Raw genomic sequence first — 72,089 nt, 5'->3', positions numbered from 1 at the left:
ATGTTTAGTCGAGATACTTATAATTGTAACATCAGGCCTTTCGTTTATAATAAATAAATGTTATTTTTAAAATAACCCTGTTATTATTTTTTTTCAAAAAAATTAATCTTTTAAACTTTTGATCGTCGTTTATTGTTATTAAATTACCCAACATTATTAATAAAGTTTGTAGGAGATATATGAATTTATCTTAATTATATTATAAACGTAACGTGTGCATTAACTTACTTTACATATTTTCTATTATCTTCATCTTTCTTGTAAATTTACCGATAAACATAACATAACATACATCAAACTCGATAACTTAAGACATATCAACTTCTTGTTTTATGTGTGTATTTTTGTTAAGAAAGGTAATAACAAGAAGAGTAAGCTAAGCTAAGCTAAGCTAAAAGTGACAAAACATCCAATATTTTCTATTGTTTGTTTCAATCAATCACGATTTTTTTTCTAAATATATATTGACATTATTTGTGATACAACTTATGTTGAAATTAACCTTTTAAAAATGTTTTATGAAGAGCTTATTAGACATATTAATAATGACTCCACTTTGCCATCTATTGATGTTAATGAATTATAGACGCTTCTTGTATAATAATTATCGAAATTCTCCTTCATATGGCAATAATAAAATGTCACATTATAGCGTAACAATATGGACCTTTGCGTGACGACAATATTGTGATTAAGAAATATTATTATTATTATTATTATTATTATAGCCTTTGGGGTGGTGGTCCAAAGGTTTGTGGAGGTTGTGGGTCCAAGTCCCACTTCCAACAAGAGATTAAAAAATTTGTCTTTAAAAAAAATATTATTATTATTATTATTATTATTATTATAAATGCAAGTTGTTAAGAGGATATACAAGATTCTCAAATGTGAAATATGCACAATTATCCGGTAAGCCTAGTTTGTTATATTTCCTTTTTTTTCTTTTTAATTTCAAGCTATTTATCTATAATATATATAAACGAAGACATAAAAATCCTATGTGTCGCGATGTGGTCGCTCCCCCTTTTTTTGGAGTCACCAGATTTGCTTGATTTTTAAATGGAGACTTCTCATGCATTTGACCCGAATTCATGGATATGGATATGATCAAATCCATATATTTCTTAAACGAGTTATAACATCTAAATTAAAAACTAATTTCACCAAATATTTGATATAAAAATTCTATAAAGTAGGGATATACTAAAATTTAATATATGATTTATTTAAAAAAAAGATATATATTATTTATAATTAAAAAACCAATTTTATAGTAAAAAAAATAAACGGGTATCGAGTCTCATCAAACCATATAGCTTTTAAACCGGTTTATAAAATCTCATTTATTTGTGAAACAATTTATCATCAAACCATAAGTATATTATTAACTTTCATACAACAAAAAAAAATAAAAATTCAAAACATAAATAAATACTAGAAACAAATAATATAAAGCACCCCCGTAAATAAACGAAACATTTAAAAGTTTTATGATTGTTTCTTACATTTACTCAAGCCATCATTTTGTTTTATTTGTAAATGAAGATTTCAAGTGCATTTGGCCCGAATTCACGGTATGAGTCTCACCGTACCTAGATAACCTTAAACGAGTTATAACATCTCACTCTTTTAAAAATAATCTCACCTAATATTTGATATGCAAATATTATAAAGTAGGGATATACTAAATATTAATATCCATTTTTTAAGAAAAATATATTATTTATAATAAGAAACAGTTTTACAATAAAAAAAATAAGCGGGTCATGGGTCTCGCCAAACTCATAGCTTTTAAACGGGTTATAACATGTCATTTATTTGTGAAATTATTTCATCATCAAACCCTAAGTATATTATTAACTTTTTTATAATACATAAATTAAAATGCAAAAAAATTATGAATATCAGACACGAAAAAGAAACACAACCCCCGTAATACGGGGGATAAAAGCTAGTTTAACTATATAATAAGTTTACACGTAAAAAAAGTTTAGAAAATTGTGGAACTTATCTATATATCTATATACTATATATAATATGATGTGCAAATTAAGACGCTCTTTTTAAGTAAATTACAACCCTTAATGCATAAGGTACCACATCAACTAGGGGCAAAAATGACATTAAATCTCATGTTTCATCAATATAATTACAAGTTTAATCCCTATAAATTACAACATTGGTCCTTAGTCTTTTACTTATATATTATTTTATTTTCACTTTTAACCCAACTACTCCCACGATTTTTAAACAATCATAACTTTTTCGTACGTTAATATTTTTTTAAATAAATGGCATCATAAAAACGAGAATTTTGTTATCTTTAATTTGAGTATCATATTGCTATAGTTTTCGAAGTAAAAAAGTTTATGCAAAAGTGTGTGCGGTTTGCTTAGAATGGTTTTAAATTAAACCATGAGCCAACCTTACACGTTTTTTTGTCGTCGAACCGAAACTAAACTGTTTCTAATTAAAACCAAACTAAACCGAACCATTACCAACGATTAGGTTCCGATATAGTTGTACTTCGATAAAAAAAAATTCAGTTTAAAATTTAAAATAAGAATTGTTAATCTGCATATACTTTCACTTCAAACTAAGCATCAATTAACACGTCATTAAGAGAATCATACTATATACAAAGATAACTTTGGTCACATAAATAATAAACCTTATTAGAATAAATAGAAGGCGAAATCATAAGAAAAACAAAGATTAAAAAAAAACCACTGTAAATTTTGCTAAATTAAAGTTGTAATAGACGAGTTTGCTCGTATTAAATAAAACTTTGGCTAACTATTTATTAACTATGTCTAATATATATTATATCTAATAATAAATAAGTAAATAATTAATATTTCAGTATGTACGGCCAGCTCCGGTTTCAACCGTGAAACCAAACTGGTGAACAGTCTCGCAGTTTCAAACGAAATAATAAACACCTAAAAATTTATTACATGATTATCAAATTACGTGTTTCCAGTTTCCCGTTATATCGCGCGGGCACTCTTTTAGTTAGTAATAAACATGTGACTCATAAGTAAGAATCCTTAAGCTTATAATAATAATAATAATAATAAAGCGTAAGCTACTTAGTGTTACTTGTATTTACATTCTAATCTTAATGGATGTTAGTAATACCGCTAGTAAAGATTTTTAATATACCGTTGAAAAATTAAAGCCTAACCAAAGCATTACGATGAATTCTTAGAAGGTTTTAACTTCTTTAACTTTTAAAATATATAATTTTTACCACAAGTTGGGTTCGTCCTAAATATTTAGATGAGGATTAACAACGTAACATTTTAATTATATATGCTAATTTTAGAAAAGCATAACTTATCTAAAATGACTTAAGAGATATTACTCAAATTTACATGTAAACTCGAATCCGACACAATTAAATTTGATAATTGATATGACACGCATAAACCACAAGTAGACAAAAGGAATATTTTCCCTCAATCAAATAGTTGTTCACTAGGTGAGGATCAAGGACGTGAACACTGACATCAACCCTAATATCTTAAACTCACATGATAGTTATTAACAATTGCTAGAAGATTCATTAAAGAGGGTCTCGTTGTTGAAGGGTTTCAAGAACTGGATAGTCTATATTTGCAATTCCTTCTTCAGTTACAAATTTTATCATATGAGTAAAGAGAAACGACCTAGGATTATAAATTAGTGATAACATATTATCTATCATGTACAATTTAATACCAACATATTTTTTAACGAGTTTAAAACCACATAATTAGGGGATGTTTTGGATTCCTTATTATATATCCTTATAACTAATTTAAGTCATAAGTTATAAATTATGAAGTTATAACTTATGACTTATACATTCACAAAATATAACTTTTTCAAACATCTTACTTATCCGTTCAAAAGGACCCCGAACATTCGTAGATAGTGTGACACACATAATGATTCATTAATAATTGCTTCTAAATACGAAATGAATGACATCTGCCAATCATATCTAATTTCATTAGTTTATTGTAAACGTTGTATTAAAATATAATAACGTGGTACTTTTGATTATTTTCAGCCCCACAACCAAACGTCACACCTGACGACCTTTTTGTTTTTGTGTTAAATTATTTTAATTAATTAAAAATTATGTGTGTCCATTCTTTCGTTCTTATGGTTCATTTTATTATTATTTTCTCAAAATATCATTAGCTATTAAATAATTAGGAAATGCAGGATTATGGCGAAAATCTGACTATATTTAATATTATACAAATTAATCTAAGAAAAATTGTTTTTTTACTTTATATTATTATATTTGGGATAACATGTAATTTCCAGAACTATCGTGTTTTAATAACCCATACGTTTAGCCATTCACATTTTAATTGGTGGTAAAGTGTATAATTGAAGGTTAAGCGTTCAATCCCGATACATTGTAATATTTAGCTTAAAAAATAACCACCTTATTAAGTAGAATGTTTTAGCAATTCACTTATTGTATACTCTTTTAAAAAAATGAATCACCTTCCCTCGCCCGTCTCCAAGTTTACAGACACAAACTCCCCCCCCCCCCCCACCCCAACGTTACCTCATTCGTTTTGCTTGCCACCTAGATCCAGACCTCGATTCTTACATCACATTATAAATGCAATAACACTATATGTCACGTCACCATTTGTGACTCTCTCTCTCTCATCTCACTTCATCTCCATCATAACCGTGCACTTTAAATAGAAACCCGACATCATCAAAACTATGGCGAGTTTCGTAACTGCATACTCCGAATTGACAGGTAGACGGTAATATAATTATGTATTCTTCATCTTTATATTACAGAATTGTTCAACAAAAGTAATATACCAAATGAGTCTGGTGTCCTATCTGGATCTTGTCCTAGGCATTTGGAATATACCTATTAAAGCCCTAGAGAATATGAAACCATTTGACTGTTTAATCTGGATTTGATATAAAAGAATATAGAAAATTAAAGTTAATAAAGGATAACTTTATGTGTGTGTGTGTGTTTTTAAAATAATGAAAAATGCTAAAGAATTTTTATCACTTTCGAGACACAAATCTTTATTTTAAGATTTAAGCCATTCCATCTTCTAGAAGAGTTCAAGGTCGATTAAGTAACGAAGTAGATATACTTTTATGTATTAATACTTTTTGCGTATAATTATTTACTTTTGAAATAAATACCAAATAAATTTTGTGATACTCGATAGTCACCTTCAATATGACAACCAGCGATGCTAACTTTCACTTTTGTTGTTAAAAACAATTTCAATAATACGCAGGGAATAGTTATGTTTATCGTTGTAATAAGGCAATAAGCATATACACATTTGCATTATAAACACTTAAATTTGATTTTTATAATGTGGCTAAATTAGTGGACTTAATACTTAACAAATAACAATAACAATATGATATGCTGATCTAAAAGTAATTCAATAGTTTATGTCAATTATCACAGTTTGTACTTGTAGAACAAGTTTCTTCCGTACTTATTATTAAAAATAATTTCTCTTATTTAATTTAGCAATTTTTTTAACAAATACTTTTCATTGTATCTTTTTACTATATTAATCGAAGGCCTCTTCCCAAAATCTTTCAACTAGTTAATCATTCAACATCTTTGTCTCCTAAATTTTGAGGCTACTAATACTAGAATACCACTAGCACCTTTTACAAATGCCGATGACGATTAATACGTGTTGTACCGAGTCATATTGCTTGTATAGGCAGACATTGGTATATTTCACTGTCGGTGACAAGACTAAGAGAATTTAAAGGAGTGATGTATATTCGAATGTTTGACTGAAAATTTTTATGTGCATAATTTGTCTAGCGTAGCTCTTCTAAAAGTTTGTCTAACGTAGCTCTTTTAAAAGTTTATTTCCAATAGACGGTATGATAATACGAGTCACATGACTGGTCTGGTAATACAGTTCATATGACAGTATTACAGGCTAGACGACATTACCAATGTGACACGAGTAACAGCGATGATCAGTCAGCTTTGTCTTGTAATATGTGTAGTGCCCTAGTGTCTACTTTTGATATTAGTGTTCTGATAATATCAACCATTAAAAATTAAATGTATGTTTGTAAAAAAAAATACTAATTTTATCGGAATTTAACCCCACTTGTTCTTGTATTATTTAATACAACTAATCTAATTGTATCACCCCTAATCAAGTCACCTTAAGTAGGGTGTTTAAAACCGAATATTTGATGTTTCGCCCACGATTCCCCATATAGTAACTCACTATTTTATTTTCACCCACGCAAGACACATCTTGGTAGAGAAGGTTTCACCTGTCTGCCTATCTCTCTCTCTCAACTGATGTGGGACTTACATCAAGACACGTATTTCCTATGCAAACAATTTGTCGGATGAAAACAAAAAACGTTAGTTTCTGAATGAGCAATCGACTTGGTCAAAGGAGAACTTACGTAAACATATAAACATATACAAAAATTGATTATTAACGTAGAGAAAGGGAATAACTTGGACTGCAATCGAAGCAATCAAACAAACCGTGGGTAACAAGCTGTTTCATTAGGTTGACTAGCTATTTCTTGTTGACTTCATGCCAATTGGAAAGAGGTTTCTAGATGAGTAGATTCCAGTCAACCTACGGATTCACACTTGGCCGTAAGGATTGATTCCACTATGTATAATTGTATAATGTACATTTGTACATATGGCAAGATTTAAGATTGGGCCCTATTTCTTGGGCCAAGCCCAACATAAGTTCCATGCTCTATTTTCAAGGAGGAATATGAATAAAGGTGGGCAAAATAACCGGGTCCAGAACCCCCCCCCCCCCCCTAGGCGGTTCATACCTGGAACCGGACTCTACCCTACTAGATTCGCGGGTATAAATAGGTTTCAGTTTCTCAGAAAAGTCGTACTTGGAATGGGACACGTCTGAAACAGTTCCACCAATACCCGGATATGAACCAGTTGAAACCCGACAAAAACCCAACACATCCGGTAAAATGCATGACCATACCCGGAATCAGTTCTTACCTGACCTGATTGTTGAATTTTGTTAATCATACCCATAATCAATTCCTAGCAATTCCTGTTATTGAATATATGGTTTGTGCATCAATTTATCACTACGTATGAAGATGGAAATTTAGGTAACCTCCAACAACTTTGTAGCAATAAACATTTTAATAAGTATGTTATATGTATTTTTTTGAAATATTATTGCAGGAATACACTCAAATTATTTCTTAAGTTAAAATGTCTTGATCAAACTTGACTATTATAATCTGACTATATTAGTTGGTTAATAATAATAATAATAATACGATATGTTGATATGAAAATAATTCGAACGTAACAATATGATATGCTATGAGCAACAACTAAGTGGACATCCGTAATAACATGAGATCAACAACTTCTGGGTACTAGTGACTACTTAGTACTGATAGACCAATTATCAATAGTAACTAAGTTACTGCTTAAATAATAAATATTGATTGTAATCAGATAATTGTCAAAAGCCTTAACCGTCAACTGAGAAAAGTATATCCGGACTATTCCAAAGCACAAAACTTATATAAACAAATAGTTTAATATATTTTGTAACTTAGAACTTATCTCATATAAAAGTTAAGTCTTAACAAACCGTGAGTCACAAGCTGTTTCATTATGTTGACTGTGACTATTTGTTGTTGACTTGAGTCACGATAATTGAAAGTGAAATTTGTAGACCAGAAGATTCCAGTCAACCTACGGCTTCACACCTGGGGATTCATTCGACTATGTCAACTGTACATACGTACTTGAACAGACACGTTTAAGATTGGGCCATGTTTCTGGGCCAGACCCAGTGATGGATTCAGAAAATTTTATCAGTAAGTGCAAAAAACGGTCAACACAGAACGGGTCAAATCAACCTAAAACGGTTCAAACTAAAACGGGTCAGATCAATGGAAATTACATTAAATAAACCACGTATAAAAATGTAAGCAATAAATTTCCCCAAAACATAATAACAAAATACATATTATAGTTGATAAACCTTTACATAATTGTTACGACACAAAGCGCTCTTATGTACAAATAAATAAAATTAAAGTTAAATAGCGTAGAATTATAAAAAAGAAATGATACTCTGAATACTATCATATTTTGGTCAAAATTTTAAATTGGTCCAACTAAACAAACAAAATATGTCACTATATTAATAACTAACTGATGAAGTGGTTAGACAATTAAACAATCTAAGCTTAATTGTTATTTTGTGAAAGAAAAACTATACTTGCGTTTGAAAAGTTAGCTCGGAATGTTGAGTTTGGGGCACTAAAAAAACACGAATGGGGCACTTGGGGTCTTTGAACCTAATATAGTAGAAGTTTATAAAAAAAATACGAATTTGAAGGGGTGCATACGCTCCCTTTGCCTTAATACTGAATCCGTCTCTGGCCAGCCCAACATGTTCCATCAAGTCGACCTCTTCAAACTTCAAGGCGTGTCAATGTGGAAGTTTACATAACCTCCAGTAATTTTGGAAAATAAATATATTATATATACTATTAAAATGAATGATGTAATTGTTTATGATAAAATAAATAAATAAATAATAAGTATATTAAAGTTATACGTCTTTTTGACTCATTTAATTTCATTCAGCAACTTTTTTGAAAAAAAATTGAGTACATGTGTTATAAATTATTATTTTTCCTATCAATATTTTGGTATAAATTTTATTTAAAATAGACTAGCGAAGTTGTATTAAAAATAAAATAATATTGTGATATCGTAAGATATACAAGTGTTGGGACCGTGACGAACCGAGCAACTTCTGATCGAACAACAATGGTACCAGAATTGGTATTGTTGGAATCAAAACATGTATTCGTTAGTGTTGGTACCCTACAAGTATCGTGACGAACCGAATGAATTCAGACCACATATCAGTACGAGCATTGGTATTATTGGAACCGGTACTAGTATTTGTTTCAATGGTTTTTGATATATATAAAACAAATGTGAATATGCTTTTGGTCATATCACGACTTTATTTTTTTTTCTCTTTTTGTTGCGTTAGTGAGTGCCGGTACTATAACAAATCAAACTGATACCGACATATTCCGCCGCACTGCTTGAGGAATCAACAATTTTATAAAACATTAATTTGGTACAAAAAATAATCTTTTCAAAGAAGGTTGTTTAAACACGTATGTGTTTCCTAAAATAATTAAGTAATGAAAATTAAGTAGAAATGAGGTCATGAACATAACTTAAAAAAGTTTACACAATCCTTAATTAGTTTGAAAATTTGAATTTTAATAATCTAAACTTTACTTTTTGGCCAATAATAATCCATATTGTTAATGTGTCGAGAATCAATACGTATTCATTCATTTTGCTTTTGATACATTTGGGTCCCTTGTCCCCGAAGCTATTACGTTTCTTAAAAGAATTCAACGGGTTGTGCACGATAACTTATCGACGCCAAAGAACTATAATTTTGTTTTCAGTAGGATCAGATTTGCCATTCAAAAGGGGGTGGCGGCGTAGCTTGTTGTCCGCTTACTCACCTCTTTATTGTGGATCCATATAATTAAATTCATGATGCAAAAAAAAAATATGACTAATGACAATTCTAACTTTCACATCTTTTGCAAGACAATCTTGATAGCATAATTATCATAAATTTATGCTCAATTTACATTTGTTTTATACTCAATTTTGCTTGAATGTTGAGGACACATGAAAATAAGCAAAGCCACTACTCACCTTACCCTATAGTGATCTTTAGAACTCTTTATTCCTTGTGTAAGCTTTCTACACAACCTCATATGACCATTGAATCCAACTTTTACCACACCAAGATTGAAGCACTAGGATTTAAATTCCCAACTTATTCTACCTGGCAAATTTACCTCAAATCCCCATATGAACAGTATAGCAATCTAAATATTAGCCATATCATGTTTTTTTATTGAATATTAATAACTCATAAACATCCACCCACATATTTAGAATTTTCATCCAATATATATTGACCACTTGTGGGTTATTTCATTCAAATATTATCACTTGATATTTTCATTACATATTAACCACTTGTGTGTTTTCATTCAAAAACTACCACAAAACTCTATTAATTTTCTCATTGACATATTTGTCTAATTGTCTCATTTACAAATATCTACTTCTAGCAAGAATAACATATAGAAGAAGATTACCATTATAGTTTGCTTACTTTTAATCAAGTTTGGCCACTTAACACACTTTCAACTTTTACATAAATTCCAAATATCCTTTATTTAGTCCATGTTTGACATTTCATTTACTTGACATATGTTTTATAAAATCACCTCCACAATGCCATAATACCAAAATAGTGTTCCTTTGGATCAACAGTAATTTACCTTTTGTATTGATTTATTTTATAATATAATATTGCAATTTGAAGGTATATCTTTAAAGAAACTGAGTATTAAAAATTTTTATAGGATGGTTAAATGAAAATGCAACTCACCAAAAGTATACAAATTTATTTTGAGGAATAGAATGGAGAGTACGGGGTATCGGTACAGGTACGGGTACCGAAACAGGTATTTTTGGTATCCACCTTTTGATGTTTCGAGATCGATACTGATATTTTACCGTATTTTTGTTTTCGGTATTGGTATTGATACTGAGCTCATTCCTAATTTAGAAGTTATGAGCATTGGTCAATTACTCAATTTGACACAATTTCAGGCCCAACACACATTCACATTGTTGGATATTTTTTGTTATAGTATTGGGTCGCTAAATAGTTTGGGCCTTTATGAGCCCATTATTATTATCATCCATTTTACATATTGTAGTGATTATGTAATGTAATTTCATAAATTTACTGAATTATTAAATATACTTTCCGGTTAACAATTTATATTACTTTACTCTTTTTATCACCAAACTAAGCATGTGGACCCTACTCACACATGCGCACACATGGAGTGATCAACATGTGGCAGTAGTAACGCTTTGATGACACACTTTGCACTAGTTCAGGTAAGAGGTGACCGGAGTCCACTAAGCTGGTTCGTTTAAAGTCTTCTGGATTAAGGTCCAAGTCTAGAGATGGATCAGATTTCAGAACCCACTCTCATGTTTAGAGGTTGGAATAGAATTCACTCGTAGGTCTCTGAATAGCTGTTTAAAGACACAACCGCACGTCATTATGATGACAATTTTTTATCAACCTACAAATGTGTTATTAATTATGTTAATGGCTGCTACTAAGGACACTTAATACAATGTATTTTTCCCTTTAATTAGGTTAAATAACTTTTCACATCAATCTTGTAACATACTTTTGCCAGGTACATTTTCATTTTCATTTTCAGTCTTTTTGAAAACGAGAAATCTGTGTTTAAATTAACTGTGATGCCTCATCGAAAACCATTTCTCAGTGTTCTTTTTTTGGGTTTATTTCGAATTCTAACAACATAACACTACTTCCTTGTCACATTTATAATTTCCTTTCCGTATTCGTAATCGAAATAAAGTTTTTTCATATATATTATTAAGTTTCACATCATCATCATCTCATCATCATTCAAACTTCTTATCTAAGACACACCATGCCTTCAAAGTCATCTTTTGTTCTTTTATATTTCAACTTTCATTATTCCCATCTCTCTTTTAGCCAAGGTTGTAGCTTATTAGTTGTTACAACAATTATATATGTAAAAAGTTGTACTCAACATTATAACTCAACATCAATTGACTTTTTGTAATGTCACACTATGACATTAACATTAACATGATAACATCCTTAATAATAATATATGACCTATCATAACTTAAATCCTAGATAATGAAACATGACCTATGATGACATGAAATATGTTTAACTACCAAAATTGTGTTTCAAGTTAAAACCAACCAAAAAAGATGTACCACCACCCACATGAAGGTCATGTAACACCAACCCTCTTATTTTCAGCAGATTTAACATGCTACATTGTCTTGTATATATTGTTATATACTTATATACACGTTATACTTGCATCAAACACACAACCCATCAACCAAATATGTTGTGGTTTACTTGTTTTTGCCTTATGGTAGCCGTTTCTAACGGTCAATCCCCCGCGTCTTCACCGACAACCACCCCTGTCGTGGTCCCACCGCCTTCCACCACCCCGGTCCCACCAACCCAACCACCTCAAATTCCACCACCCGTGGTGACCCCGCCCGTCTCCGCCCCGTCCGCCCCTACACCACCATTGCCCGCCCCGACACCGCCACCGGTTGCTTCACCACCCACGCTACCCGCCTTCCGTGCCTCCACCGACGGTCTCCCCAGCGCTGGCTCCCGTAACTCCACCGCCAGCACCAGCAACCGTGCCAATCATTCCACCGCCGACGCCCGCACCGGCCCCACCACCGGTTACCTTGTCACCAGCCCCGACACCCGACACGATCACTTCCCCCGCACCGGCTCCAGCACACCACAAACGAAGAAAACATAAGCACAAGCATCATCATGCGCCCGCACCAGCACCGGTGGTGGCTAAGAGCCAGCCAGCACCGCCAACGGCTACTAGTTCTGATGATGATAGTGCACCAGCACCATCACCAACACTTAATCTGGTTAGTTTATTTAAAGTTTATATATGAAACATGTCACTTTATTACATATTAACATAATATAAGTTTCATGCAAGTATGCAACTACTAACTTTTTGTTATGTTTTGTTTTGATCATAGAGTAATGGAAGAACACTGTTTCTAAAAGGAGAAAGATTTGGATTTGTGATTGCTGGTCTAATGATTTTCATGATTTAATGCAGCCTTGAGAAGATAATAATATAATATCATTTTCCACTTGTAATATCACTCTTAATTCTTTTTAAATGTATGAATAAAGTTGAAATATCAGTTATTAAAATTTTCTAAAATTTATAGATAGAATATTGTCACCAAGTTATTAAAATTTTCTAAAATTTGAAAATAACTTTAAAATTTTCTGATTTTTGTCTTAAAACTAATTATCAACTTTAGCAACATTCTTGAATATCAGTCTTTCACAATAACTAAATATTATCAGTTATTGTCATATTATCATATATATTGTCTGATTGTCATTACTTATTATTTAAGATTTTAAAACTTTGAATTACTAAGATCATGATATTCAAAAAGGACTACCAATAAAAAAACACACACTTCTGCACATCTTTATATCCATTAAAATGTAAAAATCTGTTAATACTAAGCAAGTGTTTTTCATTTGTAAGGATATATGAAACATAAAAGTCGCTTGCCTTTACACGTGTTATTCCTTGTAAAATCAAAGACCGATCTTGAGACCCTGCAGTTAAAAACCAAATTTTATAAGAAGATATCTAAATAATAATGAAATCAATATTCTTTCATCATTATATAATGTGTCTTGCTTCTACAGATAGCTTTACTTATTTGTCAAAACGGGTCGGGCCAGATTAGGTATCAGCTTAAAACAGATCAGGTCAGATCATGTAACGGGCCTGGTCAAGCTGGTCAAAACGAGTCACGAGAGACTGGGCCCGCATCACCAGACCTGCTCTTTCCAATGGCTTTGTTACATTTGGTAGTTTCAAGTTTCAACAACTTAACAGAAGTATGGAATAAGGGCATTTTTGTAATTTACTATTTTTTACGAACTTTTCTTCGCTTTCGAAAATATTTACTTCGTATGATTGTATCAGATAACACAAAAAATGCTTCAAGTATGGATTAAAATATTATGAAGAGTAACCCTTTCTGCTGTGATAATGTAAGACAGAAATTTATATCAACAATGAAACTGCGTCGTTTGACGGTATAAACGAGTTGGGTCAGATTGGATCACGGGTTGCGTCTAATTGTTTAACAAATATTGAGTTTTACTACATACCGTATCAATCGTCCACTTCAGCTTTGATTTCTTTCAACAACTCCTCTTTGTAATCACCGAACGTACCATCAAACTCTTCGACAACTCCATTGTCCACAATCCAAATTTGACTCTTTTCATCATCATCACAAACACGCGATATCAGTCTCGAATCATGACTAACAAGAACCACACCACCGGTGAACTCATCAAGCGCATCAGCAAGCGCGTCAATGCTCTGCATATCCAAATGATTCGTGGGCTCATCGAGTAGCAGAATATGCGGTTTCGACATGGAAATCGAAGTGAAAACAACACGGGCTTTTTGTCCACCGGATAATTTAGAAATCGGGGTTAGATGATTATTGCTTGGGAGCCCGAATTTAGCAAGTTTGGCCCGAACCGTTTCTTGTTTACTTATACCCTCTTGATCAGGATGTAAACGAAGTAAATAATGAACCGGTGTTTCATCCATGGTCAACAGGTCAACAAAATGCTGCGAATATCTCCCGATCCTTAACTTTTGGCTGCGTCTTACTTCGTCCTCGGTCGGGTTTAAGTCACCAGCAAGAAGGTTTAACAAAGTTGACTTTCCCGCTCCGTTGGGTCCCACAATGGCGACACGTGTACCCATATCGATCCCGACATCAACATCAGATAGCCTGAAATCTTCTCTTCCTGGATAACTAAAACTCGCTTCAATAAGTTGTAACAATGGTGGTGTTAGTTCAGTAGACTCCGGGAAATGAAATTCGACGGTGTAATCTCTCCATTTTCGTGCAGCCTTAATTTTTTCTAACTTCCTGATCGTTTCTTGACGACGTTGCTCGTATCCCCTTTCAAAGTCATCGAAACTTCCACTATACATATCAAATTTTAATTCGTGAAGATGAATTATTTCGTTGCAGACCGTGTTTAAAATATCCCGGTCATGGGAAACGACCACAAGCGTTTTCTTCCATCTGCATAAGTATGCTTCTAACCAAAGAACCGCTCGAAGATCAAGATGATTCGTGGGCTCGTCTAATAATAATAATGTAGGCTGAACAAAAAGAGCCCGAGCCAACGATATTCTCATCCTCCACCCGCCACTAAACGATCGGGTCGCACGCGTCTGCATGTCCTTCGTAAATCCCAAACCAGCAAGAATCTTTGAGGCTTGGGCCTCTGCTGCATCAGAGCCCATTATCTGCAACTTTTCATATAACTCAGCAAGTTTTTCTCCCGTATCATCGTCATCAGTGTCGTTTCCATTTTTGCCCTCGGGTAATTCTAGCAATGTTGCAACCTCTTGTCTTAGTTTAACTAGCTCTTCGTTTGCTGAAACCACAGCTTCAAGCGCGGTTCGGTCATCTCCTACTAATTCTTGTTCAACTAACAAAACGTCTATGTTTTTCGGGACGGGAATCTTTCTCCAAGCAAGAAGCTTTAACAATGTCGACTTTCCCTTCCCGTTGGGCCCCACCAACCCGTACCTCTTCCCATGAGAGATCTTAATAGTTGCATTCTTTAACAGCTCTTTACCTTCTACCGAAACACCGAAATTTTCCACTACTATATCTCTAACGTTCGCATACGCATCATCTTGTCCGTCAAGAACCGCAGCCCGAGTACCAATCACAACATTAAACACATTACGATCGTCTTTCAACGCCTCTTGTCGGGCCCGCTCCACAGCAAGAGCAATTTCCATCTCTTTCTTTTCTCGTTTCTTTAACTCCTTGACGGTTACAGATATTTCAAGATTTTTATCACGGGCCCGTTCTTTTCTACTGTCCTTTTTGATTCCTCCTTTTTGATTCTCGTCTCCTGAAAGAGATTCCACGTCATCGTCTTCTTCATCATCTGATGGAGGAAGATCAATGTCTGCATAAGGCTGCAAGTTTGGAGGTGGTTTGGATTTTGGTTTACGGGCTGCAGAGGTTGAGGAGGCCGGTTTCTTTGCCTTATCGGGCTTTTCGTCCATGCTGTCAATCACTTGTGACACTGATGGCTTTTCTTTCTTTCCTTCTTTATTGTTTTGTTTACCCTTTTCTCCGCATTCGTCTGTTTTCTTCTTCCCCATCGGATTAATCAAATGTCAAAAACCTACAAAACAAAAAATGTAATAATGTCAACTACATAAGAATACTCACAGTCATATATTCATGACAGAAAGCATAAGCACTGGTTAAATATATCCATAAAGTTTTCGCCTTTTAGGTGTATGACGAATAAGTATTTTTTTCATAACGCCAACTTACCTAAATTAAAATACAAAGACGCCTATTGGTACCGACACAGTTCAAACAAACCAAAGAATGTATCATATTTAACATGAGATTCACACAAGCTATTAGTCACCGGTATCTAAAATTTTATAGGACCGTATGTGCACCAAGTCTGCAGAGCAATAAGTTCAAAAGAACCACAATCCGAATACAAATTCGATAACTCAATCATTTAAGCAAGTTTTACTTGTCATTTGTTTCATATAACTAAATAACCGGTTGTTTTAGTAAACTTAGAATCATCTCTCATTTGATTCCAACTCCATGAGTTATATAAATGATTTGACAATAGTAATACCTTTATAAAGTTTCAAAGCCAAATATTACTCGAGTAATTTTCGAAACGCCAATTTACCGACCCATTACTGACGTTCGCCAACCCACGAGCACGACCCGTTAATGACATTATCTTGATCAACATTAGACATTAATCAGAGTTAAAAAACTTTAATCGAAACATCATAAGTTAGAAACCCTAGGTTGAAAAACAATATAAAAACACACAATATCACATATACCTGTATAAGGTATTAAGCTCCTTGATTCCTTCAGTTGCAGGTTCGTGAGCTTTACAGTATTACTAGTCAGGTGCCCGCGTGATGCAGCGGGATACACACGAACATTATCAATGTCAGTACGTTCCTCGCAACAGTACGTGCATATCCCGATGATGGTATGTGCATAACGTGACATCAGACATGTAACCGGTGTCGGTAATCGCGTCACACAACGCCTGCACGCAAGTAATTTGGTATGCATAAACAAGGTCATCCACGTAACTAATGCCTGAACGCGTGTAACCGGTGACGAAAATCAAGAAGCAAAGATGAAATGTACAGTAATTTCAAGTAGACAATTTTTTAACCCAACCCGCTTTGACGCGAAACTTATTCCAACCCAACATCCTTTTAACCCAAAGCTTGTTTTGATCTGCCCTCTTTTGACCTGAACCCATCGAGAACCGAACCAAATTAACCTTTTTTTTGTATCGACATATTCTGACCATAATTTGTTATGACCCATGAGCCGAACATGTCCGACATTTTGCCAGTACTAATTGATAATCACGTAACACGTTAATTTTTTTAAAATTAATAAACTATAACAATATGATACTCAAATTAAAGATAATAAAATGCTCGTTTTTATAGTGTAATTATTTTTAAAAAATATTAACGTGTGAAAAAGTTAAGGCCGTTTAAAAGTCGTGGGGGTAGTTTGTTTAGGATAAGGGGTAAAAGTGTAAGTATTATAAAAATTAACAAAAACTAATTGAAGTTGAAGGACTAAAGTTGTAATTTATTTTTGACAAAGTTGAACTTAAACGTTTATTATATGGTTAAAGACAAAATCGCCCTTAAAATCTTATAATTTGATGCATTACAAGTTACATTATTAATTGGACCTCTTAAAATCCTTCACTCACTCTTTATATACAGTAAAGATAGAAATTATTATTATTGTTATTATTATTATAGGGTGTTGTGATTTAAAGGGTCCGGATTGGGTTTGATTTTATCCTTGCGGCGTATCATTATTATATTATTTATATTTATATGTTGTTTATTTTATATAATAGAATATGGTTTTCTGATCAGAATTAAATAAACTCGTATTAAATCACTAAGTTATGGTGAGGATGTAAAACCGTTATAAAAGCCTAATCCTCTCTATAACTAGACGTGGAGGAGGTTGAGACAAACGAAAAATAGACGTAGAAAACGTTGAAGCAAGAATGTTCGTTTCTAGATAGTAATTGCAACAAAGTATATAAAAAAACTAGAAGTTGAAGGTCTAAATAATAATTATTGTAGAGTCAAGGTAAATAATGAAAATTAAAAGTAAGAAAAGCTATTAACGTTAAGGGGCCAAAGATAGGTGATGTTGATAGAAAAAAAAACATCAGCATCGACTCCACCATCGATTACCATTTAACCAACCATGACTCCACACACCAGACATTAGCTACCCCCCCCCTCCCCGCACCTCCAACACGACACAAGCAAAGGAAGTCTAGCTCAACATCAGTCAAGTGCTTTTCCTATTGGTTTTAAAAAGTGTGCCTAGACTATATAAGACAATCTTTGTTTTTAAATACGGAAACAAAGGTTGACACATGATCTTTTCACAAAAATGTGACATGAGGTAAGCGCCTTTTATACATGGTGAGTTTTCTTTTACCATTGGAGAAGAAGATTACACCATCATGACTGCAATAGAGATTGTAAGTGGAGCACACAAGATGCATATCACGCTTGTTTTTAGGTATAATCAGTGGTCATAATAAACTAATATGTGTGAGAGTGTGCTATAAATGATGATAGTGAACATACATAATGTACCATTATTCATGTATTAATTATTTAGTTTTAGTTCATATATGTATATATATATATAGGGGAGGGTTATTCTAAAAACAAGTAGTTTCTTAGGAAGACTAAGAATAAATCATAGCCATTGGATCATATTAATAAATGGTTAAGATTTAAAATTACCAAAAACCGGCATAGTTTCCTATAATTACTCTTTCACCATTATAACCGACATAGTTTTCTAGAATTATTCTTTCACCATAGGTTTTAATGTCAAATGTCAAAATCTTATTAGTTCTTACCATTCCTAGGAAAATTCTTTTTATTTGAACCCTTTTCTAATATATATATATATATATATATATATATATATATATAGAGAGAGAGAGAGAGAGAGAGAGAGAGAGAGATGATCAAATAAGAAGTTTGATTTTCCTAAGAAGACTAGGAAGGAGGGTATTTTAGTCTAAAACTTTAATATTGAAACCCACTTAATTTAATTTCAAAAACCCACTTAAATTTTCACTCATCTCCTACAACTACCACCGCCCACCGCCACCCACCGCCACCACCTTGCTGGAAAAGTCTTCGGAAATTTCGTTGGAAAATAAAACACTACGAAAAACACAATGTAAAAAACACAATGGAATAAACACTATGAAAATAAAAACACAATGAAAACACAATAAAATAACACAATGTAAAAAACACTATGGAAAAAACACTATGGAAAAATAAAAAACACTTGTATAATACAATTTTGTAAAACACAATTATGATAAAACACACCTTGTAAAAACCCACGAAATTTTTTTTTATTTTTATAAAGCAATATGGTACTCATATAAAAGATTAAAAAAACACTCGTTATTATGGTGAAATTGTTTTGAAAAAAAAATGTCGTATAAAAAAGTTATGGACGTTTTAAAATGATGGGGGTATTTGACATGCGCCTTGCATGTGGAGAGAGAAAGTCAACAAATGTGTGATCCCTATTATGTCCTTACCTTTGTTTTACACTTTATGATCTCTCTAATCCAATCTCAACCATTCAATTTTAAAATGAATGGACAAGATTATTTTCTATCCTTCCTAGGAAAACTAATCTTCTTATTATAACTCAACCCTATATATATATATATATATATATATATATATATATATATATATATGATGTATGGGTTATATGTAATTGTTGAACATATTCATGTATGCCTTTATTCACTCTACTAGGTTAGTTACCCGTGTAGCACACGGGTTAGAATAAATAATTTTTTATAATAATAATATAATGTGAAATACAAAAAAATTTGTCGCATATATAAAGATATATTATACAGTAAAAAAATTACACATTACGCAATTTGGAAATAAAAAGTTGTTAGAAAATTCATAAATCATAAATTATCTCTTTGTTTTTTCTATATCAAAACTTAGTTGTAAATGACAACTTTTTTAAAGTAACTCGTGGACCAAAACTCTTTATAATCTTAAACTGTTTTGACATGAACAATGTTTGATACTTCAGTCGGTTAAAAAAACCCACCCGTTTCATATTGGTTACTTATAAAAATATAATATTAATAACTAATGCAATACATTTTATATTAAACAAATTAACATATTTATGATGGTAGTAATTCTTTTAAATTATGATGAAATTATTAAAAATTGAAAATGAAATATTTAAATGAGAAATGTAGTTAATGTGAGAGAGATTAGGGAAAACTATGGAACTAAAACCGCATATTTCGACAAACTATAGGGACGAAAACCGCAGTTCACTCAATAATAATAGATTGAAAAGAAAAAAAGATAAAATATAAAACTATTAATAAGAAAAGGAAATATATATTTAACATGAGATAAATGAGAAAATTTTGTAAGGATCACTCATGTGTAATGACATATGGCATTAAGACCCGTGTAGAACACGAGTTTGAATATATAAATTTGTTTAGATAATAACAAAATGTAATATGTCAAATGATTTAAAGATATAATGTATGGTAGAATAAATTACATATTACACAATACGGAAATATAAAGTTGTTGAAAATTAATAAATCTCTAAATATTTTTTTGTATACAGTATTTGTAATTTTAACCTACATATTAGTAGTTTCATTTTATTTTTTATTTCAACTTTAGATAATGAAACACATCACTTATCATGCGTTAAAAAAGGTTGTCTCAAAAACAAATCAAACCATCTATAGTGATTGACTTTAGCTTTTATTAATCTTCATTGCAAAACAAATATAAATTTAAAATTTCTTTATTTGAAATTAATTATTTTATTTAAATCAACGTGAAAATTTGTTACTTATAAAAGCTTAATATTATTAACAAATACAACTTATTTATATAAAACTAAATAATATATCTATGTTTGTATAAAATTTTAAATTAACAAGTAATTATTAAAAAGGGAAAATAATTGATTAAGAGAGTTAAATATAAAACTATTAATAAAACGGGAAATGCATTTAATAAGAGAGAGTGGATGGAAAATTTTGTAAGAAACTATCTTATGTGATAAATAGTATAGATTCTTAGACTATACGGAGTGGATACCGATTTGCCGTCCAACAGCACACGTGGCCAGCGGCGTCGGCGGTAAACACCGCCCCTCCCTTCTCGGTGCCGCCCAACGGTAAAGAACTCGGTGAGTTTTCACCGATTAAAACACCAGCGGGAAAGCTTTGAAGCCTTTTTTTTTTATTTTCTAATATATTCCAAATTGAGGGTTTTGTTAACTTGAAAAACCAAAAGAATAAAAAGAGGTAGAAGATGAAGCTTGAGGGAAGACAGAGAAAAATGATATTTGCAGATGAAAAGCTTGATGAGGAAGATGGGTAAAAGGAAGGTGGGGTCATGGGTGATAATAATATTATTTTATATGTATTAATATTATGTTTTATTCTTTTATCATTTTAATTATATTAATAATATTATGTTTTGTATTTAATAATGTACGTAAATTGAATTGTTTATTTATTAAATGTAATTTAATCTTTGGAATCAATTATATGTATATATTTTTGTTACATTATTGACGTAAAAAAATAAAAATTAGGTTAAATTATATTAAACTAATTTTAGTTATATAATAACTATTATGTTATTGAAAATGGAAGAAAATGGTGAATTGGTAACCATTTCCTTAATGTTGTGAAAGAGAGTAGAGTAAAGTGGGGTGTGATGTGGCGCTGACATGACAGTGTAAAGTGAGAAGTAAAGTGGTATCCACATCTTATAGTCTCAGTATTACATAAGTACAAATAAATTGTAAACTTATTAACATATTGATTACCAACCAAAGTCAGCGTGTTTATGGAGAGGTGGTTAATGAATTAATGGAGCTCCTTAAAAAACTTTACTATTCCAGACTTGAAAAGGGTGAAGACAAATGTTTATCAGGTGGCGAAATGTTGGGAAATTTCTGTAAACGATTATTTTTGGATATCTGAGAGTCGTGTACACACTATCAGATCCAAATTACTTGTGGTTCTCAAATATTTTGACTGGATGAAACTCATATTTATAAGCAAGAATTATGTATGGATTTTTGTATGTTATGATGAACCAGGGATTTGTGTATGTTATGATGAACCAGAGAAGTTACGTATGATCAGGATGAATAATATATTAGGGCTGAGTCAGTTATAACTGCTTAGCAGTCATCACACAACATGTTTGAAGTTCAAAGCCACCAAAAGACGCTCCTGTTGTTTCATTAAAATTAATAATAATATTAATTATGAAATTTAATACAATTAAATTTCTAATACGATTTTAATGAAGCAACAAATGTCTGAAATAAGAAATTTCCAAGCTGACATGACAGCTTAATCTCAGCCAGGGGTGCCGCCCTTGAACCCTGCTGCCAGGGGCGTTGCCCCCTTGGACCCCCATGACTCAGGGGTTTCGCCCTTAAGTACCAATAGGATTATAAATTATAATAATATCAAATAAGCGTGCACCCCGCACCAGACTGATCAACAAGTTAATTCCTAATTACACTAAAATCACTAACACGATACTCAGGTGTGTTTTTGGTTTGGAACAACTAGTGATAGTAACTTTACAATGTTAGTTTCATACCTCGTGATGGTATCTTGGTTTGAAAGTACTAGGTCCCTGTGAAGGTTAATGTGTTAGTGTGACGGGCTCTTCTTAATCACCTTCCGATGCAGGATAATTTGTTAAAGAGAAACGTGTTTTTTGGCCAAACATTTGCAACAATTGTATGATGGCCGGTGAGACTTGTTTTCTAGCTACTATGCAGCGAGAGTGGTTTGGATCAATATAAACAGATGGTGTAAGTTAGCTCCTAATAAATGGTATCTTCTACTCTCTAAATCAAGTGTCGGATGTCGCGCATAAGAGAGAAAGGGTGAAATCGATAATGAGGGTGGTGATACGGAGCATCTGGAGAGCTCGAAACAAACTTATATATATGAGAACGAGCCAATGAAGATTGAAACCATCTTTGTCTCCTTGGTTAGATAAATGCGTTAAGTTTTTGTGGATAAAAAATATAGTGAAGTATTTGGATATGGATTGTTTTGTTTGTGGTGGTTGTTTTTGGGGCACTACTAGCTTCTTGATAGGAAAGGCTCGTGCTCGGGCTCGTTGGTTTTAGAGGTGAGCATAAAACCGAAACCGAGTAAGCGAAAAAACCGCACCAAAAAAAACCAAACCGAAGCATTAACCGACGGTTAATTTTTTGTTTTTTTTTTGAAAAACCGAATTTTCGGTCATCCGTTTTTTAAAAACCGAAAAAACCAAACAGAACCGAATCGATTGATGGTAAGAAATATTATCAAGATGATGAGGAATAAACTAAACTTTGAAAATAAATAGATGATAAATGAAGTTTGAGACTAAACTTATATTGCTTTTTAATTAAGAATTTTGTTAAATTTTAAACTATATTTAGCAACTTTGTATTCGTATAGTTTCAGGTAACACATGCCTATTTTTGTTTTTTGAATTCAATATATATATATGTGTGTGTGTGTGTGTGTATGGTACTATAATACGTTCTTATACAAGCTTAAAATATGTATTTTCATTTTTTAGTTTTTTTTTTGCAATGTCTGCCCATAATAAAAAAAAATCCGAACTGAAACCGATAATAACCAAAAAATTGAAAAACCGAAAATTGAACGGTTTGTATATTCAAATAACCGATTACTTCAGTTTCGGTTTGGATTTCGCCTAATAACCGAACCACATCGAACCGTGCTCAGCCCTAGTTGGTTTTTATTGAAATTTACCATAAGAAGAAAGTAGTTCGTTCTAAGAGTAACTCACTTTACAACCTAACAAGCCAAGTGTACAAGCTCCTATGCAACTTAAACTAGAGGTCGGTTACAAGTTACAACATATAGAAGCATCAGCCCACAATCACAAATATAAACATCCATAGCAAACCCTAATTTATCTTCTTCGCCTAATCCACTCTCATCACCACCGGCGACTCTACGCCGCCGTGAACCACCGCCGGAGTCATACCGCTGCTCACCACAAACTTCCGATCAGATTATTATTCACCATCAGGTAACAACAAATTGAACCAATTTGAACTTGCGTAATTGATAGTTAATCAATCTATCCACAAATTTGATTTGTAATCAATAATTTAAACATGAACGAAGTTATTATTTGATGATTTAGATCTACTGAGTTTGAAGCTATAATTTGATTTACTGATTTTAACTTTATTTATTTATTTATTTTTTTTTTACTGAATTTGTAATTGAATTGAATTGTAGGTTATTTGCAGATCTGATGCACATGCAGTTTATAAAGTTTATAAATTTTAGATGTTAGTATCTGTGTGAATCTCATGTTAAATATGATATACATTATTTGGTTTGTTTCAACTGTATTTGTGCCATTAGGATTCTTTACATTTTAATTTAGGTAAGGTGGCGTCTCGAAAAATTGTCAATAGCGCCCGTTATAGTGAATAGCGTAGGGTCTGTAGCGACATAATAGCATGAAGTAGTAACCATCTGTGTATCAGCTATTTTGGTGGTATTTATTGATTATAATATTATATTCATTATTCTTGCTATTTTGGTGGAGTACTTCAATGTAAAACATTTTAAAAAATTTATAATAATTTATCGGTAAACGTCAAATAGCGCTTGCTATTTCGTCGCCATCGCTACGTAGCTTATAGTTCGGTTGTCGCTATTGACAACGATGTTCGTTATACTCTTAAATTTTGTAGATATATATGTAGTCGTTGATTTATAATAATCAATATCTTTCGTCTTTGAGTAAAGTAGAATGTTATCTGTGTCTATGTGCGTCAAATGCCCCGTATTAAATTACAGATTTAAGTTGAAACTTGATTAGTGATGAGTTTATATCAAGCTACTTACTTTTGGTGCATTTTTGTGTTCTTGAAATTGATATATGTTCTTTTTTTATCAAGTGTTTTATGTTTGGGGTGTTTCTTTGTGCTTATGCTTTCTGTCATGAATATATGCCGGGTTCCTGTTATTTTTTAATTTGATTAACTACTGTGGGTAGTGGGTAATCGGATGTAGTTGACATTAGTACATTTTTTTTGTAGGCTTGTGACATTTTATTAATCCAATGGGGAAGAAGAAAACAGACGAGGGTGGAGAAAAGGGTAAACAAACCAATAAAGAAGGAAAGAAAGAAAAGCAATCAGTCTCTCAGATGCTTGCCAGCATGGACCAAAAACCCGATAAAGCAAAAAAACCAACCTCCTCAACCTCTACAGCCCGTAACCCTAAATCCAAACCACCTCCAAAGTTACAGTCATATGCTGACATTGATCTTCCTCCATCAGATGATGAAGAAGATGATGATGTGGAATCTCTTTCAGGAGACGAGAATCAAAAAGGACCCAAAAAGCCCAGTAGAAAAGAACGGGCCCTTGATAAAAATCTTGAAATATCTGTGACCGACAAAGAGTTAAAGAAGCGAGAAAAGAAAGAGATGGAAATTGCTCAAGCAGTGGAGCGTGCCCAACAAGAGGCGTTGAAAGACGACCGTGATGCGTTTACGGTTGTGATTGGTAGTCGGGCGTCGGTTCTTGACGGTCAAGAGGACGCGGATGCAAACGTTAAAGATATAACAGTGGATAATTTCTCAGTTTCTGCACGTGGTAAAGAGCTGTTAAAGAATGCAACTGTTAAGATCTCTCATGGAAAGAGGTACGGTTTGGTCGGACCCAATGGGAAGGGAAAGTCAACATTGTTAAAGCTTCTTGCTTGGAGAAAGATCCCCGTGCCCAAAAACATAGATGTTTTGTTAGTTGAACAAGAAATAGTTGGAGATGACAGAACTGCCCTTGAAGCTGTGGTTTCAGCAAATGAGGAGCTCGTTAAACTTAGACAAGAAGTTGCAACATTACTAGAAACCCCCGGGGGCGAAAACGGAAATGAACCTGAAGATGGTGATGACACGGGAGAAAAACTTGCTGAATTATATGAAAAGTTACAGATAATGGGCTCAGATGCAGCAGAGGCCCAAGCCTCAAAGATTCTTGCTGGTTTGGGATTTACAAAAGCCATGCAAACCCGTGCAACCCGATCGTTTAGTGGTGGGTGGAGGATGAGAATATCATTGGCCCGTGCCCTTTTTGTTCAACCGACATTATTATTATTAGACGAACCTACTAATCATCTTGATCTTCGAGCGGTTCTTTGGTTAGAAGAATACTTATGCAGATGGAAGAAAACGCTTGTCGTTGTCTCACACGATCGCGATTTTCTAAACACTGTTTGCAACGAAATTATTCATCTTCATGACTTGAAACTCCACACGTATCGTGGAAATTTTGATGATTTTGAAAGTGGGTACGAGCAACGTCGCAAAGAAGTGAATAAAAACTTTGAAAAATATGATAAACAATTGAAAGCTGCAAAACGAGCTGGGAACCAGAAGCAACAAGAGAAAGTCAAAGACAAGGCGAAATTTTCGGTCAAAGAAGCAAAGAAAAAGTCAAAGGGTAATGTTGATGAAGATGAAGAGATTGTCGAGGCCCCACAGAAATGGAGAGATTATACAGTTGAATTTCATTTTCCGGAGCCTACTGAACTAACACCACCACTGTTACAACTTATTGAAGTGAGTTTTAGTTATCCAGGAAGAGAAGATTTCAGGCTATCTGATGTTGATGTCGGGATTGATATGGGTACACGTGTTGCAATTGTGGGACCCAATGGAGCTGGAAAGTCAACTTTGTTAAACCTTCTTGCTGGTGACTTAAATCCAACTGAGGGTGAAGTAAGACGCAGCCAAAAGTTAAGAATCGGGAGATATTCACAACATTTTGTTGACTTGTTAACCATGGGTGAAACACCTGTTCAATATCTTCTTCGTTTACATCCCGAACAAGAGGGTTTTAGTAAACAAGAAGCAGTTCGGGCCAAACTCGGTAAATTTGGGCTTCCTAGTCATAATCATCTAAGCCCGATTTCTAAGTTATCCGGTGGACAAAAAGCCCGTGTTGTGTTCACTTCGATTTCGATGTCGAAGCCGCATATTTTGCTACTCGATGAGCCCACGAATCATTTGGATATGCAGAGCATTGACGCGCTTGCTGATGCACTTGATGAGTTCACTGGTGGTGTGGTTCTTGTTAGTCATGATTCTAGACTGATATCACGTGTTTGTGATGATGAAGAAAAGAGTCAAATTTGGATTGTGGACAACGGAGTCGTCGAAGAGTTTGATGGTACATTCGATGATTACAAGGAGGAGTTATTGAAAGAAATCCGAGCTGAGGTGGACGAATGAGATGGTATGTAACTTATGCGTTCGTTTTGCCTGCTAAGATTATTATAAGTGTTTGATTTAAATTTTGATCTTAATGAACAGGAAGCTGTGGTTGATGCATTTGTGTTGGTCCTTGAATTTTGAGACTTGGAGTAAACATCTTTTTAAAGTTATGTGAGTGTCACAAAGTCTATTTTAAGATTTTTTTTTAATGTTATAAAATAAGACCATCTGATGTTTTGAAGTTGGACATATGGGATTACAAATACGATTGTACTTGTTTTATGGTCTGTTTATGCTATGTATGTTTTATGAGATATACACAGGATTTATATATTTTTTTCATATGGTAAACATGCCTAAGGTTATATCTTTTTTGTTTTTAATTATTATTTTCTTACTTGGTTTAACTAGTAAATTTGCCCGCGCTTTGCTGCGCGGGTCTGTGTTTTTTTATTATGTTATGGAGGGAAGATATTTTTCACTATGATGCAAAATATTTCCCATATAATTGACTGCATATACATAACTAATACATCAGCCATTTAATGTTTATAATAAACAGGCTTCGTGTTGGCCACAGTCTTTGGTTTCTAAAAAATGCCTTTACAATCTTGAAGATTGTCATCAAACCGTTTGTTGCTGATTAGATATTTAAGTTGTTGCTCAAAACGTTTGTGCAGCCTTAGGGTTTTCTTTGTATCCGTCTTCATCCTTTTGCTCGAGTCTCCTTTTTCTGTTGATGTGTATTAGATATGTGGTTATTCATCGTATGTGTAATGAGCGTTTTTAAATTACCCGGTGTCTGCTCTAGTTCTTGTCTTTGGGTGGCTTTTTAAGGTTGGGTGTTGTTGCTATATGTTTTTGGGTTGGGTGTTGATGAATGGCGTACACAATGCCTGTCTTTTTTCGCTGTCAGTTAAACCATGAGGTACTATCATATACTCATATTTCTAACAGAAAAACAATCACATAACGAATTGATCAACACATACCTAGCTATCAAGTTAAAGAATGATGAACTTTTATGTATACTCGATCTCTTTCATACTCACGTTTCAATCCCCTTGGCGCCCGATCATTGCTATTCAAGACCCCAAATTGGCCCTTGCAAACTCTAAAGTAGCGTATATGTAAAAAAAAAATTAAGTTTCATCATCATCATCATCATCGTACTCAGTATATCCCATCAATAGCAAAGCTATGGTAGGGTCTGAGGAGGGTAAGATGTAGACAGCCTTACCTCTACCCTTTAGGAATAGAGAGGCTGCTTCCGGTGAGACTCCCAGCTCAATAGTAGTTTTGCATCAAGCCTTGGACATAAGACACATAACACTCAATCATCGGGGCACCGCCGATTAGTGCATGCACCCTTGTCTTTCGGCTATCAACGCCACCACATGATGCCTGATTAACCTTCCGCCGCTTTTAACGTTATTTTCATGAGATTAGTAAAATAACGTCAAAATTAGTGCAATTTCACTTTCGCCCACCCGAGGGTTCACACATATATACATTATATGCAAGCACCGCAATCAGGGCGAATAAGTTTATGTATTCCAATTTAGGATATAAATTATAGTAAAGCAATAGAAATAACTTAGGCAACTCTTTTATTGCAAGTTGCAGACTTGTTGAACATCCATTGAAAAGTATTTATGTTTATTGCTCATCGATTCGTACTCGTACGGTGAGATTCATACGTGGATCCATGGGGAGATGATGCAACAGATTGATGCAAAGAACAAAAAAAATAAAAAGAAAAGCCTAAAATCAAACACGTGTGATATACATTGAAAAAACTTTATGCAGATGGATACATGTATCATATGTATAAAATATTGTACTTTCTTGCTAAAGGAACCTCTGTGAGTAATAGTATTGTTCCCGAGATAACTGTCAAATATTTTTTTATTAGAAATAGTGGTAGCGTGGCTAAATAACAACCACAAACTTATGAATAATAGAAGTTTGTGTTAACTAACACTTACCTTTTAATATATATATAATTAGCTTTATCATATTATATGGCCTTGATGCCGTGTTTTCAAAAACACCGACTTAAGGCATGTTAAGGCGAGTTTTAGCATCGTAAGGCACAATGTGTTTATGTGGCGTGCATACGGAATCAATGGTTATATAAGTTCCGAGTTAATGTTTGATTCAAAGATTGAATATGAGGATCAAATACTTTGTTGAAATGTGTTGTTTAAGATATTAACTTTAATCAAATTAGATTTTTTTTTTGAACGGATGATTTTATTAAATGAAAAAAAAAACTAGATTAGCAAGAGTAGCAAGAGGCTAGACTATACACAACAAATACCCAAAACAAAACACCAAAAACAAGAAAATCAAAACGAGAAAGCGCATTAACTTTCCCAATTCATTTCTACAATTTCCCCCCTATTTTTCACCCAAAGAAAGGTAAGACGTTTATTGTCTTCCTTGATTGTATTAACCGAGACCTTTTATTATCAAAAAGTGCCTCATTTCTAACCTTCCAAATACACCGACACGCCGTAAGGATGATAGCTTGAAGCACCTTTTGTTTTATCTGATTAACTCCACAATTAAGGTGAATCTTTAGTAGGTCTCGTATGTCAAAAGCATACACCGGGTTTATGCCACACAAATTACAAATGAATTGCCATATTATCGTAGCTACATAACAAGACGTTAGCACATGAACCGCCGATTCCTTTTCGCAACATTTTATTTCATTCACAACATTCCTTTTGAAGAGAGCATTCGATGTCTAGAGAGGTGGAAGGCTCAATAATCCAGGTCTAAAATTCTTTTTATTGTTCGAAACAATCCCGAAATTCTTGTAGTTCTAGAGAGGTGGAAAGCTTAATAAACCATGTCCAAAATTTCTTGTATATTAATAGATTTGAAGGGATGATAGTAAAACTGTAAAAGAATTAGCTTGTTTTGCCTTTTGTAACGGACAATATGAGTAATTTTGCTTTTTGTATAATGATTTATGTCTCTATCTTTGTAAACATTATTTTTTTATTAACTTCGGTACTACAAAATGTGAACATCTTTATGTATCATCTACAAGATGGACATCTTTATCATCATGAGATTAATAAATAATAATCAGTCATCCTCTTATCTACTTTAAAATATATTTATAACAAAGGTATTATTCATTTATAAACTGGTATAATAGACTAAAGACTTTTTTTTAAACGGTGGTATTATATTCACAACGAAAAACTATCAATAACCGGTCCCTCAGCTTTTCCATAACTCATTGTTTTCATCTTATATTATAAATCTAAAACTTTAAACGTATACATTTCGTTATTTTTAGTAGCTATTAGGCTGTAAGCTAAAAATCAGTATCTAAAAACAGAAAAAAAAATCCATAAAAAATAATAATTGAAGGGTTTTTTATATTGGCTTTGAAAATTCGTGGAAGAAAGGAGGGGGTTTTTTTTTAACTTGTCATGATGATGTTAGAGTTAACTTGCGATGAAGAAATAGAAACAAAACTATTGTATGTGTGACATTTCTTTTGTCCATGTTTTGCTTTAGCTTCATGTCTTGTTTATGTATCTCTTCTATGTGTTGTTGGTGAATGGTAAAAAAAAAATTAATAAAATAACCATGATGCTTTTTATATATTATTAAAACAATGTTTTGTTATCTATGTTGCTAGACATCGGCTAACACGTTTTGAAACATAACATGAAGAGAACTAGAGAAGTGTACGTCTATATTTTCCTCATTGATTTTGACTTTCCATATAATGTGTCACATCTTAATCTTTGTTAACATTTTTAAAACCTTAATCTTACTATATATGAACAAAAAAAAAGATTTTTTTTTTCAATCGAGACCCGTGATTTGTTGTCTAAGTGATGTACAACCTTATCATGATAATGTAGTCAATCATCATATTCCTTGTACCGATCTTTTTATATAAACTATTGTTATTTAATAAATTCACTTTACAAACTGGTATGTTTACTAAAAGGAGAGAAGACAGGATCTTGAACTCACAAAAGTGTTTTATATAGAACTCATCTTTGCTGTCTTAAAGATTTAATTTATATATCTAAATCTTAAAACAAAAAAGTATCATTACTTTAGTACTTAACATAACTCAATATCTTAAACACCCTTTTCCTGATTGTTTTTTTTATAAAAAGACATTATTTTCTTTAGGGGGGTGCAGAGGCGATCAGACAGTTTAATCAAAATTTTATGGCGCGATCGGGATGTTAACACATAAGTAACATTATTTTTTTTATGGATGACTACTCAATTCTTTCAATGCAGGTTCGCCACTAGTTTTAGTCCACAATTAATCCCCAAAGCAAATTAGATAGCTAGTTCTCAATTATAGAAATTTCAATTTAGAAAAAAAAAAGAGAAACACAATCTATCTGTATTTTCTATAAAATTTTCTATTTTACAATCCATTAAACATACAGCACATTAGAAAACTCAGCAAACCAAAACTAGTAAAACAAATTCCCAACCAAAAAACATTCGTCTTCTTAAAACTCAATTTTCGGTTCATTTCACCATATTCGAATTGAATTTGGTACATTTCAACCGAGAAATACTCAAACCCAGAAAACCGAAACCCAAAATTACAAAACGCTTTGACTAAAATGACCAAACCTTAAAATATAAAATAAAAAAAACAAACGTCTCAGCAAAGTTATGATTCAAATGATCAAACTTCAATTATAAAAAGCAATAAAAATAAAAGTGTTCGACCATATCAGCAATGAGATAGTCCTGAGAAGTTGGTTTAGTGGTAAAATGGCTGCCCTCTTACAACATAGACTCATGTTCGGTTTTCATTTGGGCTAATTCGAAATAAATCTGGATGAAGGGGCGAATCAGAGCTTTAATTTCGGGTTCGCCCGACAGGGAACGAGAGTTTACGAATTCCATCTAATTCCGAAAATTAAGAAAGCGACCTTAAACATAACTTTAAAATAGTATATTTACACGTGAGATTATTTACTGATATATATATATATATATATATATATATATATATAGGATTAGGTTCATTTTAGAAGTAATTTTAGTGCGAGAAATGCGAGAAATGATTAGAACCAATCATAATTTTTCTTATTTATTTAATTATTAATTATATGGGCATATTAGTCAAGTGAACAATTTTCTTTTTTTGGTAACTATTAATTACTATTAGTAAGTTACAAAACAAAATATTTAATTTAAATTTTATTTAAATATTAACCCATAGTAAATTGATTTTGTTTATCAGATGACACACATATCTTACATGAATTTTTAATAACGGTTATGAAATTACCGTGTATTCCAATTATAAATAGGTTTTTGGATTTGTATAGCAAGGGAATAAGATATTCTATAATTTTCAATTAATTCCCATATTTGCAATATCATAGCACAGTGAAGGAACTACACAATGCTACAAAACAATATTTTACATACACTAACACACCATTCCTTTTTTTTAATACACAAACAAAAAATTATTCCTTGATCGACCAAACTATAGTTATTAACTGAGAACCTACATAATTTGTGATCTTTTCGTTTTAATGTTCACGTCTGATAGCCGAATCTTGGTCTCGAACATTGTCTTTGCAGTAAAAATTCCGGCATCATGATAGTTATATACTGTAGCCCTATTTTAACTTCAACCAAATTGGTGTTACGTGTCCATAACATTTGCCCTCGAATGTCCAACGACCCTTGGGTAATTCATGAAAAAGTCCTCCCGCACAATGTAAACTAGAATACGAAACTGTTCACTTGCGAATCATTATATAGCTTCCTATCTTCAACATACAACATACTTTTCATATAAATATTATAATACATAAAGATCGACTTCTAAAATCAAACCTATAGATATATCGAAATACCACAGTGGCATGCTAATATTTAAATTGAGAGCTAGAACTAAATATCATTAACAATTGATATAACTTATATATAATTTAGAAAAAATACCCACATAATAATAACATGGTAAACAACTTACACAAATAAAACATACTTCTTGTTAACAACTCCAAGTCATACACAGTTTCAAAATAATACCTACATAGCTGGTAAACACCTACACAAATAAACCATGATTCGCATTAAGAACTACCAATCCTACACATGATAAAAGGAAACCCCACATATCTATTAAACTACCACAAAATATGAAAAAAAACAAGAATATATAAATATATTATGATAAAACCTATTCTAGACTATGATGTAATTTACAATGTTCATAAGTGTTTTTCATTATGGTACTTAGTTTATATTGTAAAACAACACAACATGTTTACACACATGAAATTGAAGGATAACATTTTACCTACATAGACTAGTGGTTACCTTACAATTATAGTTTCCATTTCATTCTTGTACATTACATTTACATTTACATTTTTTATTACCTACATATACGACCAACACAGTTTGCATTACATTAAATACATTTGATTTACTTTAGATTTTTACCTACATAGACTATTGTTACCCTACACACACTACACTTTACATTAGAATTACGTTGTATTTACATACACATATTGTATACTTACACATACTAGTATTTCCATACAACGATCACGCTTTGAAAATATAATACAATCTACACTTATAAACATATAAACATACACATACATATAGTTATATTTTATCACCTAAACACTACTAAAATTTGTTATACCAACAAAGTTTTCAGATAATTTATTCTAATTAAACATGCAACATTACATTCACACTTTTATTATACCACAAACGACCAACATGGATTACATCACATTATCTACATTAGATTTACTTAATATTGTTACATTATCTACATTAGATTTACTTAATATTGTTACCTAACCCTACACAGACTACAACATACATTGGAATTTCATAGTGTTTACCTACACATATATGTTTTTTTACTTACACATACTAGTATTTCCATGTAAAGATCACACTTTTGACAATATATATATAATACCATCTACACTTATCAAACATATGAACACACACATACACATAGTTATATTTTATCACCTAAACACTGCTAAAATTTGTTATATCAATAAACTTCTCAGAATAATTTATACTAAACATGCTACATTACGTTTACATTTTTTTTACCTACACATACAGCCAACACAGTTTACATTATATTTACTTTATATTTTTACATTACACAGACTACATTTTAAATTAGATTTACATATTGTTTACCTACACATATATGTTTTTTGATACATAGACTAGTTAGTATTTACACACAACGATCACGCCTTTAAGAATATAATACATCTACACTTATCAAACATATGAACGAACACATATACATAGTTATGTTTTATCACCTAAACACTACTAACATTTTTCACATAAATAAACTTCTCAGAATAGTATATACTAAACATACTACATTACATTTACATTTTTATTACCTACACATACGAGCGACACAATTTACATTAAACTATAATACATAGTTTACATTCCCTAGTGTAAGGGAGTATTTGCAGACCTACACAAATCATACACGTATATATAAACAGTGTAGTCACCAATATATAGTTTATATATGCAGCTTGCATATGAATCTTGTTCGGATAAATACGTGTAGGCATCACTTATTGTAGTGTAGGCATCAACAAAATAATGTAGGTAACTAAAAGAATATGAATTTTGCTTATAATCTTCTTAAAAAAAAGAAGACATAATCGAACTGATACAAAAAACCCTAATTTTTCCCCTAATTATAAACCATTAGAGTGAAAATTATGAAAAACAAAACATGAATGTAGGTATCTTTCACAGAATTTCAACAAAAATAATTGACTAACATTTATGTCGTTGTGACCTTCAAAAACAAAAACCTAATATAAAATCCCAGGTCGTCGTTTAGAATGAAAACAATATGAAAAGCTTCAAAGAATTTGATTCACATATCTTTGTGTTGAAGCAATTTCCAAATGAATGAAGATTTTAAAAATCAGAATATGTGTATGAAGATTTTGATAGTTGCTATCTTGAAAGAAAAATAAGGCATGATAAGGGGATTGGATTTGATGGTTTATATACATTTAAATTTATTAAGGCTAATCAAAAGACAAAAGTAACATTTTTAATTAAAAACCTGGTATTTTATTACATTAATAATTACAAGATTGCCATAACTAGTTTCAGCCATTGATTACACATAATCAATAGTCCAGATTTACTTCTCGCTATAATTTTACTTCTCGCATGATCCATCCTTTATATATATATATATATATATATATATATATATATATATATAGAAAATGGTTCAAATAAAAAGAAGTTGTTTCATAGGAATAGTAAGAACCAATTGAATTTTGACATTTGACATTAAAACCTATGGTGAAAGAATAATTCTAGGAAACTATGTCGGTTATAATGGTGAAAGAGTAATTCTAGGAAACTATGACTGTTTTTGGTAATTTTAAATCTCAACCATTGATTGAAATGAACCAATGTCTATGATTTATTCTTAGTCTTCCTAGGAAACTACTTATTTTTAGGATAACCCTCCCCTAGAGCAAGGTTAGAATAAGAAGTAAAATTATCCTAAGAAGTGTAAGAAGTGTTTTTGACCCTTAGATCTAGTTTTCCATGAAAGGGCATGATTGTAAACAACCATTTTCTTTTTAACTATAAAAAAATTAATTAATTTTAATTAAGTAAAATTAATATCTATTTTAATTGTATTGGCAGTTATAATCTTTTTGGCTAGCTAAAATTTTGGAATAATATCAATCAGGATATTTACTAATAACAATCATAATCTTTAAAAAAACACAATCCGATGATTTCATTGATTTTATTATATCAATATCCACAAACCAGAAACGAATTTTAATATCTCTTTCTTATAGAAATCATTCACCATGAGTAACTTCAAGGACGTCGATGAACTAGGTAAAACTCGAGATATTCATTTATTCATGTTTTGATGTGTGTTTTTGTGTTTTCGTTGATGTGTTTTTTATATGTGTTTTGACGTTGATGAACTTCAAGGGCGTCGTATTAATAGTGTTTTTTGGTGTTATATTATCAGATATTCTTTTAGTCATGTTTTGAGGTGTGTTTTTGTTTTGTCATAAACACATCGGTGTTATATTACAAGATATTACAAATTGTTTTAGGTTAAAGTATTTCAGTTCTAACCTTTATGTATCCGGTTCCATTTTGATTTGTTTGCTGTGTTATCTTCAAGTGTTTTTTTTGTTTTATTGAATACACATCAAGGCGACATGACTAACAGATGATTTACTATTCCATGTCGGTTGTTTATGTGTCGGTTTATATATTCATTGGCTTGTTGTGTTGTATGTATTTTTGCCGTGTGTTTTTTCAGAACTGCTTACTTGTGTGTTTTTGTGTTGGTCAAACTCTGTTAACCTTTAGTCATCAAACTGAACAACTTATTCGTCTGTATTAATTGTGTTATTTGTTGCATATAGTTACTTACCTTACCTGTTTCTTATAGATCCACCTGTATACAAGGAAGTTGGTATACACCATATATCTCCCAATTCTGGTAGGAAGACATATACTCCAATTGTGTCTGCGTCAATCAAACCTAACGAAGGTATGCTTTTTGACAATATTGAAGCGGCAGAGGCATTATATAGAAGATACGCTTTAGCGGACGGTTTTTCTATTAGGAAATCGACCCAGTGGGTGGAAAATCAAGTAGTTCGTTTGAAGTACTTTGTTTGCACTAAAGAGGGTTCAAGAACCGTTAAGGAAGTGGACACAATATCTGAAGATTTCAAAGGAAAAAAACAGCGTAGGAATGGTTCTCAAAGAACCAATTGTGATGCACAAACAAGGTTAACTTTAATAGATAAAGGTAAGTATAGGGTGAAATATTTTGGTGAAGAACACAATCATCCATTTGTTGATGAAGACGATATCCATTTCATGACTGCTGCCCGGGAGCTTACGTTCACACATAAAAAGATGTTAGACGATCTTGCTAACATTAACATCGGTCCCGTTAAAGCTTTCAACATAATGAGGACCATGTATGGTGGTTTCGATAAAGTTGGCGCAACAAAGTCTGATTGCAAAAACTATAAAAGAAATATCAACTTATTTATCGGAGACTACGATGCGAAGATGGCAGTTCAGCGCCTTATGGCGAAGAAAGATTATTGTCCTAACTTCTCTTGTGATTATTTTTCTAGCCCTGACGGCGCGTTAAAGGGTTTATTTTGGGCAGACGAGCGTGAGAAGATGAATTTCTACGTGTGACATCCGTCAAATTTGAGTCTCGAGTTATATTCGTATTATAAACTTCTACTTTGTAAAACCGCTCAAATAATTTTAGAACTTTATTTAATTATTATATAATATTATTATATACCTCGATCAAAAATAAATCGATATTGGTCATATTATAATGTCGTTAAGAAAAACATAAGGAATTCAAAATGATTATCGAAAAGTCGTTATGAGTTTTTCAAACCTTTAACTCACATTAAACATTAATTCAAACTTAAAGGGTGGTTTTTGAAAATATATTATAAATATAACAAACCCAAAAACCCTAACCCTATCATATTAACTCCCAACCCACCCCATCTCTTTCTCCCTAATTCCGGCAGCCGCCACCCCTACCGCCGCCTCCGGCGAGCACCACCGAAATCCGGCCACCATCCTCACTACCACCTCTGACGCACTACCCCACTCCCCTGCCGTTTTTCGGCGACTCCAACCTCCGACGCGTTTCCGGCCACCCTCTTTCTCTCCCCTGTTCACCCGCAGCCACCACCACCGAACACCCTTCTCTCTCTTCTTCTTTCTCGTTTTTCAGGCGACTGGAATTCCGGCCGTCGTGGTCACTCCAGCACCGCAGCCCCGCCTCTCTCTCTGCCTCACTCTCTTTCCCGCAGATCTCTCTCTCTCTCTCTCTCCTTCTCGTGTCCCTCTCTCCCTCTACGTCACTCTCTCTCTCTCTCTCTCTCTCTCACTCTATCTCTCTCCGATTCGTTTTCTTTTCCGGCGAACCCGTGCTTCTCTCCTCTCCGACTTCGAGTAGGTATTGTTAATTTACGGTTTTTGCTCGGCTTAACATAATACATGATGTTGGATTTTAAGATTTCATTATCGAGTTCGTTTTCGGATTTAATTAAATGGATTAAGGAAAGGGTTATCGGGTGTTTATTATTGTGGGAAAGAGTTGGTTTTAATTTGTTATTTAAATTATGGAGTTGGTTTGGTTTGGGGAAAAGATGAACAACCGGGTTCGAGTCTCATCCTAGGCCGATCTTGTGTTATCATTGTTAAAAATCGTATATTTAGTATAGAACTATTTAAATATATAAAACTCATGATTTATAACGATTATTATTATTATTATTATTATTATTAACAAGATAATATTTATTATTTTTATTATTATAAAGGAATATTAATAAAATTTGATATTGTTAATACTATTCATTTGTTTTATCGAACCGAAACCCATGTCGGGCCTAGTTACCATTTAACGTTATTGTCACTCGAGTTACATCTTTTTATCACAAATACTACTATTATTAAAACGTTATAAGTATTAGTTATTATTAATGTGACAGATATAATTATTATAATAATAACTATTATTATTAAAACTTTTAAATCTATTAATAACGTTTTCAACAATAAAGTAATAATTATTATATTTATTATTACTACTACTATTATTAGTTTTAACAACAATTCTCATTTGATAGTATTACTATGTATTATTATCATCTTTATCTTATATATATATAACTTATTCTAAAATCATTATTATCATTTCTATTCTTATTATTAATAACATCATTATAAACTTATTCTCTATCTATTTTTATAAAACCGAACCCTTGTTTTAAACCCGTCTTGCTTATATTTAATATTGGTTTAGTTATTTAAAAGCCAAATAAAATAATATTATTTTTATTTTAGTTGTCATTTAAGTACGAGTCCCTAACCATTAACAAATTAACCGATAATCCGATTTACAAACGAACCAGTCCCATTCAATGTTTCCAATATAGTTTCATTATGGTTTCAAGTTCATTAATATATTTTATTATTCGTTTTCATTTAGCTTTCAAGTCGGATCTGTTAGTTTACCATTCGAGCTTCATTTATTTATCTATTTATTTCTCGGTTCATCAGTCGAGGTGGCTACTTTCACACCCCTTTTTCCATCTTTCGTTTTGGGGTGACATTTCATACTTATCAAACTAAATGCTTTATCTACTTGAATCTTTAAACCCACAAACGTGATTGTATACTACTTGAATAATTGCTCGATTTGGTGTTCTATGCTTAAATGTCTATGTGTTTATCGTTTTTGGATGGTGGAACTATAAATCCTAGACCATTTGGCAACCCCTCATGGCAAGGTGTCGTTAACGTAATGAAATTAACGATAACTATAAAATCCTAGACTATTTGGCATCCCCTTATAGCTAGGTGTCGCTAACTTGTTTAGCGATAACTATTTATCCAAGTTTATAGCTTTTATTTATTGTTTCGTATACAAGTTTTGTGGCTTTTTATTACTATATATTTATATGCTCAAACTTATGAATTGCTCACCAACCTTTGTGTTGACAAACTTTATTTTATTAAATGTTACAGGTTTGACTTTTGTTGACTCGAGGACTTGACGAAAAACGTTACCAAGACCATTAGGATATTAGTAAAACGAACAATATAAATGTTACTTGAATTCAGTTTGTTGTGTGAACGAGATGTGTTGATGATTGATTTATGAAATAAATGAGTTGATTAAATATTGTCACTTTAAATAGTGTCTTGTGTATTTGTCCAATCACGTTGCACCCCGGCATGTTCCGCCGCCTTTGATCGGGGTGTGACAGATTGGTATCAAAGCCACAAGACTATAAGATAGGTAGTTAGACGTAACGGCCTAGTATAGTCTTTACTTTAGGGTCCTTATACGTGTTGCCTATACGTGTTTACCCTACTTGATTGTTCAATGCACTTGTTTATTTATATACTTATTTGTTTTATCAAATCATAAATATACACACACACACACACACTTTCATAGTACTCCAAGGTATCCTTACATTAAAACGCAAAAACATTAGTTTTTATTGTGTTTTATGGATCACGAGCTTAACTTGGATCCCGTTGTTTCAAATCTCCTTAAAGATCGTCTCATATGAGATGACCACTTTAAGTAGTCGAATGCGAGCGTTCCGCCCGCCATCCTAATTTTTGGTGTTAAAACAATAGAACTACGGTGATTTCGTGGACTAGTGTTTTGACATGACGTTGTATTCTGATTTATTGTTTTTGTTACAATCGTTATTTGAGTCGAAGACATGAAAAAGACGCGGTGGTACGTGCACATGTTTAGACTCCAACATGGTATTTTTGTATTAAAGGTTTTTAGTGTCGGAATATCAAGTCATGGTGGTTCATGCACGATTTCTCCGCTTTTAAATCTTAAAACATTATTATTACGTTTCAAGAATTTAAACCATTTTTCCTTTATTCTGTTATAAATTCTTATCACAAGTCTTCATTTATAAATGTTATATATTTTTTATATATATATCTCGATTTTATATGGTAAAGTTTTACACCAATTTTCTCATTTTGATTTCACGATGATTTTTATTACAAATTTCGTTCATTATGATCTCTTCGATATAGGTTAAATATATGTATATATAGAGTTTGATCTATTCATAATAATTTTTAATATGCCATTTATTTTCATTAATCGATTTACAAACGAAAATCTTATTATATAAATTTTATCATATTAAGAAGGTTTTATGATAAATTTCATCTCAACTTTTCAAGTAAATTTCCTATTGTATAAACTTTAAATTGTTTTTAAAGTTCTTGCATGGAAATTTTTTTATAAAAAGTTTTATTTTTATAACTATTCCGTTTATTTTGGACGATCACTTCAAAATTTTAATTGTTTAAACTTCTCACGACATTTTTAATTATACTATATTATATAATACACGTGGTAAAATTTCCACTACCCAATTTTATTTTCATAACAACTTTCATCAGACAATCTTTGGTTAATTATAAATTTTCGCAAATGAAAAATTTAAATCATACGATTATCTGCGTTTTAAAATTCTTATGACAACTTTGCCATGTTTTTTTCAAGAAAGTCACAAACTTATAGCTTGTAATCTTCTTGAAATTCTCATGCAAAACTTCATATAAATTTTACTTTAAAGACCAAAAATTGTTTACTTGTGATTTCTCGATTCGCAATGCCGGTCATTTTAACTTACTATAATTTTTTTCGTCACAAGATATTAAGTAACGAACTTGGTAAGAGAAAATTTTCATTTCGCAACTTTGTATTTCCAAAAACAACATTCATCATTTAATACTGAGACCTCATAACAAATTTCGACATTCAATTTACGTATTTTAAATTTCCTCATAAGCAAAAAAAAAAATAAATAAATAAAATAAATAAAAATTATTGTAATTTTTATAAAAAAAAATTGTTGTGTGATTCACACGCTCGGACCTCAAAAATCCTATTTATATAATATATATTTATACATATATTAACTTGTAACTTTAATTATCAAAATTTTCATGGATGTTTTAAACATTAGTTATAAATTATGATATTTTCAAATTAATACTTATTACTAGTCAAAAAAATAAATCTCCCTATACACAACCACAATTTCCCAAACACCCGCATCCCGTCTCAAACTACTACCTTAAATCAAACCACCCTTCCATTTCAAAAGTTTCCCGAGCACTTAAATCTTTTCTCAATATGAACGAAACCTAAACATCCAAAGTATACCCTCACCAACTCAAGCCCCATGCAGAATCCAAGATGCACAATATTAACCCAACAAAAAGCCTTAAATACCGACACTCCCACGCCACGAAAACCTATCAAACTCACCATCCTAATACTTCAAGAACACCGAAAAACACACTCACAAATGCCTTGAACATATACAAACCAAACCTTACCCAACTATGACTTAAAATCCTTCGACCCATACTATGTCGAGTCACAAACCATATCGCCACACTGTTCCCATACAACTATAGAGTTTGATATCAATATAGCAATCCAACCACTACTTACAAAATACATGTATAAACCTAATCTCAACCCAAACTAGTCAAGATCGAATTATCCAACCCATCAACTTAACCCTAGCTCAAATAAGCAAAACCTCACCTAAATAGCCCAACCATTACTCATACAAATCATCCAAGCCTAAACCACACAAACAACCTAAACTCAACAAACCTCATAAACCCAACTCAATAAAAAAAAACCCAACTACGCAAGCCAACCGAAACACACTCACTCTTCACCACTTTCCCAAACCATTCACTATTCAAAGCCTAAAACCTATCCCTACACACGCAAGCTTCGCTTTACCCTTAAATCTTTATATATATATATATATATATATATATATATATATGTATACCTACATACAACTAGCGTATTTATATCAACCTCATGTGTTCAATTAATCACTTATAGATTATAAACTCTTTCAAGATTAACGGTTTACATGTTATGTCCATATTTTATAAATTATCTTTGTAAAATGTAATATTGTCATGACAACAAAATTTTATTATGAGAAATTGTTTAAAAAAAAGGAGATTATTAAATAATTATATAGGTGATTTTAAGATTTATAAATATTGTCACCTAAGGTGATAAATCTCATAAAGACTTTATAAGTTCGAGGTATCATTACGAACGTTGAATGCGGAATTTATTTAATAACAAATTTCAACTTTCACTCTTGTGTCGTTCGGGATGATGGGACACGCCTCATAGAGGACGATGAGTCCAAAGGGGGGTTGTTTGTAACACCCTTGGCAAACACAACATCGTCCCACTCTTAGGCTATCCCACATCGGCCGTGGACAAGAGAGATCCTTGGTTCATACGTAATGTCCTGCCTCTTAACATCACCAACGCGTTTTGGGCAACCAAAAACAAATCCGTGAGCTCTTCGTGGGCAGAGCGGACAATATTGGTGGTACGAGAGGCCGGGGTGTTACACTACGTTTTTGGTGATGTTGTGTCATTTGATGCGACATATCGACATAACAAACAAGTAATAACACAGGATCACTTATTTTTTTTTTAATATTCCATTATACTATTTTACAAACTGATTAGTTTTTATTGTTTGTGCAGGTATAACTTGGTTTTTGTCCCGTTTACTGGGATTGACAACCATAATCGGAATGTTACCCTTGGTGTAGCTTTGCTTGGATCGGAAACTGCCGAATCCTACATTTGGTTGCTGAAGTGTTTTAAGAGGGCTTTTGGTTATGAACCATCAGTTGTTGTAACTGACCAAGACCCGACCATGAAACGTGCAATTGAAGACGTTTTCCCGAATTCTAGGCATAGGCTGTGCATGTGGCATATTATGGATAAGTTGTCCGGGAAGGTATAACAAAATTACGTTTTTGTTAATCCATTTTTGATTGTTTATTTGTATACCATTCTTACATTGTATTCTTCCAGGTTGGATCCCACCTTTGCAAACCACTGACTTCAAGACTCGGTTGTGTGATATTGTGTGGACGAACTCAATAACACCAGAACTTTTCGAAAAGGAGTGGGCTTCAATCATGAATGACTTTCAGTTAAACGACCACGATTGGCTGAAAGATATATTTCACATCAGACAATCATGGATTCCTGCATATTATCATGAAGATACAATGTCTGGTCTAATGCGTACATCATCTCGATCGGAGACCTAGAACCATTTTTTTGGCAAGTTTTGTAACGCACGATGCACTTTGGTTGAATTCCTCGCACATTTTGATACTGCGTTGGATCATCAGAGACACGAACATCGGAAGAACGATCATGACTGTAGGTACAAAAAAGCCGAAACATGGAGTAACTTTTCACTAGAGAAACAAGCTTCTGAAATCTACACATGAACCATTTTTTTTGATGTCCAATTGGAAATACAAGCAGCTCTTCACAATTGCACGTCCATGAGTTACCTACCTGTTGATGATTATTTGAAGTTCAATATTCGGGACTCTCAACACCTACCTGCTTCTTTTCACGAGGTATATAGTATGACATTTATTTTTTGTACTGTGTTTATTTCGTGTCGCTTAATTAATTACAACTTATGTTTGTTAATAGGTTATGATTCGCAAGGAAGACTTCACTGTGTATTGCAGCTGTAAGAGGTTCGAGCAATTTGGTTTACTGTGTCTTCATATCTTCAAGGTGCTACACATTTTAGATATAAGGGTATTTCCCAAGCAGTACATTAATCGTAGGTGGACACAAGATGTTGTCTCTAACAGCCCTATGCGGTCAATTGGATTTGATGACCCCAACATAGACACATCTACCGACGTTTATCGTGTTGTTCGAGACATAAACATTGCTCATGATCATATCATAAACAAGCTGGTTACTGATATGTAAAAGTTACAACATTACCGTGACTACATCAATCAGTACAAATCCACCGTTGATGATGTTACTTTTGATGCCCCTAGGCCTAGTCGGCGAGACAGGTTACTAACCGGTGTTACCCAACCAGAGCACATCAATATTCGTGCTCCAATTGGTGTTAGGAATAAAGGATGTGGGCTTTCAATTCGCTATAGGTCTTTACGCGAGCAAGCTATAAGTCAAAGTCAACTGGATAAGCCCCCAAGGACATGTAGAATATGCCACGAACCTGGTCATGACGCCCGTAACCATCACAAGTACCATATCAACGAAAACACTACAGAAGACGGATCGAGCTCGTCACATAATGAGAATATGGAAGAATAGCCTACTTATCTATTTTTATTTTAATAGTTCCTTGTTAGAAAGCAAAACACTTTAATATTGTTTGGTTGATTAATGTTTAGTTTTTTCACATCAGACAACGGTTTACTTTATCGATGATTTCATATTTATTGATACTATATCATTTATGGTTGTGTGTTATTCTCATAATGATACGCGAATCTTAATGATGGGTTGGAATTTCTTATTTACAAAGTTTATCCGGTTACAGTTTTTGACACTGATTCGATTGTCCTAACTAATGGTTCATTATTCTTCAAACACATTTATGCTTAATATGTTGTGCATTATTTCCTTAATTGTTACATATAGTTTATCAACACATGGTTGTTTCTTATATTCAGTTTTTATGCCTATCTTTTTCTGACACAGTCAATAGTCCCTATTGACTCATTGGGTATCTATGCCAATAATTTCATTTATCTACACTTTCAATTGCAACATCCATCTACTAAGTAACCAAACCCAACATTGTGTTTTTCACATGAAAAGAACCACAACCAAATCCATCCAAATATACTAAAACCCTTAAATATCAACAAGTTCTACAACACAAGTTTACCAAAACTTAAAAAAAGTCTACAATCATATCCATAATCATACATCAAAACATACTAAAACAATTAAACCATCAACACTTGCAATGTAACATCCTAAAATTTTTAATGTTGAATAAAGAAAGTTACGTTTAGTGATTTCGCGTTATTAATTAATTAATATCGAGTAAGGAGCGGATCATGGACTTAGATTAATTGAGATGGATTAAATGAGAATGGGCCTTAGGTCCATGGGCTTTAAGGGATATAAATATCCCCTAAACCCTAAACCATCATTCATTTCCATCTTATTCTCTAACACACTCCAAAACACACACACACCACACACCGCCATACGGCCGGCGGCCGAGGGAGAGGAACGAACAAGATCCGAGAGAGAGTGAACGATTAGTTGTGATTAAACAAGTTAAACGAGATCCAAACGAGCACAAAAAGGTATGTTCTTGACCTTTAAAGTTTAAAGATCCAAGCTTTATAGTATATACGGGGTATATATACGACCGAAAATGGTTAGGGAACGTAGTGGGTGATGTCGAACCATAACAAGGGTGTTAAAATCGCCAAAATGCTTGATGAAAACCAAACCCGTGGCTGAACTGGGCAACTTCGCCTTCAAAACGATAACTTCGCCTTCAGGGCTTAACTTCGCTTACGGCCAAGTTCGCCTAACTGGTAACTTCGCCTGAGGCTAAGTTCGCCTAAGGTTTAACTTCGCCTAAAGCTAAGTTCGCTTAAGGTTTAACTTCGCCTAAAGCTAAGTTCGCCTAAGGTTTAACTTCGCCTAAAGCTAAGTTCGCTTAAGGTTTAACTTCGCCTAAAGCTAAGTTCGCCTAAGGTTTAACTTCGCCTAAAGCTAAGTTCGCCTAAGGTTTAACTTCGCCTAAAGCTAAGTTCGCTTATAAAATAAATTAAAAACCAAATGGAAAATGTGTTAAGACAGTTAATGTAAATAAAATTTTTCCAAGCTGACCTGGCAGCTCGACCCCAGCCAGGGGCTCTGCCCCTTGGACCCTGCTAGGGGCTGCCGCCCCTAGACCCCGCTGCCAGGGGCGCTGCCCCGGACCCCCGTTCGTTGTGGGTACTAGTTAAGACTAGAAAGATGATATGAGTAGTGATAGTTAATTGATACGTATACTTGTTATACAGTCAGCCGTGCACAACTGAAGAAAGGGATTACGATTAACGGTGAACGTAACCGCATTCAGGTGAGTTTCTAGCCCCACTTCTGTGTTATGTTTTCGGGGCTGTGTGCATACTCGATATGTTTGTTAATACACTTATCCTAAGTGATAAGTGTATGCCTTATATGAATGATGTGAAATGTATGAATGATTGCTTGTCAGTACGTGAACGATCTTCGGATATTGCACGTACTGTCAGGTTGTAGTGTTACGTATAAGGTAAGTATAATGTATTTGCTCATATGTATGAATGCGATAAAGTTAATAAACAAAGGAAAGGCATGGTTATATGGTAACGAAGAGCGACCAGACCCTAATAATATCTGTGATGTTAGGGACCAGACCCTTTTAATATCTGTGATGTTAGGGACCAGACCCTTATAATATCTGTGATGTTAGGGACCAGACCCTTTTAATATCTGTGATGTTAGGGACCAGACCCTTATAATATCTGTGATGTTAGGGACCAGACCTTTATAATATCTGTGAGGTTATAGGGCGAAAGGCTCTTTAAAACGTATGATTATGTATGTAAAGAAAGTATGAAGGTAAGAATGAAAGTATATGCACTTATGTGTGTATGAAAGAAAGTTAAGAGGTTAAGTATGAAATGTAAGAAGGTATTGTATAATTATGTGATTAACTAGAACTCACTCAGCGTAGCTGAGTTTTAGTATGCACGCAGGTGAGTAGGATGAGGCAGCTCGCTTGAGCAGACACGTGGCACCGAATAAGAGGCTGGCATCGGAAGACTCAAGACGTTTAAGTTTAATGTTTCGTTTATTTTGAAAGACAAAATGATGTTTTAAGACAAGACGTGTTTTGTTATGAAATGTTTTATGAAAGCTTTTATATTCCGCGAATGTTTTAATTAACTCTGATATTTAGAACTGCGTTTATGAGTAAATCCAACACGAAAGTAGGGCTACCGGTAACGGGGCCTTACATGCAACAAAACAAGTTTTACCAAAACAGAAACACAAAACAGTAAACAAACGTTCGTTGGAAAGAAAAAGTCTGACAACCTTAAATCCCGTGACACCTTGCTGATAATCAACTTCACGTGAGTTTCATTCTTTCTAACATTCTCTTCGTTGCGGTCTTTTGCATCTTTTATTTCTCCGTTGCTTGCATTTCTTCATACTCCATCACATCGTTTACAATCACACACTTCGACATGTTGATTTCTGTTAGTAGAATCTTCGCTACGTATTTCCTTCGAAGATCGTTCAGCTCTTCCTTTTGTTTCGGTAAAACCCGACCACGTTTGTCAACCTCTTCACTGATCCCACAATCAATATGCCACTCTTTTGTGTTCCCCCCTTTAAAAGTCTCCATGTGTCGCATCGCAAACACTCCACAGTCAACATAGTTGTACATAGTTTTCCACGGTACATCAACTCTGGTTATATTTGAGCTTCTCATCTTTGACGCACCGTGGTGTCCTACAAATGCCAAGTATCCAGCCCGCGTCTCCCTCTGAAACAAATTCTCAGATTATTGTTATAATTATAAACTTCAGTTGTATTGAAAAACATAAAACTCACATACCATCTTTTCAGGCACCCTATATATCGGCTCTTAAATGACTCCCTCGTCCCCATATTGTCAATCATATGAATATGACACATCTTCAGGTTGAAACACATTACATAGAAGTGTTTAACATATATTATCGGTATCAACACCAAATCCACCCCATGAATGCTTGTTAACTGTTGCATACGCAACATCCTTTCCATATTAACACTGAATACAGATATTCTCGTGTTAACGTCTTTCTCGTAATGATCCGGGAGCTGTATTATGCATCAAAAGTGTTTTAACAACTGCAATTACCTAACATCTTATTAGAAAATGTAAGAAGACTTACCAGCATCACAGACGAACAAAACAGCCTACGCACCGAGTTGTGTTTCGCTCTGATGTATTCCTCATGGTTTAAAACGCTTGCCCATGCCGACATCACTGATACATGCACCCACGCATCAGGACGCAAAGTTTCCAAAACGACACGTCTTATGCTAACGCCATGTTCCGTGCTAAATACGACATCCCTACATTAAACCCAAAGCAACAATCAACGATTGTGCAAAACTAAAATATCAACATTTACCATACCATACACATAATTAACAGCAAATTTTACTTACCAGTGATTCTTGAACGCGGCAAACATACACTCGGCCACACCAATTTCCTGTTTTGTAATTGAAGATTTCAATTCAACCGCACGTTTTGCGAAAGGCGAGCAAAACGCTTCTGATAGGAATCTATATCGTCTTGGCCTTTCTTCATTGAACACTAACTTGTTAATTGGTGAGTCCGGAGTAACGTTAAGAACTTCTTTCCCCTTGCTTCGTGTCATTGGTGTTTCAAAGTCTTGAGTTTTGTCGGCTGAGTCAATGTTAAATTTGGTCAAACTAAACGTCACTGTTGTCATTTGTTGACCTGATTGATATTCACCGACAGCCTTTTCCACAAATTCATACTCCCGAACAGGCGAGTTATTTGTACTCTTTTCAACATTCGGAGCACCGTCTTTATTGTTCACATCCTCATCCTTCTTACCAGTGTATTTGGCAAGATTCTTCTTCCAGTCTTTGTCCAGCTCTTTAATTAACAGGCTACCGGAACACATGTCGTTTGCTTCTTCAAACTCATGACATATATCGCCATAAACATTATCAAAGTGTTGTATCAGGTCCGCTAGCCTTTCAGCCCTATCCTGTTACTCAATACAACAAACATATGATTAGAAACATGAACCAGGAAATCAAAAAACAAAAAACAAAAAACAAAACAAAATAACAATTTACAGTTTCGTACCTCCTCGTCAGTTTGCGTCCCCATTTTCTGAGATCCTACGCCTTCATAACCATCTACTTCAGTCTCAGTCTCTTCTGACTCTACAACAACACCCGTATCCTTCATATTATCATCTAAATCCTTCTTTTCTACGCACACTTTCCGCGACACTCCCGATTTACTTTTTTTAATCACCATTTTTTTTAAATCCTTTTTGGTGAATTTTCTCACCACATTTTCACCATCAACATCCGATTTCTGTTTCTTTCTCTTTTTTATCATCTTTGGAAACATTTCCCACTCGTTTTCCTAGCGTTACACTCCTATCCAAACGCTCTTTTTCCTTTATGGCTTGCAACTTACTAAGGTCACCGTCGGTGAATATCTTAACCGGTGTCAGATACTTACCGTTTTCCACCATACTTCCAAAGTATTCATTTGCATACGCAAGCTATATACCACACATTAATAACTTATCATTAATTAACAGCAAACATAACTTTCATTACAAAAAAAAACATACCGCAAGCAATGTCATTGACCCATTGTACTCTCTGTTTTTTTCCATTTCTTTCGGGTTCTCCTCATCATTTTCACCAAGTACTCACACCAATTCAGATCCATAACGGCATCAACATCTTTAATGGATGGTATGAATATCTGGTTGACTGTGTTATTACCTGTGATATCCCCCATATATGTGCAAAACACAACAAGAAAGTTCAACCTGAAATGCCAACCGCAATCTATTTGGCTTCTCGCGTACTCCAAAAACCTAAGTGGGCACACCTTTGCCTTTGTGTCCGCGAATTGACTCCTCCACCTTCTTATAACAACATCTTCTACCCTAGGCCTCATTGTCTCGACTATCTCAACCTTCCCCCTAGGTATCCCTAAAAGTCTCTCTACTAGTTCTGGAGTTATTCTTAGTTTTTTCTCTCCCAAATTCAAGACACTACTCTCATAGTCGTAGTTTTTTACCAGCCAACGACCCAAACCCGTTGGTATATTCTCTATAGTGATTTCTAGCATACTACCGAACCCCATTTTGCTTACTATTTTCTTCTGCTCATTTGTCAGATTCTCGATATACTCATGGAATAAGCTAGCTTTAACCCTAGGTCTTATCCTTTCCCCGCTATACTCGTGAAACACAACCTTCGTTCCCATTTTTCCCTTACTACTACTCTTTATTCTCACAGGTGGATTTACAAAATCATCATCTGAGTCGCTCTTGTTACCTGTGTTTTTTTAAACATCAACAAATTAGATCACATCAAATATAGCACTCATGATTTAGCATACATCTACTTTTTTTAACATAATCCAATTTACTATTGAGAAGGACTGGATGCTTGCCACGTGTCTTTGAATTTCCCAAACTCGTCCCTACAAAAAAGTAAATACAATCACTACAACCCATGTTCATTAGATTTTAACAATCAACATCATATGCTCACGGTGGTTACTTATCCCCACACTCGTTTTCTTGATTTCTTTCCCAGACTCGACATCTATCATATTTGCGTTGTAGGCTATTCTTGGGCTTCTTCGAACTGAACACCTCAACAACAACTATTGTTAACAGAATACACAACACACTAACAACCAAAAATCATTATCCAACAAAACACACAAACCAAAACACAACCTTAACCAGTATCACAAAACGTAATCTTGTAACACAAACTCATCATCATCCAAACAATAACAATAACAAACACCACAACGTGATTAACACACACTCATCATCATCTTTTAAAAACACCACATACTAAAAAACACCACAACAACATTACACAAACAAAAAACCACATACCTAACACAACAGAAGAACACACACTAACAAACCCCTAACCAATTACAATAGAACAATCTTATTAACAACACAACACACTATAAACAAATAACAAAATTAATCAACAAAGACACTAACAAACCGCTATCCAATTAACACACAACAATCTTATTAAAAACACAACACACTAACAAAAACTAAAAAACACTAACAACAAATACAAAAACAATAACAAATCGCTATCCAATTACAACACAACAATCTTATAAAAAATAAAAAACACTAAAAACAAATAACAAATTTTATCAACAAAAACAATAAAAAAACCGATATCCAATTACAACACAACAATCTTATTAATAACACAACCCACTAAAACCAAATACAAAATTTTATCAACAAAAACACACAAACTTATAGCCACCTTAACCAGTAAGACACAAACGCCAATAACCCAACAAACTTAACTCAACCTTAAACATCACCAGAATAATCTTGTAACAAACACATCATACAAACAACGACATCATACAAATAACACAGCAACTTAATTCAACCTAGAACATAAACACAGAAACAAAATCCCTAATCCCTTATAACAAACAAAAAACAGAGCATCCGAATAATAGATATAACCCACCAAACCCTAGATAATTGGGGTTTTTCTTATAAACAACTGAAATCGATTATTTCTTAAACACACCTTCGTTACTAATCGGTATTTTTGCCCTCCGCGTCGGTGATTTCGTCTCCATTGCCTACAATTCAAACAGTTAGTATGTTGCCGGAATCTTAGAAAAGAAAGGGACTCCGACGTCGGTGAAAACCAAAGAAGAAGAACACTACAATCAATTGATAAAAAACCACAACATACCTGTACGCGTCTCTGAATCTGTATATGAAGAACACACCGACTCCTGGGTTTTTTTTAAACAGTAATCGTACTCAGAATCGCCAAAATGTAATATTTTAATTGATTTAGTGAGAGAAGGTGATAATGATTATAGGAGCTGATTACTCGTACTTGCCATAGATATTGAGTTGACGGGCTTGCATGTTGGAATACTTAAATTGACCTCTATACCCCTGAACAACTTAAACAGCTTTAATAAAATATAACACACCGAACTTAAAACACACATGCGCTCTCAACCATCAGATCAGAAAATCTAACGCCCAAGATTACTTCTCACGCTTCTTACAAAAAACTCACTTCTTATTCTAACCCCACCCCCTCCCCTATATATATATATATATATATATATATATATATATATATATATATATATATATATATATATATATATATATATATATATATATATATATATATATATATATATATATATATATATATAGGGTTGGTATCATTTAAGAACTCTAAAAAAATTAAGAACTTTTAAGAACTCTAATACAACCAAATATTTTTTTAATTTTATTTATATATTAACATTATTTAAGAGTAGTTTTATCATGTTTTATATAAAAAAATTTGATTAAATATATCAATCACAAATTTACATATGTGTAAAATTTATGTACTCACAAATTTACATAGGTGTAAAACAAAACAAAGATATGTAAATAAACTAATTTTCAAAACTGTAATCGTAAATTTAGATATAACAAAATAAAAAAACTAAACTAAAATAACATTAACATACAAATTTTTTTATAAAAAACATTAGTTTTCAAGGGTTCCTTCAAGTTCTTAAATAATTTAACAGTTCTATAATGATACTCATCCTATATATATATATATATATGGTAGGGTTATGATAAAAATAGGTTGTTTTTTAAGAAGGCTAAGAATAATTATAGGCCATTGGATCAAGGCATCTAAGGTATGAGATTAAAAGTTACCAAAAAACCAAATAGTGTCTTAAAATAACTCATGTAGTATAGTTTTCTATGGGCAAAACCGTCTAAATCGTGTTTTAATCCACTAACTCCCTTCCGATAAGTATGGCCAGGATCAAAAATGAAAATCATCACAACATATTATTCAAATAACCAAAATTGTCATCACTTTCTTCACCACCACCGCCTCTCCTTCACCTTCCATGTTCGGCGACAGACTTAATTTCACCGACCCCGTTTCCGGCGTCGGCGGCAGAAGCAGAAACATATTTCAACGGCACCCGACGACAGGAATACTACGAATACAACCGGAGTCGGTAATGTTAAACATAGATCTAGAATCAAGTACCCGTTAGCACCAGAGCCATCGCCGTCGACGGACCGTCGTAATCATCGCCATTGGTTATTAACAGTGTTACGTGAGGATTGGGTTCGCATTAAAGCTATGATTTTGGCGAGAAATTTATTAAAGTGTTTTTTAGAATTGGTTTCACATATTTGAGCTTTGATTAATTGGTTATTAAAGGTTCTGTGAAGATCAGATTTGCAGAAGGTTTTATTGTATTATAGGGTTTGTGTTTTTGAGATGTAATCATTTTTACTGTTGGACTCCATAAAATGTTATTTAGTTTGTTATGTATTCATGTGTTTACAGTTTATGTTGGGGTGATTATTTAGGTTATGAACTTAAAACTTAACTCTTAAATATTATATACGAACTAAGACACTATGATAGACACTATGACAAACACTATTACACTATTAAAATTTATGAAAAAACTAAAACTCTTTGATACCATGATGACTGATGAGTTGGTTTAAAAAAAAGTTAAGAAAACAACATCGTCCTGTAAAGATCCTAAAGTTGTATGAATTATTATTATTAAACGGTGGTTTTCAATTTAATTTAATGAAAAATGAAATTACCTTACTACCCCTCAATATAAAATTTGAAGTAATGTCACATGTCAATAAGATATTGGTTCTTACCATTCTTACAAAACTACTTATTTTTATTTAAACCCTTTTTTATACATATATATATATATATGATTGATTTCTTTTGAGAACCGCTTTGAGCTTTAAGAACTCGAAAGAATTCAACGTAACAATTTTTTTTGAATTTTTTTTACACGTGTTATACGTAAGTGTAAGTAATGTACAAAAAATTACCGTAATTTTTTACACACCGAATCGACTTATTACACATGTGTAACTAACATTTAAACTTGTGTAGTTATCAAAAATACTTATTCTCTCTCCCGATTCATTTTTTAATCAAATTTAATCTCAGCCACATTTTCAAACTCATTTAATTAAATGTGTGGTCCAAAATTGAGTTTTTAAAGTTCTTACAACTCATCAAGTTCTCAAAATATCCTTCCCCTATATAGGATTGATTTCTTTTGAGAACCGCTTTGAGCTTTAAGAACTCGAAAGAACTCTACGTAACAATTTTTTTTGAATTTTTTTTACACATGTGTAATACGTAAATGTAAGTAATGTACAAAAAATTATCGTAATTTTTTACACACCGAATCGACTTATTATACATGTGTAACTAACATTTAAACTTGTGTAATTATCAAAAATACTTATTCTCTCTCCCGATCCATTTTTTAATCAAATTTAATCTCAGCTACATATTCAAACTCATTTAATTAAATGTGTGATATAAAATTGAATTTTTAATTCATCAAGTTTTTAAAATATATATATACAATGAGTAGGCTATCCCACTCCTGCACGTCACACTGTCAGTTAACCCATTATCCCCACCTTCCAATCACACCCCGCCACGTGTCTATACCCATCCACCCAAAAACAATAATATTCTTTCTTCTCCGTCTCTGCGAACCCTAACAATAATAATCAATCTTTCCCACCATTTTTACTCTTATTATTATTATTATTATCAATTCAATTATGCGTAAATCATTATATATATCCAAAATGCACTCACACATCCTCCCAATCTCAATCAAACCACCACCACCACCTTCAACAATGCCAATTTCATCATCAACACAATCCACTGCAGTGTTAATGAATAATATCAACTACGACGGTGATGATCTGCCTAATTCGTCAATTGAATCCGGCAAAAAGTACGAGACGAAACCGTTAATCATACCTTGGGTTTTGAGTAACGGTAACGTTAACGGCGACGGTGTTTCGTTAGCGTCGACGAGTTCCGTTAGTTACCAGCAACGGCGTCTTCGTGCCGTTAGTGATTCGGATCTGACGGATGTCCGTGCTGCCGGACGAAGGTTTTTTTGGAGTAGTGGTGGCCGGACTGATGAGGAGAAGGCTTCTGGTGTTAAGTTTGGCGGTAAAGTGTTTGGATATGTTAGGTATATATGATTTTATTGACTTGATCGTTTATTTATCCAGTGGTTTTAGTGATATTAGGGCTTGGAAATGAAATGATGTTACTAGTTTAGTGTATAGTTAGAGTTAGTTAATGATTTGTTTACAATGAGTGTCGATTTGTACCGTTTAGGATTTGATTATGCATTGAGTGATGAATTTAGGACTGTAAACGAACTTGAACTGTGAACCGAACAATGCACTGTTACGTGTTCATGTTCATATGTTAAGTTTTTATTGGACAAGCGAACGGTTTACGAACACCAAAACGAAGGGTTACAAATGAACACAAACTGTGTATTTTTATCTGATTTGGCTAATCGAAAATGATCAGTGTCAACAGTTCAGTCCGGCGACCAAGTTTGTGTTGGTGTTTTTTTAACTTTCTTATGAATTAATCACATAATACTCATATGTAATTTGGTTTTATGGTTAATAGTTTTGCTGAATTCTATATGACAAGATTAGAAAAGTCATCAAAGGTATTAGTAACCTTTAATGAACAAACATAAAAGTATAAAACAGACAAATATTAATGAACACAAACGGACGTAGATGAACTTAAATGAACACATTGTCGAACGCTCACGAACACAATAGAGCGAACATGGTCTATTTTCGTGCTCGTTCATTTAGTTAATTGAACAAAATTCATTGTTCATGTTTGTTCGTTTAGTATACGAAGTTTCTTGTTCATGTTTGTTCATTTAGTTAGTTAACGAACAGTTCGCGGAACGTTTGGTTTGTTTACAGCCATAGTGATGTTTATTGACAACGCATAAGCTTATAGTATCCTTAACATAAGAATCATGCATTAATTGCTTTACATTCATAATTTTATCACTGTTATGTATGACTATATGATTATGCCAATCACCTGTGAATAACAGTATAACAAATCTTTGTTGTTAACGTATTTTCTTTATTCTTTTCTTTCTTCAGGTCCGGCTATAAATGGATCACAGGGTTTCTTTTTCTTCAATGTTATGCTTTCCTAATTATGCCAGGTGTACTTCAAGGTTTGTAACGTTGGTGCGTGCCTCAGATCAATCCTCTCATGTTAATAATAACAAGTCGCCCTAACTTTTTATGTGATTGTGTTTACATTTTTTTGTCTTTTTTATTACCTTAATAACACACGATTGCTCAAATGTTGCAGTTGCTTATCACTATTATTTCTCAAGCCGTATACGTCGGGATATTGTTTTTGGTGATCAATCAAGGAATAAGTATGTATTATGATTATGTTATGTTAACTTGCAATTTTATCTGAATAAATAGTTGACTGTTTTGTTAATGTTTGCAGACTTGATATATATTTACCTAAAAGTGATGGGAAAAATGACCGTCCAAAACCCGTCATTGCTTTCATCACTGGAGGAGCATGGGTAATAGGGTGAGTCTTTTTTATAAAATCATATTATAAATTTTAGTATTTCAAATTTCAATAACTTATGATACATGTAGGTATAAAGCTTGGGGTTCTCTTTTAGGACGTCACTTATCGGGTACAGATGCCATAGTGGCATGCATAGACTACAGGTATTTTGATAATTGAATGCAATAACTTATTTAATCCAATTTAGACTTTTTTACTTATTATTGTTATGTACTTTTGCTTTAAGAAATTATCCAAAGGCCACAATCAGTGAAATGGTTGATGATGCTTCACGAGGCATCTCGTTTGTGTGCAACAATATTGCTGAATATGGTGGTGATCCGAACAGGTATGTTTGTTTTATTTAAGACTAATTTCCCATTTTGGGTCTTAAATTGGTTTTTTGTGATTTTGAAGGATTTATTTGATGGGACAGTCGGCTGGTGCTCATATTGCTGCGTGTGCACTTGTGGAGCAAGCAATCAAAGAGTCTAATGGAATACAAACTACATGGAGTATAGCACAAATTAAAGCTTATTTTGGATTATCAGGAGGGTATGTTTATCATTTAGTTTCATATATACTTCTTGATGTAACCTTGTTTACTAAATGTTTTCTTCTGTTTACAGATATAATATGTTTAACCTGGCAGAGCATCTGCATACAAGAGGTCCATACAAGGCACTATTTATGAGGTACTTTTTTGGTCTTTCGACTCTTTTCACTAATATCAAGACTTCAAGAGCGTCAGAGTGACAAAAGTTTCAATTTTTTTATAGAATATTGGGAGGTGAGGAATCTTTAAGTAAATATTCACCAGAAATTGTTGTGCAAGACCCAAACAATCAGAGTGCGGTTGCTCTCTTGCCTCCAGTTATCCTATTTCACGGGACAGAAGATTATTCAATTCCAGCAGATTGCAGGTATGCTTGCTCTAAAATCTGTATGTGTCCGTGTTAAGATGTAAAAACTACCAAAATGACAGAATCCGTGCACTCTGGCATTATTTTATATAATTACAATCCAAATTACTTGTTTTGTTGTTCTGTTGATAAAGTTGTTCTGTTAAAAAATGAAAAGAATGAAATGTTATTGTTTACATTTTACAGTAAAACGTTTGTGGAGAGTCTTCAAAGAGTAGGAGTGAAAGCCGAATTGAAGTTATATGAGGGGAAAACTCATACTGATGTGTTTGTTCAGGTATATTTTGTTTATTCTCATACTTTTCAATTTTCATTACATTTTTTTTTCACAATTTGTGTATTAAATTAGGATCCAATGAGAGGGGATGACAAACTGTTTGATGATTTGGTTGCAATAATACACGCGGGAGATGAAGAAGCTCTTGCAAGACAAGCAAGAGCGCCTCCAAGACGTCGCCTTGTACCTGAATTTATGTTAAAACTAGCTGGAAAAATCAGCCCCTTTTAATCAATCAATAGATTTCGCATTCATTGTAAGCAAGCTTCATGGTCTTATATAGATATCATCATTTGATTGAGAGGCATGTTTGGTTTGTAAATAGAAGATAACACGGAGAAACATTGACAATGAATTGAAGTATGTGATACGAACAGCCCCAAGTAAACACGTAAGGTATCGTTCACTTAAAACATTGAGCGTGTAGTTGTTTGTATGACAATCGTAGTCGGCCACGACTCAGGCTGGTTGCGTAAGTATTGAGGACGGGAGTAGACCTGACGGTGAGAGTATTCATTATGTTTATTAATAATTAATATTTAGTAGCAAATGATTTAAGGTTTAGTGTCATAAAAATTAATATACTTTTTACATTTTTCGATCCATTTGTCGATCCATCGCTTTTCTATGAAACTTCACATGCATATAGATAATGAATTGCATTATGTATGGATGAAAATGTGTGTGTGTGTACGCATGTGATATGTGCAAACTAACAGCTCTGTTGATCAATTAAAACCGGAAGATGTAGGGAATACGTTTATTGATTGATCATTAATCATTACGTGTTTTAAAAATTACGATTACAGTGGTATTTATAGGGGTTGCCATCCTCTTTACTGAACTGATGTGTTGTGTTGTTTGTCTAAACTTAGGTTTAAACTAATAATAATACAAGTTTTACTTAATACTTAGGTGACATAATAATTTATCAATCTAACAGAAGCCGCTTTATCAGTGCCGATGACAACCGATGCCATAGGGGCTTTTGACTTTACATGTTCTCTTCCCAAAGTTGTATGGGCGTGAAGTACAAATTCTTTGGTGGTCTAGGTGATTGAGGTGGATGTGAAGCTCTATAGTTCGGAGCTGGCGGTGCTATAGCCCCATCTGTTCAAATAGAAGATCGAGAATACAATATATTTAATGTTCATTAAGATTGTATGATCATGAATGTATATTTATACTTATATCTATATCTATACTTACTTGAGGAGGATGAAGAAGTGATTAAGAGGAACGAAATCAAGATGAGAACAAGTAAATGCATATTCTTAATTTAGCTTACCACATTCTTTCGGGACGAATAGAATAGAATATTTATAAAGTATTATTAATTTATGAGTCTTTGTTCATGTTCAAATCCATAGTAGTCTTTGCATAGTAGACTAGTCTTTGTTCATGTTCAAATCCATAGTAGTCTTTGCACAGTATGTATAAATGATAAATCAGTCAGTTTAATTTCGATAAATGGCAGTCACGGATAATAAGCAAAAAAATGTTTTATATAATTTAGAGCAATATATAAATTCAGGTATAAGTTATTTCTGCTCCTCCGTTCATTTAAATCTTATGGCTTTAACCGACGATTCTGTTTAACTCAAAATTTAGAGTAAACTGCGGTTTTTGTTATTGTGTTTTGTCTAAATATGCGGTTTTAGTCAAGTAGTTTTAAATCTGTGATTTTCATCCATGTGATTTCATTTCACTTGCAATTAAACCTGACCCCACTAACCCCGTTAAGTCTGGTCGTTAAACCCATCAGTGTGCCCTCACGTGAGGGGCGGTTTTGTCCTTTTGCTCCCCAAATAAACCTGAACCCTAATTCTCAAGCCCCTTCGTGTGATGGGCCGAGGTGTATTTGGGGAAAAAAGGACAAAAATGCCCTCACGTGAGAGGCATGCTGATGGGTTTAACGATAAGACATAACGGAGTTAGTGGGGTTGAGTTTAATTGCAAGTGAAATGAAACCACATGAACGAAAATCGCAGATTTAAAACCGTTGGACTAAAACCGCAAATTTTGACAAACCACATGAACGGAAAACGCATTTAACTCTAAAGTTTTTTTGACTTATTTTACATATGGCGAAGACTAGAGGTGTAAAGTCATGCTGGGTTAAACTTAGAAACTTAGAAATTTGGTATAGCTTAACAAGTGGGAAACCACCCCTTTCATGGGTTAAGGAGCGTTAAAAGCAAGATGGATTAAAATGTTAATGGACTTTAAAATCTTCTGCACTCATATAAAATAATTTAAAATTTGTTTCTAAAAGCAAGTGAGAGGGTTAAATGGGATTAAACCATTTACTTTAGATGAGATGGAGTAAAAATGGATAAATTGAGTTATGTAACGCCTATATAAAATTAAGAAACATGAATGTATACCTAATGGCGTTAGGATTGCTCTAAGCATATGTAGTGTTGACTTGTAATAAATGAGTTATCAAGTAGAGAAAATAACCAAAACGGTCATTTTGACTCATTAGATTATTTGATTAGCTAATCAATTTTCAAATACCCAAACAAAATGGTCCCTTTTCTAATCTGTCGAATCCAACCGAATAAATCTGTCACCCGAACGATTAGACTGCTAACCAACCGCACGTCTAGACATCTGTACTCCTATTCCGTCAGCCCTGACAACTTTTTAAAAAACGACCAATTTTAGAAAAAATCGACCATTTGTTAAACAGTCGGCACAACCGTTTAAGAAACTTTAAACGAACGACCCATTGATTTAATTCCCTCGGCTTGGTTTTAGTTTTGTCGGCTATAGCTGGTATAATTGATCTCTTGATTTACTTAGTCACTAAACAAAAAGAAAAGAGAATCTTCTTCGAAAATCCAACCATGTCGAAAATGTGCAATACCTGTGTCTGGGTGTAAGTGGTGGTATAAAGTATAAACAGTGGGCTGCACGGTCGGGTAAGAGATTTAATCCGTTATAAATGACAGAAAAAAATGGTCATTTTGTGAATTTGAAAATTGCTTGGCTCGTCAAGAAATATACATGATCAAATGGCCATTTCCCGTTAATTAAACATTTAAGCAAAAACACAAACTATTTAAGTACTTGAGGTTTTTCTACGCGTATGCGACTAAATATATTTACTTTTAAATAGAAAATATATAATGCTAAAAATGTAGAAAAATTCAAATACAAGTTACAACTAACAAACATGTTTCAAATTCATGTAGTTATTCTCTACACCAATAGGACACATTTGGAAAATTTCATGTGGTTCCAGCTTTTCCTACGCTATGTATAGTTTGTGTTTTTACTATTAATTTAGAAGCTTTAGCTTATGGGTTAATTGGGGACCAACACTTGACTTGAAGTTTTTGTATAATATTAACTATTAAACAAAGTTCAATGAAGACAAACTAACAAGACTTGACTCATAACTCCTACTTGGTTCTTGATCAATTATCAATTATCATCCTTGCCCTTCACAAATTCTAACAAAACATAAAATTATAAAGCCTATTCAATTAAAAGACTATTAAAATAGATAGAAAGTTTACCTCAAGTTTGATTTATTGATTTTTTTTGGTTATGGATGAACAAGATATTGATAAATTGTCCAAACGTAAAATCATAATGACTGATATGGGTCTTTCCCACATAAAAGGAGAATCTTTTGTTACAATAGAAGCAGAAGTTTGAATTATTCAAGAATCGAAGTTTATTTCCTTTATAAAATGATCTCACAATAAACTTCTATGAAATAATTTCACGGGATTCAGCCAATTGTATTGTTCATGAAATATAATTGAGATATATGAATCCTTGTTATCAAAGGATTTTCCGCGATCATTTCTAGTTTGGAATGAGCTATTGCAGCTGCCGAAGTCGCTATTGTTTCATCAATTTATCGTAATAGAAAATTAACTCGTATAAATCAATCAATTTATTATGTTCACGGATAATATTAATTTCGTCGGCTTGAATGGTTATCATGAGTATTTCTTATTTCTTTTCATGGTACGATTAACCTCTGGATTTGAACATAACTGAGTGTGAAATCTAACAACAAACTAGTACTAGATTGAAAAACATGTTTGGTCTGAATATATATGGATACAACAGATACATGTGGAATTAAATGTAGACATTGAATTGCATTATATAAACAAAACTGCATGAAGCATTATTTGTTACAAAAACCTTAAAATTGTCGGAACTGATGAAGATTTTGTTGATCCGTCCCTAAACTTATATGTCGTTAAACATTGTCTATGGCGTAGGTTCTTGAGCTGTATCCGTATAGTCATTTTCTGTTATGCTAGAAGTTTCGGGATCAACCCATGTTACCATGGTCGTCCGTACCTGTGTTCTGCTAGGCGGTGTATATGGCGATGATTGTTGTTCTTCGTTTGTAACCACCGTCACGGTTTCTGTCATCCCATTACCATAAGGTGAAGAGTTAACCTGTGTCGTTTGTGTTTTTGATGTTTGTGTCATTTGTGTCATGCTAGTACGTGTTGGTGGTGAATCCATATTGTTAGGTGGTGAACCCATGTAGATAGGTGGTCCGCGACTTGTAAATTGGGGGCTAGGTGTTGATTGTGCACGTGAATTCGTGTTCTTTGGTGGAAGAGATGATTTAGTTTTCTCTACTTCTCGAAGATCTGGAGGTTGAATTCCGCCTGTAGACAGAATCAAACAGAAGTATTTACTATAATTTCACTTACAAGTTACAACACGCTATCGAAATGGTGATGGGATGACAGAAACCGTGACGGTGGTTACAAACATTTTATGTTATTGATTTTAGTGTAGTTAGGGATTAACTTCTTAATCAAGTTAATTGTAATATGAATCTAAATAAGTCGGATGCGGGGTGCACACTTATTGAATCTTATTATAATTTATAATCCTATTGGTACTTAGGGGTGAAGCCCCTAAGTAATGGGAGTTCCAACTCTTGGCGGGGGTCCAGGGCAATGGCCCTGGTAACAGTGTCCAAGGGGTGAAAACCCCTGGCAGAGTGGCAGGTCAGCTTGAAAATTTTTTATTTCGAACATATGAAACAAACATGAGCGTTTTTCAGTTATTATTTGATAACTGCTTTGGGGTTATCATTATCCCTGTCTCAAACCCTAATATAACATAGTTTGATTATACGATACAATCTCTGGTTCATAAAAGCTCTCTAAATCACCATACTGATTCTTGCACTCTATTTGAGTTTTATCCGGTCAACACATTTGGGAACCAACAAATAGTATTGATCTGAAAGTGTTTCACGACTCTCAGATTTTCCGAAGATATACGATTTGCAGAAATCCCCAAATTTTATACATAAATTAAAACAATTAAGATTGTATGTATATATGCAAATAACATTTTATGCCTAAATTAAAGAAATTAAGATTGTACGTATATTCATGAATATACAAAAATGTGTACTTACTTGAGGATGAGATGATCAAGAGGAAGAGAATAACTACTCCCAACTTGTTTCCCATTTTCTTGGAGATCAAATTACACGGAGATAACAAGAATCATCATCATCATCATCATCATCATCGTACTCAGTAAATCCCACCAATAGCAAAGCTATGGTAGGGTCTGAGGAGGGTAAGATGTAGACAACCTTACCTCTACCCTTTAGGAATAGAGAGGCTGCTTCCGGTGAGACCCCCGGCTCGATAGTAGTTTTGCATCAAGCCTTGGACATAAGGCACATAACACTCAACCATTAGGACACCGGCCGATTGGTGCAGGCACCCTTGTCTTTCGGTTATCAACGCTACCACATGATGCCTGATTAACCTTCCGCCACTTTTAAAGTTATTTTCACGGAGATAACAAGAATATGATTATGAATTTATAGCTATGAAACAACTTTGAATAAATTATGTGAGACTCTTTTGTTTTTGGTTTTATTTGAGTCTTCACATAATAATCGTTGCCAGTCAGTGACCAAGTCGAGGCGTGACAAGTACTCTGCGAGGGGATATGTACAAGATAATGCCAGCCACAAGCTGGAGTTTAGAATACTCACTTTTCCAATTATTCACTTATTTTTATGCAAAAATGAACAATAAAAAGGTGACTTGAAGTTTTTGTATAAAACTACCTTTTAAACAAGTTCAATGAAGACAAGCTAAAAAGACTGGACTCATTTAGTTCGTCCTTGATTAATTCATCAATTATAATCCTTGCCCTTCACAAATTCTAACAAAACATAAATTTATAAACCTAGCCTATTCAATTAATTAAAGAATATTAAAATAAATAGAAAGTTTACCTCACGTTTGATTAATCAAAATCGCGTCCGAGGGTGGTTGTGCATGTATGAATGGTGAATGTCGATTGCGCAGGTTAGAAGGGCGTTGTCCCAACTCTAATACATGAACCAAAGTTTACAGGTAAGCTTTAGATTATTATTATGGCTTCATTTTAATAGCTATTATGGGGTCACTCAAAATTTCGGTTATACACACTCTAGCTAAATTTTCAAAAAGCAAATGTGACCGGGACTTGCTATAAGATGGGTCCGTCATGCATATACATACATGCATATACACATACACATACATATACACGATAATAATAATAACAACATTAATAATAGTTATAATAATACCTCCTGTTGCGGCCCCTCGTACGTTGGGATATGCGCCAACAACTCAGTATCATCCCTTGAATGCCAAGTGACATCCTCCTTGTACGTTGCGATCATGCCTCTCATATACGCCTCCTACAATTTATCAAACAACACAGTTGTCATTACACTAAAAGTTGACACAAAAGTTATATAAAAATGATAACGAGTAAGAATTGATTCAACCTGCAAAACAGAACATCGTGAACTCGTTAGGAGAAGGAGAATTAGGGGGGAGGGGGTCTTCTCGTAACCACCCTCCGGCAGGTCAATTAGTATAAGTATTGAGAGAGTAAGAGAGTGAGGTATATATAGCCAGAGAGGTAGAGAATAATTGGTCAGGCTGTGACTGTTAGGAGAACTTTCTATTCTCATGAATGAGCATATACAAGGCCTTTGATTGGTCATGATTGCTGGTGGATTAGGACGGCTGTCAACTGGAGGTAAAGTGTTGGTGTCCGCGAATAGGCCAATCGTGCATTTGTGGTCTTTTTTCGTACTGGTTGTCGCTCATAGGAATATTGCACTATGATTGGCATAGGGACTAGCCGTTATGTCCTGCTTGTCTCCCTCGCGGGTGACATGTCTTGTGCCCACGAGCTTCTTGTGATGTGTTAAGAGTGGTTCCACAGATGGTGGGGAAACGCCCGGGGGTAATCTCACGGACGTTGTCCAGGACCGTGTTGTAATTTTCTTGGTGATCCGGATGTGTACGTATGAAGAAAGAGTTCCTTAATTGTTGGACAATCGATCTACATGTTAGGATTAAACGCACACACGAAACCGAACACACACACGAAAGCAATAAACGAACACGAGGATTTAACGTGGTTCGGTCTAAACTGACCTACGTCCACGGGTGGCAACTAGGTATATCTTTATTGAGTGACAAAATATTACAAGTACATAATGTTGTTTATATAGAGACTGAACTAGGGTTAGTAAATTATTATGCAAGAAATCTAAACCGGGCCGGGCTTGGGCCCGACCCCCCACACCCGTCTCTTCTTTTGACTTCATATAATAAACCGGGCCAACAAGGCCTACGAACCCAACAATCTCCCACTCAGAGGCCTTGAGTACTCTCGTCTGCACTCCTGATTGTACTTCTGTAATCTGAACATTAAACTTCTTCTAGTTGCCACCGCCTTCTCATCAATTAACCTGAAGGCCCGTTGAAGCTCCCCGGAGCTCCAACACGTCAGTCACGGCTGAAACTGCCCCTGACCCGTTCTCTGTCCCTACCGGCTCCCACTGTAACGAACTACCGGATCCTGAGATAACCTGAGAACAAACACTCTCCATATTCAGCAAGTAATTCATTGGAGAGACTTTTACAGCTGGAATACTGGTTTTCTTAATCCACTGTCGACCTGGAACTGTAACTGAAACACGACCTGTGCTCCCACTGTCACGATGTCCCCCAACTGATTTAACCTTCCTAGCTCGTTCATCCTGAATCTTCACTTTGGCTCTGGGTTTGTTACTTGCAAAACGAACCTTCTTCTGCCCACGAGATTCTGTGAACCGGATTTTGTCTTTCACCAAAACTGGATCCACTCCTTTCGATGACATATCGACCATATACAACGAACCCATTTTCTTGCCACGAGCAACAACGAGATTCCCTTTGACTACTTTCCACTGCCCATTCCCGAACTTAACATCGTGCCCTTGGTCATCCAACTGCCTAACTGATATCAAACGTTTCTTCAAACTTGGAATAACCCTCACGTCTTTCAAAGTCCAAGAAGTACCGGCTGAAGTTATCAAATCATACCCGTAACCTCTAAAATATCATCATTCGCTAGTCGAACCTTTCCAAAATCCCCAAATTTAAGATTCTTCATCGTTTCACTACAGTGAGTGGCATGAAACGATGCACCAGAATCCATCACCCAAGCATCAACGCTACTCTCAACACTACAAACCAAAGCCTCATCACTACTGACCCCGTCATCTGTGTCGTCTTCTGTAACGTTCACCTCTTTCTTACCATTCGGACACTGATTCCTGAAGTGTCATTTCTCTTTACAACCCCAACATTCAATATCCTTACGAGTCTTAGACTGACTCCTCTTCCTGCTCCCACTGCCTCGCTGTTTTCCCCTACCTCTACCTTCTGTGACTAGCATATTGCCTGATGATTCACCTGAACTTCTGCGTCTTGAATCTTCTCCCAGAATCAGATCTCGAATCCCATCGAAAGTAATATTTGTAGACGAACTACAAACTGCAGTCACTGTTTGCGACCAACTGTCGGGCAAAGAGGATAATAACAAGAGGCCTTGAACTTCATCATCAAACTTAATGTCAACTGACACTAAGCGGGACAAGATCGAATTAAGATTATTGATATGAGTTGTAACTGACCCACCCTCTTTCATTCTTGTTGTCACTAGCTCTCGGATAAGATAGACTTTATTCGCTGCCGAAGGCTTCTCATACATGTTGGATAGCGCCTCCATCATACCACGTGCTGTGGTTTCTTTCATGATGTTAAACGCCACATCTTCCGACAACGACAATGTAATACAAGCCCTAGCTTTCTTGTCTAACTTCTTCCGATCTGCTTCTGACATCTTTTCTGGTTTTTCATCCTCAAACACTACATCCAAGTCTTTCTGACAAAGTAGTGCCTCAATCTGCATCTTCCACCAACCGAACTTCTGTCCGTCAAACTTCTGTATCGAAACCTTTCCGTCTTCTGTCATGACAATGACTAAAACGAAAAACTAGATAAAACACAGACAAACACGCAATGGCACGAGCCTGAACTTAACGACTGTTCTACTGAACTCTGTTAAACAATCAACCTATTTAACGTGCAGCGGAATAACGAACTGTAAATCAGAAACCGAAACTTTAAACTGAAACGATAAACCTGACAAACGCGGTTGGCACTGGTTCTCCGTTTCTTTAAACGACTTCAACTGTTCTTCAACAAAAATAGGATCTTGATTGGCTCGTTCTTGACTCGTTGAAACTGTTAAAAAATATCTTGTCCTTGTGCCTCGGCTAAACTGCCCGATAAAACTTTCGAACCTAAATAGAGAAAACTTGGCCCACACAAAAAATTGATCTTTTAAAACAAAAAAGAATCAAGAATTTTGGTCAAATCTGGCTATTGGTCAAAAGGTATGCTGCAACTTGAACAAATATAATTAACCATGGTCACGTCTCTCTCTACCAAGCACACGCTTTTAGTGAGAAAATATCGATTAAGCTTCTGCCTCAAAATCAATATCTTACAAAAATTCCGGCGTCTGACCCACAACTAAACAACGGTACACGGTGGTTATGCGGTGGTAAAATGCTTTCGAAAATAAAACCGAACCTTAACAAGTCCGGCGACTGGGTATGGCGGAACCCTATCGGAGATCACCCCTTTCTTCCCTGCGGCTGAGTCGGTAAGACTCTAGCGGTGTTGCGACAGCAACAGCAAGGTTTTCTCGCGGCGAAAAAACGATGACGGCGGAACCCTAGCGCAGTAGGGTGGCGGCGGCGGAAGGTTGGTTCCCGTGTTCTTCGTGTGATCCGAACCTAAGCTCTAGATACCACTTGTTAGAATTAAACGCACACACGAAACCGAACACACACACGAAAGCAATAAACGAACACGAGGATTTAACGTGGTTCGGTCTAAACTGACCTACGTCCACGGGTGGCAACTAGGTATATCTTTATTGAGTGACAAAATATTACAAGTACATAATGTTGTTTATATAGAGACTGAACTAGGGTTAGTAAATTATTATGCAAGAAATCTAAACCGGGCCAGGCTTGGGCCCGACCGCCCACACCCGTCTCCTCTTTTGACTTCATATAATAAACCGGGCCAACAAGGCCTACGAACCCAACACTACATATATGTTTTTATGTATCTTGTCGCATAATCTAACAACAAATTAATACTAGATTAATTGAAAAACATGTTTGGTCTGAATATAGACAACAAATACATGTGGAATTTAATTTAGACATTAATACATTTCATTACATAAACAACACTACATGAACCTTTATTTGTTATATAAAACCTTATAAGTGTCGGAACTGATGAAGATTTATTGGTCCATCCTTACACTTACACGTAGTTAAACATCGTCTATGGCGCGGGTTCTTGAGCTGTATCCGTTTTCTCATCAGGATCTTGAGTTGTATCCGTATTCTCATCTGGATCTTGAGTTGTATCCGTATTCTCATCTTCTGGTGTGCTAGAAGTACTTGGGGAGTCAAACGGCCATGCCATTTGTGTCGATGGTGTTGTTATTGACGTTGGTGTGATTTGTGTTGTTGGTGTTGTTATTGACGTTGGTGTGATTCGTGTAGTTGGTGTTGATATTGACGTTGGTGTGATTTGTGTCGTTGGTGTCGTTATTGACGTCGGTGTGATTCGAGTAGTTGGTGTTGTTATTGACGTTGGTGTGATTTGTGTGTTTGGTGTCGTGCTAGTAGGTGATGGTGGTGAATCAATATTGTCAGGTGGGTTGCGACGGCCTCTAAATGTGGGGCTAGGTGTTACTGGTGCGTGTGAGTTCGTGTTCTTCGGTGGAAGAGGTGAATTAGTTCCAAGTGCGCCTCGAAGATCCGGAGGTAGAAGCCCGCCTGTAGACACAATTAATCAAACACGTATTCAGCATAATTTCACTCACAAGAAGTTATTGATAGGGTCTGAGAAAGTTAAACGCACGACAAAGTATAAAAGAAATTAAGATTGTATGTATGTATAAAAATGTATACTTACATGAGGATGAAATGATTAAGAGGAAGAGAATAACTACTCCCAACTTGTTTCCCATATTCTTGGATATTAAATTACATGGAGAGAATAAGAACATATTAATTATGAATTTATAGCAGTCCTGCCAGGGGCAGGCAACTCGGGCTCATACTCAGGGCCAAGATTGTACACCCTGACAATATCGTTGAAGTCCTCGGATGACATACGACAACTGATGAACTCCATAGAATTATTCTTCTTAGTCTTTGAGGTTTGGGAAGACTCAGCCATGAAAATAAAGAAGGCAATGAGAAGAAATGAGAGAAAAAGAAAACGATGAGAAATGGTGCTTAAGGCGGTGTAACCCCCCTATTTATACTAATCGCAATTAATGAGGGACAGAGGTACAAAAAAGATATTTAACATGGGCCCAATCGGAAAGCACCACGATAATAACGTGACAGAGGGTATGCACTACAGCTGGGCGCGTCACCGGGATTCTCACCCACTCGCTTGACACAGGCAGAAAGTCTGCAGGGCAGAGCAACTGTCGTCAAACTGTCACGTCCAGCAGTCGTTTCACTGACTTGCATTTAACTCACTCACCAGCGCCAAACTACACGTCATCCACATAAAGGGAAACAAAAACGGTAAGTGTTGGCAGAAAATGGGCGCCAACAGGGGATGATTTAATATAAATCACCCGCCAGAATAGGCGCCAACATGGGATGATTTAATCACCCGCCAAAATAGGCGCCAACAGGGGATGATTTAATATAACACACCCGCCAAAACGGGCGCAATCATGGAATGATTTAAAATAAATCACCCGCCAAAATAGGCGCAATCATGGAATGATTTAAGATAAATCACTCGCCAAAATAGGCGACATCATGGAATGATTTAAGATAAATCACTCGCCAAAATAGGCGACATCATGGAATGATTTAAAATAAATCACCCGCCAAAATAGGCGCCATCATGGAATGATTTAAGATAAGTCACCCGTCAAAGCAGGCGCCAACATGGGGTTATTTAAAATAAATCACCCGCCAAAATAGGCGCCATCATGGAATGATTTAAGATAATTCACCCGCCAAAGCAGGCGCCAACATGGGATGATTTAAGATAAATCACCCGCAGAAATAGGCGACATCACGGAATGATTTAGTATAAATCACCCGCCAAAATGGGTTCAATCATGGGACGATTGCACATAAATCACCCGCCAATGTAGACTACCAAACGGGATGACTCAACATGAATCAACCGTCAACCAACGGTTACAACTAATGAAGTCACCCGTCCAATATGTGGAAATACCCACGAAAATAAACCAAACCAACAAGGAAAAAAAGTGAAAGCCAAAAGCCCATGATAAGTCCACAGCCCCCACTTCTTGAAGGAAGGGCGACTATGGACTAGGGGGACTTGTAGAGGTAGGGTATGAAACCCACCATTTGGCTAAGTATGACACTAATTGTATACACCGGGCGGAACACTAGGCGCCAGGAAGCCACTAACGCAAGGCGTAGTGCATGGCGCGAAGAGTGGAGTCCAATATAACTTTTCCTGACACCTCGGGAATGGTAATGCAAAGGTCCCACCAGCATGGGACAAAAATATGGTAACCCACATAGGGATAAACACCAAACCAATGGGGATTGGACAACACATAAAGGATGGTACAAACAGTACAATCAAATCCTTGTCAAAATGCCATGATGCCCACCAACTTCCACCAACCACCACGACCGCACGAGTGGGGAATATTATTGGTGGAAAACCTGACAAGGTGGTTGGTCACACTCTCTCTCCTCCGGCTATAAATACCAGTAAACCTCCAAATGGTAAAGATAGACTCTCTCTTACTATCACTATCAAATTATACCCTCTCATATTATCAAGTACTGATTCTCACGTCGGAGGGTGGTTACGAGAGAATCCCCCTATTCCTCGTAACGAGCTCACGGTGTTCTATTTTGCAGGACACACTTGTCTGCGCCAAGAAGGTTTTATACCTACCGTGTAGAATACTTAACCATTACCCTCGGACTAACGTGTTAGACCTTGAGGGGTGGATTCGTGTTTCTTCACTATCTCCATTCAGAAGCATACTCGTATATAGAAGATACATGTGGAAACATACTTGTAGACAACGAATTGCAGTATGTATGTACATATATATTGATAGTAATTAACGCGTCACAATCTACATAGATATGTTTTTTTAATCTTGTTGCATAAGCCAACAATAAACTAACATTGGATTGAGATAGATATAAATACATGTGAAATTAAATATGGACAATGAATTGCAGTTTGTGACAATAGCATAGCCCCAACTGATATAAACGATTGCATGAGGTTTTATCCATCCGCACACTTATGGGTAGTTAAATATGTTCTATGTTTGTCGCTTAGCGGTTTATCCTAGGGGTGGTGGTTGTTGAGTTGTAACCGCCGTCTCATTTTCTGGTATGCTAGAAAGTGGTGGTGATGACGGTGGTGATGGCGGT

General features: G+C 34.2%; 2 protein-coding genes and 4 pseudogenes across 5 annotated transcripts; 4 read left to right on the top strand and 2 right to left on the bottom strand.

Annotated features, from left to right (window-relative positions):
• The first annotated feature begins 12,051 nt into the window (after positions 1 to 12,051).
• LOC143558091 (uncharacterized) lies at positions 12,052 to 12,858 on the top strand (annotated as a pseudogene). Its single transcript, XR_013139672.1, has 2 exons — positions 12,052 to 12,610; positions 12,728 to 12,858. The product of XR_013139672.1 is annotated as an uncharacterized LOC143558091 (transcript).
• A 1,036-nt stretch (positions 12,859 to 13,894) lies between these two features.
• Positions 13,895 to 15,939, bottom strand: LOC143558083 (ABC transporter F family member 4 pseudogene; annotated as a pseudogene).
• Positions 15,940 to 23,894: 7,955 nt separating this feature from the next.
• LOC143558096 (ABC transporter F family member 4 pseudogene) lies at positions 23,895 to 27,385 on the top strand (annotated as a pseudogene). Its single transcript, XR_013139674.1, has 3 exons — positions 23,895 to 24,024; positions 25,052 to 27,253; positions 27,331 to 27,385. The product of XR_013139674.1 is annotated as an ABC transporter F family member 4 pseudogene (transcript).
• Positions 27,386 to 36,469: 9,084 nt separating this feature from the next.
• Positions 36,470 to 45,075, top strand: LOC143558082 (protein FAR1-RELATED SEQUENCE 5-like; annotated as a pseudogene).
• A 2,692-nt stretch (positions 45,076 to 47,767) lies between these two features.
• LOC143558095 (uncharacterized) lies at positions 47,768 to 52,650 on the bottom strand. 2 transcript variants are annotated; one of them, XM_077047006.1, is made up of 5 exons: positions 50,135 to 52,650; positions 49,785 to 49,948; positions 48,971 to 49,724; positions 48,691 to 48,874; positions 47,768 to 48,616 (listed from the first exon to the last, which is right to left on the bottom strand). In XM_077047006.1, the coding sequence occupies exons 3-5, from the start codon at positions 49,456 to 49,458 to the stop codon at positions 48,263 to 48,265; spliced, it is 1,026 nt and encodes a 341-aa protein (XP_076903121.1). In that variant the 5' UTR covers positions 49,459 to 49,724; positions 49,785 to 49,948; positions 50,135 to 52,650; the 3' UTR covers positions 47,768 to 48,262. The 2 variants fall into 2 exon arrangements, with proteins under 2 accessions (XP_076903121.1, XP_076903122.1); XM_077047007.1 differs by having other exon boundaries at positions 49,785 to 50,076; positions 50,149 to 52,650.
• Positions 52,651 to 55,150: 2,500 nt separating this feature from the next.
• LOC143558081 (putative isoprenylcysteine alpha-carbonyl methylesterase ICMEL2) lies at positions 55,151 to 58,790 on the top strand. The gene is made up of 11 exons (XM_077046999.1): positions 55,151 to 55,637; positions 56,596 to 56,672; positions 56,813 to 56,882; positions 56,960 to 57,049; positions 57,121 to 57,195; positions 57,279 to 57,380; positions 57,449 to 57,586; positions 57,661 to 57,726; positions 57,811 to 57,954; positions 58,141 to 58,231; positions 58,304 to 58,790. The coding sequence occupies exons 1-11, from the start codon at positions 55,210 to 55,212 to the stop codon at positions 58,460 to 58,462; spliced, it is 1,440 nt and encodes a 479-aa protein (XP_076903114.1). The 5' UTR covers positions 55,151 to 55,209; the 3' UTR covers positions 58,463 to 58,790.
• Positions 58,791 to 72,089: the final 13,299 nt, after the last annotated feature.

The sequence above is a fragment of the Bidens hawaiensis genome, unplaced genomic scaffold (assembly GCF_021521415.1).
Source record: "Bidens hawaiensis isolate Kalapana, Puna unplaced genomic scaffold, B.hawaiensis_p1.1 tig00019321_1, whole genome shotgun sequence".
NCBI classification, from domain to species: Eukaryota; Viridiplantae; Streptophyta; class Magnoliopsida; order Asterales; family Asteraceae; genus Bidens; species Bidens hawaiensis.
The sequence above is the reverse complement of the archived record's forward strand: the minus strand, read 5'-3'. Positions and strand labels throughout refer to the sequence as shown.

What these genes read in the sequence shown, in the direction of transcription:
- LOC143558095 (XM_077047006.1), bottom strand. Translation starts at nt 49,458, where the DNA reads ATGTGTTCCGGTAGCCTGTTAATTAAAGAGCTGGACAAAGACTGGAAG. An exon ending in GCCGCGTTCAAGAATCACTG is followed by an intron (nt 48,875 to 48,970) that starts GTAAGTAAAATT and finishes GGTTTAATGTAG; the next exon opens with GGATGTCGTATTTAGCACGG. An exon ending in TTTGTTCGTCTGTGATGCTG is followed by an intron (nt 48,617 to 48,690) that starts GTAAGTCTTCTT and finishes TGCATAATACAG; the next exon opens with CTCCCGGATCATTACGAGAA.
- LOC143558081 (XM_077046999.1), top strand. Translation starts at nt 55,210, where the DNA reads ATGCGTAAATCATTATATATATCCAAAATGCACTCACACATCCTCCCA. An exon ending in AAAGTGTTTGGATATGTTAG is followed by an intron (nt 55,638 to 56,595) that starts GTATATATGATT and finishes TTCTTTCTTCAG; the next exon opens with GTCCGGCTATAAATGGATCA. An exon ending in GTGGCATGCATAGACTACAG is followed by an intron (nt 57,196 to 57,278) that starts GTATTTTGATAA and finishes TTTTGCTTTAAG; the next exon opens with AAATTATCCAAAGGCCACAA.